The sequence below is a fragment of the Ursus americanus genome, chromosome 27 (genome assembly GCF_024610735.1).
Source record: "Ursus americanus isolate L20-20 chromosome 27, mUrsAme1.1.p, whole genome shotgun sequence".
Classification (NCBI taxonomy): Eukaryota; Metazoa; Chordata; class Mammalia; order Carnivora; family Ursidae; genus Ursus; species Ursus americanus.
The window spans coordinates 11,472,734-11,544,031 of record NC_142153.1 but is presented as its reverse complement, the minus strand read 5'-3'; the positions used below and the strand labels follow the sequence as shown (position 1 = coordinate 11,544,031).

Here is a 71,298-nt window from a genome sequence, read left to right as displayed (position 1 = left end):
AGCTGCCTTGCCTCACTCCTCCAATCAAGAAAGATAAAGCCACAACACTAGGGCCGCCCTCACACCCCACACGGGAGTTCTCACTCATTCATTTTTCTGACAAGCATTTACGAAGCACCTGCTGTATATTTGGTGCTGGAGAAGATGGAAATGTCCGTGGGACCTGTCGTCTCACAGGAGAATAAGAAAAGTTAAATAAGAACAAGTTAAACAAGAAAAATGTTATGTAAGAAAATGACAATGCTTTTCAGGACAACAACAAAAAAATCCAAAAAGCAGGGTGCAATCGATGACCAAGGGAGACAGTGATACAGGCTGCAAGTGCTGACCGTGTCCCAAGTGAAGAGAGAGCCCTGTAGGCTGGGTGAGCCAGGAGGGCTTCCAGGAGGCGGTGGGCTTTGAAGGTAGACAGGACTCAGCTGGGCAGAACAGAGAGAGAAGCAGCACAGATGCAGGAGGATTGTGCGGGGGTGGGGGGTAAAAGGCCAGGAGGTGGGAACAGGCGTGGCGCGCTCGGGAAGTCAAAAGTGACCATTTTGACGGATCCGCGGATGAGCCTCGGTAGGAGAGTTCCCCACAGGAGAACAGAGGCAGGTCAAAGTTTGTTCCTACTGAACACCGACCAAGCTGATGTTAGAGATCGGGTCATGTTTCACAGTCACCTGTAGTGAACACGAGGCAGCCTTCAGTAGAAGGAAAGACCCATATTAGTCTATTTTACATGCATTGCCCTCTAGGAGGAGATGCCAGGATAGACACGAGGCTGGGTGTGGAAGAGGCCGGGGTCCTCTGTCTGCAGCCTGCGTGTGTACACTCACTACCAGTGTGGCATGGGTGGGTGGGGGCTCCTCCGCCCCCTTCCTCCTGGAAAGCACTGACTCCCGTAGAGAGCGCTTCCAAACAGCCTGGCAGAATGCGTGTGTGTTTGCGGAAAGAGTAAGGGCCAGCGGGGGAGGGAGACAGAGACAGGGCTCTTCAGGCCAGCAGCAGGCACTTGAACTCTGTGCGAAGGTCGGCGGTTTGTAACGAGGATGAGTTGAGAATCACCATAACCCAGAGCAGACAAAGTGTGAAATATGCATTTTTCTCTTTCATTTCACACTATTTTTACGAGACCTCTGCGGAGAGGCAGCAAGCGAAGCCCTTGGCTTGAGCCCTGCGGGGTTGGCAGATTTATTACTGAATAAAAAAAAGAAGAAAGAAAAAAAAGAAGAAGGAAAGAAAACAGTTCAGCTGTCTGGCCAGGTAGGAGGGATTATCTCTACTTGAAAGAAACCAGACCAGAAAGGACTTGCACGGGCCGAGGGAAGAACCCCGGCTCTGCCCAAAGCCGTGGGCCTTCCGCTGCAGCCAAACGTGCTACTAATTCTTAAAATGGTTCTTAATCCCATCCCCAGCCTGTCTGCAGGAACCAGACTTTCCCTCTCACAGACACTGTCCCCGGCGCTTTCCGGGGCCAACTCTCCACGCCCGTCCCACCGTGGCGAAACTGCGGGCCTGACGCACACTGAGGACGGGCCCATACCTGAGACCAGCCCCCGGCTGGGGCACACAGGGGACCTGCGTCTGGGAAAGCTGATCACTGCCGAGTTCCAGGCTCCCAGAGGAGCACCCAGTCGGGAACAGCTGTTCTAGAACCTCTGTGCCCACACTTCCTCCCCCGGGGCTCAGCTCAGAACCAGCCCAGCCTTGAGTCAAATACCTAATCTCACTGTCACAAACAGGAAGGTCCTGAGAGTACCCCAAATGGCTTATTGGAATTTACAAGATGCTCTTCCACTGACATCACCTCGTTTGACCGATTTTCCGTTTTAACCGGTTTTACTAAACTCTCGCTGTGTGCCAGGCACCGTGCTAGGCACTGGGCATATGAAGGGCCTAAAGATGGAACCCCGGACCTTTGGGACAACGCTCACAGATCCACGGGCTGCTTCTCCCAGCCCCCACTCAGGTAGGGCTTCCTTTTTTTTCCTTTTTAAAGGAAAAACCTGTACCTGGGGGCCAGCTCATGGGATTGCACATTCTGGAGGCTCCACACCCTCTCAGGGGGCTCTCCAGAGGCCCTGCTTCCTGTGTTGGTCTCACTTCTCCCTCCATCCTCAGAACACACCGCCCTCTTACTTCTCCTCTGCAGGGAGCTGTTTTGCTTCTTGCCACGTTCACCCCGTAGAGATGATCTCGTTCCGATCAGCCCACTCTGCTGCTCCCCGGTACCTGAGCCTATTGCCTTGTTCCGCCTTCTTGCTGCTTGCTTGCCCCGGCCATGGAGCACTGGTTGGCTTTTCCCAACTCTCTAAATCTCCTACTCCCCAAACTTTGCGGGCCCCCTAGAAACGGAGGTTCGGGAAGTCCTGGCTGGAGCTTCCGTGCCAAACCCACCAGGAATAAAGGAGCCGTGCCCCCAGCACCTAGCCCGCAGCCCCTCTCCTGAGTGGCCCTGTCATCCTGCAGGAGATCCCTCTTGGCCTCAGTTTTCCGCTCCCTGTCCCACACCCCTCCCCTCACTCCAGCCTCCAAGGAAGTAGGGGATTCATGCTTGCGAAGTGCTGTGAGGAAGAAAAGAGCCAAGCACTTCCCATCCACAGGAAGAAAGCAATTTTAATTGAAAAATGAAATCACAGATTACATGCAAATCTTTGTTGGCAAATTTCAATTACCATCAAATTAAATGCATAGCTAAGCTAAGCATCTTCGGGACACTTCATTTAATGTTTTCCCGGGATCTGTCCACAGCAATCAGAGAAGCCATGACAGGTGTCCTCCTGCAGAATGAGTCCCTGGGAAGATTTCAGGGAGCTCCAGCTCTAGCCCCCTGGGGGTCGCCACATTCAGACCTTAAACAAGCTTATCTCGGCTGGGAAGTGGGAAAAGAGGGCAGGAAAGAGCAGGGGTTCCCACTGGTTTTACCCATTCAGCTTCCTGTCTTTCAAAAACAGCGGGCATCAGAAAAGGCAACATTCGAAAACATTCTTCAAGCAGCAATATGAAAATTGTGGCCCCCAAATTACCTCATCTTTTCCTATTATTTTATAGAAGAGAACACTGAGGCTCAGTGAACCCCTTCATCAGGCTGAGACACGAACACAGGCTCCATCACGCACAGGACAGGATTTTGTTCTGAGATGGTCTAATGAACCCTTCGAAACAGGGTTCACACTCTGCTCACACTCTGCTCACACTCACCACATTCCATTCGGTATGTTTAACACGCACGGCCCAAGTGTTTACATGGCACCCGGCAGCACACTGGTCCCTGGGACTGCAAAACCAGAGAACTGAACCCCCTTGCGTCCCTCACCACCATGATCACATCACGCAGGTGCTGTGTCTCCCCGTGTGGACACTGCCACAGTTGTGCCTGAGACTGGTTTTAGAACAGTCTTTCCGACCAGGCTGGGAAAGAGTCACGATTGTTATGAATCTGTGCATTTCTCTGTGTCCAGTGCACTCGAGTACGTCCCCTAATGTGTATTAACAGAAGGTAATCCACATTCGAAAGAAGATTCTAACATCATGGTGATTGCTGCTCCGAGAAAGTGGGAATGTCTATCTATCTGAAGCTTTACCCTGAACTGTAAGGAGGCTCTCCTAGATGTCTTTCATCCAAGCAGGAAGCTTCTTATCACTAGGCGATAATTTCCATGTTGGCCAATACCCAAAGGGCTGGAAGACGCCAAGAAGGATTCAATTAAACCATAGTCATGTCCATGACAGCATGTGCTTTGCCCTGGGACACCCCTGCTCTTGCCTGCTGTCAGACCCCAGGACCTTCTATACACCTGCGGGGGCGGGGTGGGGAGACAGGAGAAGGATGAGATTTTCAGGCCTGTCCCCAAAGTGGGATGAACAGTTCTGTGAGTTGGAGCAGCCGCCAAAGCCAGGGCCCCCATCCTGAGTCTGATGAGAAAAGCCAGAAGGAGTGTGACAGGCCCCGGGATGCTGGGGAGAAAGTCCCCCTCAACAGGGCCCCGGGCCCCAGTTAGGCCAGCTCTCACTGCACTCTGCCTCGACAGAGCATGTGGGTTCTCGCGGCCTTATCTGCCAGATGGCTCCCGGAGGGGATGATTTATTAGGTGCAGAAAGCTCGCTGATAAATTTTACTGCAAGTCCCCGGCAGAAGACTGGGGGTAGCAACAGCCCAGCACAGGCAGCTCTAATGGAAAGTGCCGTCACCAAAGAGCAAAGCATTATTTATGACTGTCTGTAATGCCGTTCGGGGGAAATTCATCATTGCCTCCCTGCTCCGTGCATGCGGGGACAGCAGCGCTGCGGGGCGGGGGAGCACGGGACAGGTGGGGAACAGTTAGAGCTTCTCTGGGAATCTGCCAGTGGAGAGCAGGGCCATATTTTCCCTGAGTGACCCCGCTCCCCTTGTCAAGCACTGACCTACAAGTCCCCTCGCCATCCGTGGTCCCTCTCCCCCGCCGTCCCCACCAACCCCCACCCTCCTCCTCTCTGCAAAACAGAGAGAGAAAAAGGATGGCGTTTTCTTGTTCTCTGTGTGGCGTGCACATGCTTAGCCCTCTGCTGGGGTGAGGGCAGTCCTTTCCAAAAACAGACGTCTAGACCAAGGAACACTCCAGTCCCCACAGAGTACAGAGCAAGAAAGGGGATGGTCTCCCATTTTGCAAGAGTGCTGAAGAAACAGGCTTGGACAGGACAATGGCTCAGCTCTGGTCACTCCACTAAAGCCACGTGAAGGCCAAGGATCTCAGAGGTTGGCGTCCTTGGTGGACCCTAAACGCACTTTTCCTTCCGGCACACAGCAGGGCCCTGGGGGGGAACTCCCTCTACCCTGGTGTCTTGTGCACTCACCTGGACAGAGACATTTGGGGGTGGCCCTATCCTCACCCACCCCCTTCCCACCATGTCAACAAGTGAGGCCCCGACCCCTATACTTCCTTGTGGTCTGTCTAGAGGAGTCATGGATTACCATCTGCCTCACATTGGAATTATTTATGTCTCAGTCTGTCTCTCTTATCAAATGAAGTGCTCCTTGAGGGCAGGGTCTGTAGCCTATTCATTTTTATATTCATCTCGGCGGTAAGCAGAGCTCCTGGCACATAGTAGCCTTGATAAATGCTTGATAATAAAATTACACTGGCAGACTGAAGATATACTGGGATTGGGGCCCCATGTGTTCTTACGCATCTGTCACCATGCTGGCATTCATAGCATTTCAGAGTAGCTTGTCCCCACCCACGCATCCATCAGCCCAGTATAATGGAAAGAGCACTGGATTAAGAGTCAGGAGCAATGAGTTCTAGTGGGCGGCAACCCCAAACATTCTTTGAGTACGTCCCCTGAGCCAAGTCAGATTTCACCGCTAAGGCAATAATTAAGCGTGGGCAGCTCAGTTTACCTCTGCATGCCTTGGTGAGATGGGGAGTAAAGGAATAATAAAGTCCGCCCATCCTCACTTACGGGACTTCTATGAGAACGTGAGTCTGGTGAGGAGCAGGAGATCTGAGTTCTAGGAAGGGAGGGAACAGCTGGCGTCCAATGGGTGTCCATGCTAAGAATGGTGCTCCAGTGCTTTGTAGGCATTTTCTTGTTTACGTACCTTCCCTGCAGGTCCGGGGGGGGGGGCAGTTTTATTACTAGACTCATGGTATAAATTTGAAAACATGGGGGGCGCTTGGGGGACTCAGTCATTAAGCATCTGCCTTCGGTCCAGGGCGTGATCCCGGGTTCCTAGGATCGAGCCCCGCATCGGGCTCCCTGCTCCGCTGGGAGCCTGCTTCTTCCTCTCCCACTCCCCCTGCTTGTGTTCCCTCTCTCACTGACTGTGTCTCTCTCCGTCAATAAATAAATAAAATCTTAAAAAAAAAATTGGAAAACATGGTGTCAATTCCCTCACTGACTGGCTTTGAGTTGGGTCACTTTCCTTCTGGGAGCCTTTTATTCTCATCTGGGAAATAAAGGAGTTGGAGTAGATGCTCGAGAAGGTCCCTTGAGCTTCAAATCCCCATGAATCATGGAGGTCTGCTGTCACACGTGCAGCCCAGGCAGCCCTAGCCCACGGCCGGGGTGGGGTGTAAATGGGTGGTGAGCATTTCCAAGAAAAATGAGCTATGCGTGAAGGGGCTACTCCAAGTTTTGCTTGAAGATCTGGGATTTAAATTCACTCCAACAGGAAGTATCAAAGAATACGGCCCTGGAGCCCGCCATGCCTGTCTCCTGAGGAAAGAGGAGTCTGAGAACGTCGGCCCAAGAAGGAGGCAGGCCAGAGAGGTCAGGGGGACAGGAGAGACCTCAGGAGACTGGGCTGCAGAGCTGTCCACCCTCTGCCCATCGTAAGCGGGTGAGGACAGGGACAGTGATGCCACTCACAAGCCCCATCGATCTCTTTGCCGGCTTCACGACTGACGTTTTTTTCCAGAATCATGACATTTTCGATCCAGAAAAGAATTTTATAACCTTTAATTCAACAGGTTTGCATGGAAACCAAGGACCCGAGAAGTAAAATGACTTGGCCGAGAGAAAAGACCTACCTGGAATCCAAGCCTCTTGACCACTGTGCAGTGCGCTTGCATACGCTGGGTGATCACCGGTCTCCTGGGCACCGGCCCCGTCCCCTCCACACGCACTTTCCAGGACATGTGGGACGAACATCCAGGTTGTTCCATGAAAAGCCACATATGTAAGGATCACGTTGGTGGTTCTTTATGTGTGTGTGTGTGTGTGTGTGTGTGTGTGTGTGTGTGTGTGTATGTATGTATATATAACAGTGATAAAGTCTGTAGCCTTTTATCTTCGCAAAAATATGAATCTGGGGCATAAGAACAATCCTCATACAGTTAACAAACTTTATTCATGCGAAAGTAGACAAATAAAAGACCCAGTAATAAACAATGCATTTTGATCAAGCCAATGGGAACACCAGAGTCTTACAGACCACTACTGGTGTGTTTAGCAGGAGCCCTTCTTGTTTCTCTCTTGAGGTTTGCATCATTAATGATGGTTTGGACCCCAGCAATCTCAGAGAACAGAGTTATTTCTCGGAAACAGCAGGTAGAGTGTAGTAAATAAGAATAAAAGTTGTGGAGTCTGACAGCCATAGGTTCAAGACACATCCACAGCGTATGTCACCCAAGGCAAGTTACTTAACTCTTCTGAGCCTCAGGTTCCTCTTCTGGGGACAATAATAACTTCTTCATAGGATTATTTGAAGGACTGCATCAGACAATGGATAGGTGGTCCTGGCGAAGTGCCCAGTAGAAATAAACGCACAATATCTAACATTTGTTAATTTGACTGTAACATTCAGAAAATCAGGTAGACTTGAACTTTGCCCATAGAACCAAAAATTTCAAGATGGTCTGTCTTCTTGGTCAAGCTGAACTGGCTTTCTTCTCTCTCAATTCCTCTCAAACCCAAGCCCAAACGATATAGAGATGCATGATAATTCAGATACATCCTGAAGACTGATCTCCATAAAGCTCACCCAAATGACGAACCCCTTTGGAAACTGAGACTATATTTCCATTTTCCAAATGACTGCAGTCTTTCCGTACCTGGAATAAACATGGAATATAAGGTATCTCAGTCATGGCAAATGAATACGGTATTTTTTTTTCTTTTGCCAACCATCCAATGACACAGGCAAGGGCAAAAACTTTCCTATCATTTTGAGTCTCAGCTTCCAAACATAGGTTTGTGAGCTGGTCTCGGGTATACTGCAGAAGAATGACTGAGGGTTTTGTAGACATGCTGATTTCTAAGCTCCAAGACAGGAAATTTTGATTTACTCTAAAATGAGGCCCAGGAATCTGCATTCTAAATCAGCAAGAGATTCCGATGTGTATCCAGGCTGAGAACCACTGATCCGAGGCCATGGTTATTTTTCTGTGTGTACTTTATTATACTTTCTCACATATGTTCTGTCTCTATCAACTTCATTTTTACACCATTAAGTCACAGGGAGATTGAGAGAAAGGACCGAGAATACCTTTATCCTCGTCTCATGGACTCATCAGCCACTTCCTTTTATATTTTGAGACTCTCACTGCACTAGATGTTATAAAAATGTCTCCCTGCTTTCAGACGGGTCTTTGGGTTTCATAAAAATGCACTTAGTATTTAAGATAGCAGTGAAGTATTCCTACTTTAAAACAGAAAATGGCAAATAGGATTCATCTGGTATAGTACCACCAGCTGATTGGCAGGGGCCGTCTGGAACACCAGGCACTCTAAGGAGAAGCCCAGCTCAGGGAGAAGGCGTGCTGAGCTGGTTCAGCGAGTGAGGCCTGGCCTGAGTACAGTCTAGGGACAGTCAGAAAGATGTCACTTCCTTCCAGCTCCTTTGCAACGTATATTACGTCCAAGGGAGAAAGAGAATTCAGAATTGATTGAAAAGTGATATTTACATGTAAGGTTTTCATTCATACTTCAGTTGAGAACCTATTTTCCATTTTTGTTATTTTCCTACTAAACTGAGGGTTCGTTCGAGAATCTGGGTGTTCCGGGTCCAGATAAAGTAGAAAACAATCTGCAATAAGATCAGAAAATGCTGAGGCTCTGGGCCCCGTGGAAGGGTACACAGCACACAGCACTTCCCTTCTCCCACTCCGGAATGCAAGAAGCTAGTTTGTGTGGTTTCTTCCTGTCTGGGCACCATCAAGGACAGACTGCACGTTGAAGAAAGGATTTGCTCTTGGCAGCTCTTGGCATTCCCTTTCCCATCCTGCTGCCTTCCCTGGAACTATTCCTTGCATCCTAAATGCCCTTCCCCACCCTCTGCTGTGTTTTTATTGCAACCCTTCCAATTATTTAAGGTCCAAATCAAGAACTACCTCCTAACAGAAGCCTTGACAAAAGCCTTGACATTCCCAGTTGGACCTACTCTTCCACCATATTTAGTGACTTTATAAAAGCACTCCTGACTGTCTGCCTTGTTATCCTCGTTAATTGTGTGTTTGCCTACCTCTCCCCCTAGTTGTGAGCCCTTGGAGAGTAGAGACAGAATCCTATCCCCCATTAGAGCCTCACAAGCTAGCATACTGAGCTGCCCTCGTAAGTACTCAACTGAATGAAACTGTCAATGCGGCTAGGCTTTGTTCTGTAAAGGAAAGTAAGGTATGGGGTGAATCCTGCAAAGGAAAGTCTTCTCTGGGTTTTATGCTCTTCCTGATGCATTTGCGAGCAGGGAAGCCTACGTGAGAAAATACCCTAACCATTCATCCTCCAAGACTCTCCCCCTGCTTCTTCAAATGATGCAGAAGGAGCACTTGACTCAGGGGGCCCCTAACTGAGGCATGTTCAAGGAGGTTTGGTTTCTGGGAAGACTCTTACCACCCTTTGGAGAATGCGGGCTCTGCTGAGAAGCATAACCTGCAGAGATTAGCATAGTAGCTAACACCACACCTTCCAAAGATGGTGCCTGCCCGAGATGCAGTCAGCAGAGCAGCCAGGGACCCAGCAGCCAGCCCCTCGCCGGCCTTCCCAAGCCTGAGAGATCAGAGCAGCTGGGCTTCCGTGCACAGATACCTTCACTGCCTTCGGGCTAGACCCAGCTGTCTCAGAGCAGGGGAGGGAGGTAGGAGGGAGGGGGGAGCCTGGGGTCCACCAACAAGTAGGTGCTGAGTCTGGGACGTCAGCAGCCGCCGTAGAGTCTGGGTTTGCTGCCTGGCCTTCCAAACGGGGTTCATTCCCTCCTGGGTAATGAGTCCACAACATGGAACTGCCCCCCATTCAGCTGGGGTTCCTTGAATGATCCCGGGACCAACCAGTGGGGTTTCTTTCCTATGGCACAAGTCACCCAGGAAATGGAAAGGACAAAGGTCACGCACATCATTTGGGTTGTTCCCTAAAAACCAGTTCTCATAAAATTATAAAATTGTGAAGCTCATGAGTAACTCTATGATCGTATATTCCAAGCTCTTCGTTTTACAGATTAGGAAACTGAGACCCAGACATGCCAAGTGATTTGCTCAAGGGCCTCCATCTGGTTCGTGGTGGAGAGGGGGGATGAGGCCCAGGCTGTCTGCTCTCTAGTCCACCATTATTTCTAACACAAGCTTTAAAATACACTAATTACTGATTACTAGCTTTTACTCCGCATGGGTCAGAAAAGTGATTTTTTGACAAGACACTGATTAAAATGATAAACCTATCCAAATGTTGTTCTCTATGTTTCCTTTTAGCTCTCAAAATCGTACTGGACAGATAGTTTAGGTTTTGCCAGGAGAGAAGATTAAAGGAAAAATGGAACCAACATTTACTGCATGCTTATGTCCTATCCATCATGCTGAGCACTTCTATACAGGTTACCATATTAAATCCTTACACATATCCAGAAAGAGGCATTGATACCCCTTCCTTTATAAATGAGGAAATGAAGCCTCAGAAATGTTAAGGGATTGGCGCAAGAAAGAGAGCTACTCAATGGTCAGGATTCAAACTCATATCTGGGGGCGCCTGGGTGGCACAGCGGTTAAGCGCCTGCCTTCGGCTCAGGGCGTGATCCCGGCGTTATGGGATCAAGCCCCACATCAGGCTCCTCCGCTATGAGCCTGCTTCTTCCTCTCCCACTCCCCCTGCTTGTGTTCCCTCTCTCGCTGGCTGTCTCTATCTCTGTCAAATAAATAAATAAAATCTTTAAAAAAAAAAAAAAAACTCATATCTGGTTCTCAGGCCAATGTCTTTCCACTGTTCCATGGTGCTATGCTCTTGGGACTTGGCACTTTGGGGACCCTATGATAGACACTGCCCCACATACCAAATGAGGGCTAAGGCAAGGCAAGAGGGCAAGTCAGGGCCAGATTGTCATTGTGATTCCCAATGGTTTTGCCCCCATTCCACAGGCCTTTGAGGTGAGTACCCTCCATCCCACAGTGAGCCAAGTCCTCTATGGTATCCAGCCTCTGGATGGCTGTAAATTATCCTGGAGCAAACTCCCTCTGCTTGAGGTTGAGGTAAAGGACTATACCCCCAACGGGGCTTCTCCTGGCCATACCCCAAAGGGGGGCATTCCTCACAGAAGCACAGAGAGGAGAGGTCTGTACTCAGTGTTTAGTTCTAATGGGTCCCCTCCCTTCCTTACAAATATGCTATGAGGACAAATGAAGCAATATACCTGAAGTGTTTGAGAGCTTTCTAAGAGCGACATAAATATAGCGATGGAGATGCTGATGCTGATAACAATAATAACAATGGTGATGACGGGACCATATCCATGGTCATAATTTAAGGGAATATTTAAAATGAGAAAACCCAACCAAAATCAATCCACTGAACTTTATTTAGAAGAGAGGCTGCTAATAAAAATAATATGGGAATGTGAACTCCTGGGAAATAATGATGATTTTCTTCTATTAAAAGGCTCATCAGATCCATTTCCAATGTACAGCTCAGTTATTTGTGGGCTCTTTGCCACTCAGTGCAACAGATTTGAGAGAGAGAGAGAGAGAGAAGGAGGAGGAGGAGAAGGAGGATGAGGTGGGGAGGGGTGGAGGAGGAGAGGAAGAAGAAGAAGGGGAAGCCGCCATCCCTGCTGCGCACTGAAGCCCTGGGTTTTGAAGATACAACTGGCCTCTATTTCCAGACCCATTGCCAGTTATTTCCATTTACTGAGGGGGCTGACACTGGTGAAGCATCTGTCTGATTTTTTCCTTTCTCTCATCCCCCACCCCCATCAGCAGCTGCTGTACAGCTTGAATTTGGAGTCAATAATACTGGAATAATAATGGACGGATGCTGTCTTTCTCAGAGTTGGTAGGGTCACATTCCAAAGGTGAAATCTACCCAAGTGTAAGACCCCAACATGGAATGGACATGGAACACCTAGTGCAGCAGCTAACAGAATGCTTCCGTGTAATATGGCTCTGATCCCTATCTGCTCAGACTACCATGTTTGGGGAAGTAGGGGTGGGGAGATTAAAACCTAGGGGAAGCAGCAGGGCTAGGAAGAGACATATTAAGTAGAAACCAAACCAAGGAGAATGGGACAATGAGGAACTGGGCAAAAAGGTAGGGCAGAATCCTATCCCAGACCCAAGTGGCAAATGGATCCCCATCATGTCATTCTTCAGTTCTGTCCAGGAAATGGTAGTAGAGATATGGCTACTCCAATGCTCTTTCTCGGCTGGAATGTTGGAAGCCCTCTAACCAAGTGCATCATCAGAAGACAAACAGACAATCAACAACAGCATTTTAGAACTTGCTGAAGCATCTTAATTCTTGGAAACACCTCCTAAAACAGCATGATGAAGCAGACTGCAAGGGCGGTCGAGGACTGAGATTGGTTGCAGGATGAAATTCATCACCATGATTTTCTTTAAGGGATGCAATGTGCCACTGAAAAAGGCTGGACAAGGAGGCCATGTGGAGTAATGCTGGGCTCTTTGTACGGGTGCCCATGAACTTGCATTTACACAGCTGTGGGCTGGTCACCCTGGTGGGTCCTGGACTGAACACCGGGCAGTGTCCTGTGCACAGAGGAGGCCGGACCACGACAGGCAAGCCTGAGGATTCCCATCCAGGCACTGGTCCACCGTGAATGTGCCATCTCCAGGTATTCTCAGTGAGAAAGAGAGAGTTTTCAGCACATCTCAACTTAGCTACCACTCTGAACTCGAAAATTTGTGAAAAACTGCACCATTTTTATCAGTTCTCAGAAAGCAAAAATGATCTGTCCCCTGGCAGTGATAGGCTACCCCTTGCCCTTCTAATTCAGAGCTCCAAATACTGGATTCAAAAGTGCTTTTGCCTTTATTTGAAATAACTGAGAAACATGCATTTTCCTCTGTGTTTTTCCTAATGGTAATTTAAAGCATTGTTTTTATATTAAAACACAAGTGTACTGTGACTGAACATACAAAATGTTGGTGATTTTTTAACAGTAAACACTACAATTCAAACCTGTAACACTTGCTGGAAGATGTTTCAGCCATGACATCCTGGGGGTCTTGTCCAGCCCCCTCCACCTTTACTTGGGCTAAAAGGTTGAAGAAACTCCATTCTGAGCTGGGTCTCCCTCCTGGTCAGTCCACTCTCTAGCCAAGGGAATCTGTTTAGTCATCTGCAGTATTAAGTTTTAAAAGCTTTTGAATCTGGACATAGCCTATAGACATGTGGTTCAAGAACTTTTTCCCCAGAAATCTTAAGGACAGAAGAGTCTTGCATCATTTAGGATGACGGAACCTGAATTTCCATGTTACAGAAGAATAAAATTCATGACTTCCAAAGGCTGTTGCTAATTTATAAGGGTTTCCCTGGCCCTCTGCCAGGCTTCCTCTGCCTAACAGTGCACAATGATCAGCAGCGCCGTTCTTGTCCCTCTTTACTGTTCCCTTCACCTAAATAATGCTTCTCGCTTCTATTCTTGCTCCATCCCAACAAGATACTGGAACTTGCATCCCGAAAAAAATAAGGCCATTCCCTCTCCAGCTTCTCATCACAGAAATTGAACTCTTTTCAAAGGCATCCACAATGCAGACTCTACCACCCCACCTTCCTGCCGGGGGAGGGGGGAACCCTGCCACCTTATTCTATACCCCACCTCCACTGACTGGTAAATCCAGTGTGCCTGGGTCTATCATGGCGCAGGAGAGACAGGGAATCATTGGCCACGCCAGCTTCTCATTTCAACAAGAAGAATAGCCTTTGGACCTAATTACCACAGAGATCACTTCTACCCTCCAACTAGGTAGAGTGAAAGATACCTGCATTTTGCAAATGCTGCTCACATTCACAATAATTCAGCATGATAGTGGGTGATGCCTTGTGTTTCCTTAGCACTTGGCACTGTCCTAGATGCAGTCTCTGGTCTAAAAACATGTCAGCAAAATCCAAGGCCACTTTCTCTCCACTGATTCAGGCCTCTACCAGAATGGTACTTTGGCCCTTGGTTAAACAACAGACTCCCAGGCAGTGTGGGTTTGCAGATTGGAACATGACCTAAGCACCATCCTTGGCTGATGTGCAGTCCATTCTGAGCTTTGCTGGGATTCGGACCTCACTCTGAGCTGTCCAGCCCATCCTTAAGGTAAGTGGGGACTGCTGGGTCAAACAGTCCTGGAGTCAAAACATTTTTTAATAAGAGAAGGAAGGTTTCAAAAGAATGGTCGATAATGTTTAGATTCACTACAAATTGCCATGTAGAGGCTTGCGCAAAGGGAATCCGATCTCATTTCCAACACTCTCAGATAAACATGGCTGTGATTTCTTCCTGAGACCTAATATTATATGTGTGAGATGCTAAAGCATTCCTGTTGGGGGTCACATCTTGTCTCCAGGAAGCTTTAATTATTTTCAGTATAGTTCTTGACCCACAGGTACGACCATTCAACCACATCCACAAAGCATGCACGACTATAAGAATTTTTAAAGGACTTTTATTCGCTCATTTATTCAAAAACACCCTCAAAGAGCTGTATTATCTGTAAACACTTTGGTCTGAGACTTTCTTGCCTGGCTTTATTGAGACACCAGAGTGAGCAGTGAAATACATGTGTTCAATATACACGATGTCAGCAGGATATGCACTCTATTTACTCCATCACACTCACCGTCTCCATTCAAACTAGACCCTCTTCCTAGCTCCAGGAAAAAGATGATCAGTAAGAAGGAGAAGGAAGAGGAAAAGAAGGAGGAGGAGGAGAAAAAGGACGAAGAGATGAAGGAGGAAGAGGAGGGGAAGAAGAAGAAGAGGAAGAAGAAGAGGAAGAAGAAGAGGAAGAAGAAGAGGAAGAAGAAGAAGAAGAAGAAGAAGAAGAAGAAGAAGAAGAAGAAGAAGAAGAAGAAGAAGAAGAAGGAGAAGGAGAAGGAGAAGGAGAAGGAGAAGGAGAAGGAGAAGGAGAAGGAGAAGGAGAAGAAGGAGGAGGAGGAGGAGGAGGAGGAGGAGGAGGAGGAGGAGAAGGAGGAGGAGGAGGAGGAGGAGGAGGAGAAGAAGAAGAAGAAGAAGAAGAAGAAGGAGGAGGAGGAGGAGGAGGAGGAGGAGGAGGAGGAGGAGGAGGAGGAAGAAGAGAAGAAGAAGGGGAAGAAGGAGGAGGGGAGGAAAGAGAAGAAGGAGGAAGAGAGGGAAGAAGAAGGGGGGAGGAGGAGAAGGAAAAAAGAGAAAGGAGAAGAAGAAGGAGGAAGAAGGAAGAGGGGGGAAGGAGAAGGAGAAGAAAGGAGGAGAGGAGGAAGAAGTGTTCTTCGCTTTTGAGTTTTCAGGGTCCCCACAATATAAGGACTTTCAGAAATAATTCTGACTTTACTGGACTCACCGTCCCCACGGACTTGAGAATGCAACACGCACCTGAGCTATGGCCCTCTATCTCTAGAATTCATTACGCTCCATAAACCACCCCAGACTGAACACCTAAGTGCAGCACCCCCACCTCCCCACCATTGCTCAGTGCCCTTCCCCTCCCGAATGTAGCTAGGAAGATCATGTGGGAGCCTCTCAAGTCAGCTCCTTAAACATAAACAGTAGAAATCATTTTAAATATTTAGTACCTAATACTAGGCGTATCTGTAGTCAGGATAATTACCGCCTTTAGATACAGATAAGTCTCTATGCAAAGCAGCTTTGTACCATTTCTGTTTGGCCCCTTTCTCACTGAAAGAATCTTTTACCCTTTCTTCCTGAAGTGGCCCAAATTCATGCCTTTTAACGCCCTTCCCAAATGCCATTATCCAGAAATCTAAGAAACACTTGAGTGCCCTAGAAGCTCCTATTTCTGGCGGCAGATTTACCAGTTTTCAGCTGAAAGTCAAGTCATTCCCACATCCTTCAGTACCTTCGGTTGGGATAGCCTCTACCTCAGTCTTCCCCTCTACTAAATGGGACACACAGCATGAATAGCATGCATGAGGAGACCCAGGGACAAGAATCATAGTATCAAGGAAATGATCAGACACCAAGGGTGAAGATGTGCCTTAGTGATCATTAAATAGAGGGGAACAGTGCGACCCAGAGACGGGAAAGAGTTCAGCCAAGCCACAGAGCTGTCGGCGCAGAGCTGGGAGTCCCCACCCTGAGTCTCCTGTTTCCAGAGCAATGTTCTTTCTCCCACACAGGAACCCTCTCCCATAGCGATGAATGCCTTCTGGCCCCGCCCTCACCTGGGGCTGGTTCCTGGAGCAGGCAAAGCTTCGTCCCTTGTGGGGCGAGGGGTGGCATTTCTGATCCACTGCCCGGGGACCCCAGCCACCTGGAACCCCTAGCTCCAGCACGCTCCCTGCGGTCCCCGTGTCTGCGTAAAGCCTTCCACTCAGCATGTGTGTAACTCAGAGCCACATGACACTGAAATGCTAAGTGAAGAGCAATTAACTTTTGCTTCTGAAAACCCACTTTAGCTTTCCATAACTCTTTGGGGGCCATTTCAACTAAGCCAAACCTCCCGCACGTTCTCCCTCAGCAATAAATTACCTTCCTGGCTTTAATTAGCTGCCGGAGTGCAATACGGGGCTGGGTGCTGACGTGGCTGCTTTCCCCACAGGTCCCATTCTGTCACCCGGACTCCAGGAGAATGGCAGCTGCGCAGAGGGATGTGGCCGCAGCGGACTCCTTACCTGCCCACAGGGTGGGAGGGGGTCAGCGCCGAAGGGAAGCCTGGCTGGAGCCAAATTCTGAAGTAGGTGAAATTAGTTGGAGGGGCCTCAGACTCCCCCTTCAGCTCTCCTGGCCCCCAAGTGATGCATTCCAGACCCACTTTCCCTCTTGCCAGCCTCTCCCTCCTCCAAACAGCCCCCAGACACACACACTAGCCCCCAGGTGGCCAGTACCTTATCTCCCTTACATTTTTACTAAGGGAGAAATTACTGACAGCGCTTAATGTATTAGCCCTACCAAGAGAATTTGCTGTATAATTGTGAGCTTAGCTTGAATCCAAATGAGTAAGTCCCTAAGTATGTGATTTTAGTGACACCCGTGGGTTGAAATGACATTGTCTGGGAAAGAGAGTAAAAAGGCACTCTAAGAATCCCCACTATCATTCTAAGCCCAAGATTAAGATTTGAGGTCCAGTTAACCCTGCCTCTAACTACAGGTGTGACCCTCGGCAAGCCCCCCCCTCCTTCTCCAGCCCAGTTGCCGGGGAGAAAGCTGTGAGCCACAGTCCCCTTGGGCCCTAAAAGTCTTCAGTGTGTGTGTGTATGTGTGTGTGTGTGTGTGTGTGTGTGTGTAGAGGTGAGCGAGGAAGATGTATCTAACCCAGCCTCAGAGCACGCTGTCTCCTCTCATCCCTCCTGCTTTCTTCTAGAATCTTCATCTGGGTGGGGGCGCATCCTTGGGGGCCTGAGCAGCCCCACCCCGCATGAGAAGGCAGCCGTCTCAGCCGGGGGGGGGGGGGGGGGGGGGGCTGCGCCCACACACTCCATCCCAGGAGCTGTCCAGGCCAGGGAGGGCCCTGGGGAAGGACCGCAGCCCCCTTCCTCCCCCTATGCAACACGCTTATGCTAATGGATGCTTCTCAAGGCTTACACCTCCTCTGACAAGCGAGAACCTTCCAAAGCCCAATTACAGCCTGCTTTCTTCCGCCTTTCCTTTCCTTGGGGGGTGGGGGGGATTAAAAGAAGAAGTGCCACTACGAAGGCCCCCGGGCGGGGCCCCGCTGTCGGAGGCGGGTGACAGGCCCTCCCCCTGGCTGCGGTGCGCAGGGCCCCCACCACCGCCCTCCGCGCCTCCCCAATTAGCAGCAGCCCGGCGGCGGGCGGGCAGGTAGCCGGCCTGTCACAGCCGCCAGACAGGCCCCGCGCCCCGCCGTCCCGCCCCCGCCGGCGGCTTCCTCCCCAGCCTGTCACACGCCCCACGCAGGGAGAACGGAGCGTGCCCAAGGAGAGCGCAAGGACTGAGCGGGGACCAGCCGCCGCCCCCATCCCCGCAGAGATGGGTGACACAGGCACCTCCCCTTCCCAGTGGCCAGGGAGACTACTAAGAGTAGGCCCTTTGGGAATCCTAGGAAATGGGCGACGGAGGACAGCTCGGATAGAGAAATCTGAGCAGCTTGGGTCAAGTCACCGTTAAATCCCCTGGCCCAGCTAACGACACACCCGCCACCTCCTCTGCCTCTCTCCAAAGGCCACTAAGCTGAGATCTAGGAGTGCCTCACAATTTCCTGGCACAGGGATCCCATATAATGACATATCTGGCTCCAGGTCCCACAGATAAAGCCCTTGACCTCCTGCAGGCTTGGCCTCCCTCTGGATGCAGGCACCAAGCTGGCATGGCCAGACCCCCGGCTAAACCCAAGCCCGCTGTCACTGAGGGGATCTTCAGATCCGCTACCTGGTCCATGATCTGAGCTAGAAGTCCTTACTCTGGCCAGTTTTCCCTGGGAACACCCCACCCCTCTGAGGCTGACTTCTCGCCTGCCGAATAGCTGAGTGGGGCCGGCTTTGCCAAAAACCCACCCATCCATGCTCTTCCTCCACGGAGGCTGCCCTCCACACAGACGACGATATGAACTGTGCTCCCGGAGTGGAGCAACATGTAGCCCTGACTCTCCTGAGCCCCCTGAAATCAATCCTCAGATGCGGGCCCTGTGGACTTGGTACCCTCAGGAATGGTCTCTGCCCTTACATTCGCGGCTTGGTCCTTTCGGGCTGCTGTAACAGAGTACTGTGCACTAAGTCATTTTGAACAACAGAAACGTCTCTCACGAGTTTGGAGGCTGGAAAGTCCAAAATCGAGGTGCTGGCAGAGTCAGCGTATGATAAGGGCCTCCTTCCTGGTTCATGGACAGACTGCTACTTCTCTCTGTGTCTTTACAGGGTGGAAAGGGTCCTTTTTATAAGGTCGCTAATCTCCATTATGAGGGCTCTGCTCTCACGTCCCCATCACTTCCTAAGATCATCATCTTGGTGGTTAAGGTTTCAATATATGAATTTTGAGGGGATATAAACATTCAGTCCATAGCAATCTGTCTAGAAAGAAATCTACTGTCCCTGGCACTGATTCGCTTTGGCCATATCCAAGGAAGGCTGGGTAGGAGCACATGCACCCATCGTGGAAATGAGCAAATCATTTGGGATGCCTCAAAGTCAGCACAAGGTGGAAAGCAGAGAAGGTGGTCCACACCGGCAAAGGATGGGGTAAGGAGAAAGAATAAGTGAGGCCAGGTGCAGAAACTCCCAAAGGACAGGGACTGTATCTTATTGGTCTTCATATTTCTGGTGTCAAGGGTATGCCTGGCACCCACCCAATCAGCATTCATTTACTAAAGGAAGGAGGGACGGGAGTCAAGGTATCCGGTGGTGATCCTGGCTCCTTCGGCACTGGGAAGGTTTCGTGTACATTCACAATGGTGGCTTTCGGCATCAGTTCAACGACCACCACCGCAGTGGACGGCCCCATAAGGAGAGAAGGAGAGGAGAAGGACACTGAAAGGAGAGATCAAGAATAAAGAATGGTAAAAGCACACTTGGACCAAGCCAACAATGTGTTCCTCCTCTCCACCCTGTACAAGGACCTCGGGCATTTAGAGCAATTTAAGCAGCTCTAGAAAGCCGGCATACAGTTCAGAATTTGCAAAATGGTACTAGAAGTGGGGAGGGAGGAAGGAAGGAAGAGAAGGAGAGAGAGAGAGATGAGCTGCTCCAAACTGGTCTCTAAGCTACAGAAGTTCTTACAAATATATAACCTTTCATTTGCATGTGGCAACATCCCACCCCCTTGTAGAGGGGAATATAAAGTTATGGAGATGTAGATAAATAGAAACTAAACTCCAGCTCCCATCCATGGCAAGGAAGAACATATATCAAAATCATTAATTATGATCCAATTTGTGCTTGCACTGTGAAGGATAATCATTTGCCATCAAAGAGATGCCCTTCCCTTATTAAAGCCATTGAGACTCTCAGGAAGTGCTCAAGGGTTTGAAATTCTGTATTTGAATTTCACACATGCTTCTTACTACTGGGACCCAAGCTCAATCAACACTTGATAGTGCTGACACCAACATTCAAGCCACAGGGGTCTTCACTCCTTCACGACAGACCTACAGATAGGACCCAGGTAACAAACTTGCTCATTTGTTTTTCTCTGAATTCCTCTGAATTCTTCTGTGTGTGTGTGTGTGTGTGTGTGTCTGTGTGTGTGTGTGTGTGTCTGTGTGTGTGTGTGTCTGTGTGTGTGTGTGTCTGTGTGTGTATGAGTGTGTGTGTAACACGTGTATAAGCTTAGATCTTTTTTTGTAATGGAGTTGCGGTGGGAATAAGAGGACCCAGGCCAAGCTGAAGAAGGGAGCAATTAACCTCATCTCTCTCAAATGTCCAGGGCCCAGCTGCCATTCCTCACTTTCATCTCAAAGCCAAACCAACATGAACAGGTTGCTTGGAGACCAGGCTTCTCTTTCAACTCTGGACCCATGCCTTTGGTCCATGCCCAGACAGGGGCTAAGTTAGAAGCCAGAGCTCAGAGGTCATTACTCTTTTCTTCAGAAGCTCTACGGCACAGCTTTGATTCTGATTTGCTTTTTCTGTCCCCGTTTCTTGCTCTAGGATTCAGGCTGAGCGAATGAAAGTCATCGGATTTCCTGACTCAGTCCACTGTGTCTCAATGAGAGTGTATTGAATGGTATCGATGGCATAGACCGGAATGCAATGGACTGGAATAGATGGAACATAGTTTGGAAAAACCCTACTGCCATCCAAAGAGACCTTTCCTTTCCTGAAGCTTCCCCCACTGGAACAGGGGAGGGGCTTGCATACTATAGCAGATGGCATAGTCTACAGCCTACTTGACTGAAGGCCAAGTATTACCTATCTGTCTTGAAATGGGATTTGCATGTGCAGCCAAAGGTAATAATAATATCGAGTTTTGTCACAACCTAATGAGGTGTTAAAGTCCATTTTATATATGAAGCAACTCTGACCCAGAGAGGTTAAGTAACTTGTTCAAGATCATACAGCTAGTAAGGGCAGAGAAGGAATGTAGACTTAGCCCTCTGGGAATAAACTAGGCACAGGCAGGCGGGAGGCTCCAACCTCTGCGTGGAATATTCCGAGTTTGGCACATTTCCGTCCCGAAAGACTCATGAGACATGAACGCAACACCACCTTCTTGAATTACTGACAGAGGAATTTCCTCTGTGATTTCTCTTGCTTGGTATCAGGCATCTGAGCTGTCCTTGGAGCTGGCTCATGGTGAGCCAAGGGCAGGTATGACTGCATTTAACAGAAGGGAAGTCTGGGGCACAGAGAGATATGATACAGTGAGAAGTTGGTGATCAAACCCAGATTCTAACTCCCGGTCACCTGGCGCCTGTCCCGAACGTACTCCCATGCCGCAGGGCACGGCCCTGCTTCTGCCCCGCCCCCCATGTGTGCCCCTTGGCCAGTGCTGCGCTGTGACTGACAGACCTAGACCCAGGGATGGAGCCTTTCAGATAGAGTTCTTGACACCAAATGCCTCTGGAGCAGGCAGGCAGTGTGGGGAGGGTGACTGATGGGGGAAAGAAGGACAAGGCCCTTTCCAAAAATAGAGTGAGAAAAGACCAGAAGAGTAGGTGGAAAGTCTCCGGGAGAGTTAAGGCAGCAGGCTTCAGCGCCCCAGCCCAGTGGCAGACAGGGGGCTCCAGATACCACATCCATAGCAGCCCAGCCGCCACTCGGGGTCAACAAGCCCCCCACTGCACCCCACCTGTAAATTACCCACATGGCTTCCCAGGTAGCATTGGACCCTGCCTCCTACTTCACAGCCAAGTCCCAGAGGCAGTTTCTCAAAGGGGATTTCTTGGCCTAGGTGGGTTTGGGGTTTTGTCCCTTCCCCCAACTTCCAATGAGGCTTCTTTCTGAAATTCTCTTATGTAAGAAGCATAAGTTATGTCTCCCAGTGGATGTGGGTTCTAAAAGGGACACACTGCCTCCACTGGTCTCCTGATACTCATGGTCCCTGGTCAAAACCCTGGCTCACCTTTCACCCCAGATAGCCAACGGCACCTGCCCCGTCCCAGACACCGGCTCCGTGCTCTGATAGTCCAAAGTAGAAAACAAAGTCACTGCCCTAAAGGGACTTACCGTCTCCTAAGTTCAGAGTCTTTACTCTGCCACTACAAATTTAGAGAGACAATTAACAACCAGTGCCTCGGTCACCCCTCTGAGTCCTTTGGCAAACTGTGCGATCCTCTCCTCAGGGCCAGATGGCAGGAGCTGACCGCCCTTGTAGGGCATAAAGATAGAGTGCATTGATTGAGCACCTATTCTGTGTCAGGCCTTAGGCAAGAGGCTTGACAAATATTCACAACGTCCCTCACTCTATTCTTCAAGAGAGGTATTGATATCTCCATGAGGGAATCATGGCTCAGAAAAGTCAAGCAAACTTCCCACAATCCTCCAGCTAGTAAGGGCAGAGATAGGATTTAAATCACACACCCAGAATGTGATGGAATCACCCCTGAGTAGAGTGGATAGTTGAATCACAACAATAATTTAATAAACTGCCAGGACCAATTTCCACAGCATTTACTGAACACATGCAAAAAACAATGTTTAGATTGGTGTTGTAAATGGGGACAACCTCTTTGGAGAGCAATGTGGCAATATCGATCAAAATCTTAAATGCACAAATCCTGCATGCCAGAAATTTCATTTATGTGAATTTATCCAACTGTATGAGGATGCTCAGTGAAGCACTGTTTGTAATAGAAAAAAGCTGGAATCAACCTAAGTGTCCATCAATAGATAATAGGTTAAATAAACTGGTTCATCCATAAAATGAAATATTAATATTATGCATGCATTAACAGGGATGAGGTAGGACTGCGGGTACTAACAAGAATGCGTGTCCATAAAACGTTCTTCAGTGAAAAAGCCAGTTGCTGTATTATATGCAGAGTGGGAGCCTGCTTATGCTTAAAAGCATTTTATATATAGCACACACATACACATACAGCATATCCATGCTTAGAATGTCTGGAAGCCTCATATGGAACTGCTGACAATAGCCTCCACTAAGAGGGGGCGGGAAATGGGGACCTTCTAAATTATTTGGTCTGCTTTGATAGACCCCGTATTAAAGGTTTTGTTAATAGTTATGCAGATCACTGGGTTAACACCTGCTGGAAAGCAATCCTCCAGCGGAAGTAACTGAGAATGGGAAACCGAAAATTTCAACAGAGACCTGGCACCCAGGAGGCAAGAGTCTCAGAATTTGAATCTGAGGTCCTCTGTAGGACGCCGTGGCAATCCATGAGTGCTTGGGTAACTCGTATTCACTCTTACCTGGTTCTCGATTCAAGAGCTGAGGCACCGGAAGAAAAGTAGAAAGATCATGGTGGGCTCTGATATCAAAGACCTAGATCCAAACCTGGCTTCATGATGTTGGGCGGCTCATGGGTGCTCTTGAAGCCCAACTTTTGTCACCTATAAAATGGGGGTAGGGCTAGAACCCACCATCTGGGATTGCCAGGAAGGTTCACTGGAGCAAAGAATGTCATCGCACTTTTTAAAGACCAGGTTGGAAACTGACAAAAGGAAGTGAAGTCCCCCTTGACTGGTACCTCCCACTGGGGAGGCTGAGTCACCAGAGAAGATGGGCCCACCCCAACACTAACACCACCCTCTCCCCTCTGCAGGGACAGGACATAGTGATGAAAACCACCAAGTGCCCACCAACTCTCCCAAGAACATCACCCCCTACAGTTCCAGACTCCAGAGTTGGCGATCTGGGATTGTGTGGCCATGGAAAATGACCCCAGCGTGAAGTGTCCTCCAATGCTGAGTCTTCTGCGTCAGCCTCTAAATCCCCAAGTAAATATCAGTTCATTGGTTTGTTGATTAAAATCACTGATGGTGTGTCTGATGGCTGCCCAGAGACCCGAGGAGCTGAAACAGCAGAGAAGCAACCCAGGAATCCCTCCACGACCAGCCTCACGTGATTCCCAAACTTAGCCCTTCACTCATACCCTCTCCCTTCCTTTCTTCTCACCCATTTTCCAATCACTGCCTCCCAGGCCTGCCATGAGCCAACCCTCCCCACATCAGTAGAAATGCACTCCCTTAAGGGCCCCCCTGGGCTGGAGAAAATAATAATTAACTTAATAGGCCAATGGAATTACATTAAATAATGATGATAATAATAAGAATATAGGCTTTGGAAAAAGAAAACAGAGTTGGATTCTAACTCCGCAGCGTATTAGCTAAGTAATCTGGGACAACCAAACCTCAGTTCCTCGGTAAGTTGAGGTTGGTCATAAAACCATTCACGCAGTTGTTAGAAGACAGGTAAACGCACGTTCCAAATGTAGTTATTATTAACCCTCCATACAGTTCAAGCTTCCACGTGTTTGTTAACGTGATCATCTCAGTAAGCCCAGGAGGTGTCCAATGAAGAGAAACGAAGCTCCAAGAGGCCAAGCCATTTCCCTAAAGTCACTCAGCTGGGGCAGGGGACTCCTGAAGCGAGGCTTTCGGACACTGAGCCCAAAGTTCTCCCCACACGATGGGGCCGGGGGCGCGCAGGTGATGTTGGGGTCTCTCCATTGTCTGGCTCAGGGAGCAGGCAAGGCCAAGTGTGTGGGTCTTGTCAGACCCTCCACCATCCCAGTTAGCATCTCTCGGGAAAAAGCAACAGGATGGAAAGCAAGGCTGTCAGCGGAGAAATGTGACCAGACAAGGAACAGCCAAGAAAGGGGGTTCCAAGAGCTTGCTTGGGGAAACAGTTAAATGCCAGCCCCACCAAGAAGACTTTCAAACCAGCACTGCTGAGCTCATGTTCGACTCGCCAGAAAATTCCCAAGTGCTTCTGAGATTCTCAACCAATTCTTCAATCTAGAAATTCTCACTGAATGCCTGCGCTGGAAAAGGCACAGGGCTGGGCCTCCGAGGGGCTAGGAAATGGGCTCGGCGAGCTCTACTACCTTCTATGTGTTGTCGTGTACCCTAGGCACGTGTTTTCTCTGCAAGGAATTTGTACTCCCTCATACTGGGGAGAGAAGATGCAAATGCCTACAAATATCATTAAGCCCTTGTTAGGAGGGGCTGAGATCCCAGGGCAGGTTCCAGCAGGATGAGCTTTAGGCATCCAGAGAAAGAGAGAGTTCCACTGGGCTCACAGAGCTGTAGACATACCCTCCTTGCACAGAGGATTTGAGTGCAAAAGAATTCTTCCTGTCTGTGGCTATGGCAGGGCAGAGTTAAAGCGGTTTTTCAATTCAGGGCAGGCCTCAAATTGGGGTGTCATTATCTGAACTTTTAATTACATAATACAGTACAACAGAAAGCATCAGACTGCATCAGACGTCTGCACAAGCACACACACACTCATACACGTATGTGTGTCCTAGGCCACACTGGAAACTACGTTTCTTGCCACAGACTGTGATCCAGAGAGTTTGAAAAACACTCTCATACTGAACTAGAATCAGGAGGGAGATGGCTATGGGGAACAGGTATCTTATTTAGAAGGAAAAGAGTGAGCAAAGATGAGTGCTAAGGAGGAGAGAGTGTCTAGGAGGGATCCTCACCTCTCACACCCCTGTCCTGAGGAAGCCAGACCCGCCTCACTGACTGCAGAGTGCCCCCTCCCAGCCTCCCTTCCCCTCCCTTCCCCCCAACCTGAAACTTTCCCTTCTCCAAGTCAGCCAGGACCAGTCCATGGCCCTGACCCAGGGCCCCTGCTTCTCTAACCTCCTGTGGCTCCTAGCGCCCCACACCGAGTGTGCCATTCTTTAAGCGTTTCATGGTCAAGGCTGTATACGGAGTACCCAGTCCTGGAGTAGCTGTGTGACTTTGGGCAAGTCATCTGAGCCTCCACTTTGTCATCCGACAGAGATATATGGGCTCTGAATATGTCTCTTGTCTTGTTTATAGTTTTGTAGATACCTCTCCAGGGCGAACACTGTCCCCTACTGATTTTATAAAAAACCACCCCCCAGGGTGTTTTAAAATAGTGCTGGACACATGCTAGACACTTAATATTCTTACCTAACTTGGAAACCGTGCCCAGGAAAAAGAACACACTGACACCATCGCCATCTAGGCCAACATGACAGCAGCAAGAGCCGAGACGCACACGGCATAGCAGAGCCAGCTTCGTAAGCACGCGGCCCCCTGCCCAGCCACATGGACCCCCAACCGCTGCCCCCGCACCCACCCCCACACTCAGAAAGACCCGGGTTTAGATTCTTACTCTGCTTGTCACTATCTCGAAAGTCTTCATAATTTTTGAACAAGGGGCCCCCGTTTTCGATGCGCACTTGGCCCGGCAAATTACACAGCAGGTCGTGACCACATCTCCGAAGACCCGCTAACACATGACTTTGCAGAATGTATTGACTTTTAAAACTCCGTCTTCCAGGAGTTACTGCAAGTGACATTGGCCAGGAAAGCATGTCTATAAAGATCTCGCATCTGGTCAAGGGCAAGACTCCTTGACAAGCAGCTGACCTCCCCAACATGGGAGTTGCTCACTGGCGGGAGTTGGCAGGGCTTTGGGGTGCCAGCGAATGTTCTTTGTGGGCAGTAAGCTCTGAACCCTTTCTAGCCACTCCCAGTGTTTTCCCAGACCCAGAGTCAAGCCAACCTTGCAGATCAACACTGACCAAACTGCTCACAAAAGGAATCTAGAAGGAAACGCTAAGGGAGTCTAAATCATTCCTCTCTCCTATAAATAGTGCCTACACGCCTACTATGAGCCAAGCCCAAAAGGCAAAACTTGAGGGTATTAAAAAGTGGGGGGTGGCTAAGTCATGGTCCACTCCTTTGCCCTCCAGAAAAACCACATGAAGATAGCCAAGCAACACTATTTCATGGAAAAGGAAGGTCCTGAGAGGTCACATAAGGAAGAACGGCTGCAGGAAAGGCCTTGAAGGGAAGTAGAAGTCAGCTGGCACCCAGGTAGGAGGAGGGAGGAGGGAGGACAAGCTGGTATTTCAGGAAAGGGAGTAGCATCAGCAAAGGCTCCAACGTGACCGCTGTACCTTGTCCTCAGGCAACGCCAAGGAGAGCGGCCGTTGGAGCAGAGAGAGGTGCTCAGGTGGAGGCAGCAGGAACTATCACCAGATCATAGGGCAGGACCTGCTGGGGACGGCTTGCATGCCGTCGACGGTGGCTGGACTTGAACTTACAGATGATGAGACAGCAGATCAACCCACGCCTGGTTCTACCCAGGGAGAGAGGCAGGATGAATCCAACTGCTAGCCTGGGCTCCCCCAAGCAAGGCCACCTGCCCCAGTGTGTGTGCTGTGTCTGGTCCACACCTGCGGCCTGGACATAGGCACATCCCACAAGAGGAGGGAGCCTTGGGGCAGAGACACCCCAGATCTGCCTGCAAGAAATTCCCTCCCCCACCACCACCCTGGGCCTCAGTCTCTTCTGCCTTCTCTAAGATTCCAGCTGTCCTGCGTGGGAGGCTCAGCCAACTCTGGCCAGATTAGTCCCATCTGCCCTGACTCCATACCTTAACGTGTATGGTACATTGCAGTTTGCAAAGTACTTGTCACAGAGATCGTCTGATTTAATCCTCAAGAGCCTTGGCTGGCTGGCTGGGGAATCCAGGGCTTGAACTTGTAAGCAAATGATTCCAAATGTATGCCACTTCCTCAAGCCCCGCAGAAAAGATCCTGGCCATTTAACTCTCTGGGTGCCTATGTCCTCATCTGTAAAATGGGCATGATGATGGTCCCTACCGTTTGGATTAAATAGGTTAATAAAGGCAAAGCTTTTAGGCCAGTGTCTGACACACACTCAGTAGATGTGAGCTCCCCTCAGCCACAGCATCGTCATCATTAGTAGTGCTGTTACTATGGTTACGTTATGGGAGGACCAGTGGAGGCAAACAAGCTGTGTTTTATAGGAAGCAAACCAACTTTGGCTTCCGATCCCACAACATGGAGTCCTTTGTGAAAGAAGCACCTTGGCCCCGGGAAGTGGAAAATGCAGGAAAGAAAGTATTTTTGATGGTAGGAAACATCCAAATGTAACTGTAAGAAGGGGATCGACCCATGTCCCCTCTCCAGCTTACATAATACTCAGCCCCCTCACCTACTTCTTCTCTGGGCTGAGAATCCAGGGAAGAATGAAGGTGTTTCCTCATGCTGCTACCAAAAAATAAAAATTAAAATGTAAAGGTTACAGATCAGAGCTGGAAAGGACTTTAAGATAAATTGGCCCGACCCTCTTGTTTTCAAGAATGCAGACTCTGAAGCCCAGAAAAGGACAAGAAAGTGACTCAAGTCAGGTGAGAGAAGCAGCGAGGGGCACTCAGGACCTGACCCAGCTCCCTGCCTCCTGGTCCTCGCCTTTTTGTTTGGGTTCATTGTTGTTATTGGGGTTTATGTTGTCCTTCCTACATTTGCTAATATTTCTCTATTTTCCAGTCTTAACAAGATATTTCAGTGAATTTTCTTTTTTAATCTAGAGATGGGAAAGACAGAAGCTTGTAAGAAGGTTGTGGAGAAAGTCAAGGGGGACAAGGAACACATGGGAGCTTTTTACTCCTTTTCCTCATTTATGCTGGAGCCGTTGTTTGGTGGGGCTACTCCCAGAACGGCTGCCCCTTCACAATCTATCGGCTTAAATCCGTAGCAGCGAAGGCTCCAAATGTGGGCCGCTGACTGTGGTGGTGAGCGGAGATGGCAGGGTGACCACCAGAGCTCAGGGAGCCATTCTGTCAGACACCCTACCAAGGGGGTCTCCCCCAGAGCAGTGGGGTTCCCTGCTTTCCTGTGAAGTGTTCTGCCTCCAAGCCCAGCTGACCCATCAGACCTAACATTTCTCTTCTTGAGACTATGAACTAGCTCTCTGTGGGGAAGGTCAAAAAAACAGTAGCATTATAATCAGAAAGACCTTGGATTTGCCAGTCCCCACCCCACTCGTTTTACACACACACACACACACACACACACACTATACCTAAATTTTATAGTGGTTTCCCTTTATTTCAGAGTTTATCCTCCTTGGTGTAGCCCACAAGGCTCTCCTTTGACCCCGCTCCCCATCCCTACTCCTCTCCTCTCTCTTAACGCCAAACTAGTAGTATTTCCCCCAAGTACACCACCCTGGGTAAAGTCTCTGTGCCTCACCCCTGCCGTGGTCCATACCAGCAACTCCCCCTCCGTCTTCCCCCTAAATCCTGGTGAGTTCTCAGTCATGCCTCAGAATCCTTCCCACCCATCACCCCTACTGACTGGAAGGATTCTCTTCCCCTCCTCCGCTGCCTGAGAAATTTCCACTGCCCCCGAATTCCCAGCCGACATGCCTGTCCTCTGTGAGAACGACCTCATCCAGCTATGGCACTTGCCATGCTCCTCTGTTACAGCTCGGGGGACCACGTCCTCCAAACCAAAGCTGGAAACACGTTTCACGCACACAGATGTTTTTATGGAAAGACAGAGTATTTTCAAGTGGAGCTATCTTTAGAAAACCCAAGACCTAGCATCACCGTAGTGAGAGTATTACTCATGTTCGGTCGAATTATTCCCCCATGTTTACCTTCTCCCCCAGTGAGCTTTCCTCTGATATTGGTCTCAGGATGCCCAGCACCTACCACAAAGCCCAATATGTCTGACTGACAGATGGACGGATGGGCTGGTTTGTACCTTACCGCCATTGCTAGTGGATGCAGAGTAGTACCAGGAGGAGGAGAGAAAGGAAGCAAAAGGACATTCCACCTTCTCCTTCTTTCTCCTTTTACCCCATTCCAGGAGAAAGTGGTCCTTCAGTGGTCGAGTACTCTCTGAAGGCCACAGTACCTGTCCTACATACTTGACAGGATTATGGGGAGAAAGATGCAAGAAAGACCAGTACCATAAAGCCTTGGGCCACATAAAGAGATGCACGTAAATGAAGGCAATCTGTTAGCACGCGACAGCCACCATTTCTTTTTTTTTTTTTTTAAGATTTTATTTATTTGACAGAGGCAGACAGCCAGCGAGAGAGGGAACACAAGCAGGGGGAGTGGGGGAAGAAGAAGCAGGCTCCCAGCGGAGGAGCCCGATGTGGGGCTCGATCCCATAACGCCGGGATCACGCCCTGAGCCGAAGGCAGACGCTTAACCGCAGTGCCACCCAGGCGCCCCGACAGCTGCCATTTCTGAGCCATGGTCCGCATTACCTTAGTATCGAGAATTGAAAGTGTGAGGGGGCTGTGAAGAGAGGGCAAACCCCCAGAGAACCACTGGACCTCTCTGGGCTTAAGGTAACCCCATAAAGCCCAGAGACCTCCCCCAATACCAACATTCCCCATCCCGCCACCTCCAGTTCCCCCATTATAAGTGCGAAATGAAAAGTACTAGAAAAGCCCCTGCTTAGGCTCCTTTTAATTAAACACACACACACACACACACACACAAGAACCACTCCTGGGTTTTGTCTGTTGTACTTTTGTTCTCGGGTCTGTTTGTACTTATTCCGAAATTACATAATTAAAAAAAATAATATTAGGTAAATGCGCCCATCAGCTTGTCAAGCCTGCCTGGGCCAAGCTTCACTTGGGAACCACAGTGACAGCCCCTTTATTTCTCTTACTTGTTTTTAAGCACAAAATATGTCACACCTGGAAGTAATTAGCATAATTTTTACTAATTTATAGCTAATTACACAATTACTTTTCTATGAAAGGTTCTGGAAAGACACTTGAAGTAAGTTTCACCAAATCTAGTGGCAAGAAATTGCTTGAAAACATTTTGTTAGTTTCAACCATTTAGGAGGAGGGAGGGGGGACACCCAATAAAGTAATTCTTTCCTATTTCAGAGTGTTCAAATATGACAGGGATATAATTTCTCCAGTAATGTGCAAAGCAGAATGCCTACATGTCTCTGCTAATGCAACCCAACTAGAGGCTGCTCTAAAAAAAAGGGGGGGCTCCAAAAGAAGCATGGTTAAGAGCACGCAGGACAGAATCTAGAAAGCACTGCTCTGAGACCGTACTTGGTTTCACAAGGGAGACAAAATGTGATGGAGCTCCTCCCCGGAGAAAACTCACCTTGTGGCAGGACATGACCCCTGGCAGGTGCTTTGCTCAGCTCCTGAGAAACTAGGGTTCACGCCTTGGGGAGCCACCTGACTCTCAAAGTGGCGCTCCAGGATGCCGGGACGTGAGAACATTACACTGTCTACACGGTGTAAACACTTTCCAAGCCGCTTCATTCAACGAACATTTTCTTAAGCCCCTACTCTGTGCCCAGTGGTCAATGGGAAGATTTATAAAAAGAACAATTCCTGCTTTCTCTGGTCATGCTAAGAAGTGAAATATGATGCCTCTCCACCAAGAAGAGCTTACTGAACACGGCTTTGGGCAGAGGGAGGAACGGAAAAGCAGCCGCAGAGGCAGCCCTACCCTCAGGAGGCTGACAGTCTAGAGGCCAGAGCCACAGGCGGGAAGCACACGGCCTCGCCTGGCAGTCTGGGTCCGGCCAGCGCCCACGAGGGCAGCATGGGCTGCAGGTGCCCACAGAAATGGAAAGATGAGCCAAGGAAGAGTCAGGCCCACACTGAAGTATCCTGGGCAGGCAGACGGTGAGGGTAGGTAAAGCTCCATATATTCCCTATCATGAAAGAACGTGAGGGAGCCAGGAGTAGCTTTAAAACCTAGAGACAGCCACCAAGGTCCTGCGATGGGACCCTGAGACCGAGTTTTGGCCTGTGCCTGTCCTGGGGCTGCCTTCGTGGTGACAGTCAATAGAAGGGACGGACACAGAGCCATCAGGATCAGGACAGACAGGAGGCGTGGTGTGAGGTCAACAGACTCACCGCGGGGGCAGAAAGGCCTGCTGTCACACGCATTCCCAGGCAGGGGTAATAGCATCCCCAAGGAAGCAAACACTGATTCTCGGGGAGGCGAAGTCTAAGACAATGCCACGGTCTGTGGCCCTCCAAAGAGCCACAGTCCATAAACAGATACACTGTATATCTGTGGTCTTAACACTTCACGTTGGGGGTGACCGGGAAAGACTCTGAAATGTCGGGGCGAGGGGGGAGGCAGCGCCAGCTCAAGCGAGGTTGCAAAACCCAGCCACAGAAGAAACTTCTCCACCAAGGTGTAAGTTCTTACAAAATAGGACCTCACCCTCCAAGGGGCTCTGCTGCCATCCCATCTTCTGAGGGCTAATCGCTCCTTCCAGCACCGTGAGGATCTAAACTTGCACGTGTCCCAGTATGGAAGCTTACTGGCTTACGAGGTGGGCCCGCCCCCTAGGTGGGGAGTTTCCTTTGGCACCTGTGCCTCCTAGCACCCAGCAGCGAGCGGCGGGCAGGCACCCAACGAATGGGAGTAAATCTGAGTTCCGTTGCTCTGTGACCCGAGGTCTTGCTTCAGGGACCCCTGTGATGGTGGGAATGAAGCATTTGAAAGATGTCTGGTTTCTGCCAGGCTCCCCTCAAGGCTACTGAGAGATTTTGGCAAAGGAATATTCTCTGCCTCCCCCCAGGAGAGTAATGTTAATGGCTTACACTTAGCATAGTTCTCTTTCCTTTTTCAAATTATTTTCACAGCTCCTGTCACTTGACCCTTCCGAACACCCTAGGAGGCAGGGAGAGGAAGGCCTTCACGGCTGCTCTTTGCAGGCTCCGTCCTCCAGTCAACAGGTATGCCTGAGCGCCTGCGGCCTCGGCGGTGCGGTGTTCAGCGCAGAAGACAGGTGCACAGGATGGCCAAGGCCCTGCCCTCTTCTCGCTTTCCCTCCCCGGAAAGGACACGAGTAACAAGACAGGCACCATTCCGATCCATGCTAACAGAAAACAAAAAGCAGAGTAAATGACAGAGGTCGTTTAGACCCTGTGCTCCAGGAGCCCTCTCCACAGACCTTCCAAAGGAGCAGGAGCTGGTCATGTGAAGAGGTACAGAGAGATAACAAGACCCAAAGAGGCTCAAAAAGGGGCCCTATCTCCCGCAGCCAGAGGATGGCAGGTCTCCAGGCCCTACCTGCACCAGACCTTCCCTCCCTCTTTTTAAACTGTTCCCGTGGTGAATTCCCTCCCCTCCCATTTCCCCAGAGGAGACCTGAATCACAGGAAAGACAAACGCTCACACACACACACACACACACACACACACACACACACACACACACAATCTGCCACCTCCGCAGGAAGCCCCAGACAGGCAGACAGGCAGACAGGCGGTCCCAACACACAGGCGGAGCGCCCACAGGCCCCAGCCCAGGCCCAGCTCTCCGGCAGAGCCCGCGGGCGCCTCTCTGAGGAGCGCACCGCCCCCCTCCTGTGGCCAAGTGGCCGCCCCGTGAACAGTGTTTATTATCTGTCAGGCATGATGAGACTGTTCGGAGATTTCAAAGTCAGCTGGTGGTTTCATTAGAAGCAATCAAGGAAGCTTTGGACAATTCGTGGGAAGGTTTTGACAGAGAGAATGTGGAGAAGCCTGGTGGCTCTCTCCCTGCACCAAATCAGAGCCCAAACTCCTCTTTCCATCCCTCCCTCCACACCCCCACCCCAGGGCAGAAACTGGAATATTCATTCTTTCCCCTAAACATCAACACCTCTGGTGACTCAGGGGTCAGTCGGTTCCCTCCCTCCGCTCAACAGATGCTTTATTCAGGCTCCAAATCCCTCTGCCTTGGAATTTCTCCTTGACCCTGGAAATGGAACACTTCCTCCAGCAGGCCGGCACCCTTTAACGGACACAGCCAGAGCTACGTGCTTGGTCCTTGCCCTGGGCTGTGAGCTTGACAGCAGCTAGGAATGAATTCAAAAGGTGGCCAAGGTGGGTGTCTGCGCCACCTGGGCCACACCGTGAGAGGAAGAGGCAGACTTACCACGTGCCTTGGAGCCTTCTGGGTCTTTGCACACATTTTCTCTACTCCCCACGACAAACCTACGAGCGAACTGTTAGGAATCCCCATTTGACAAGTAGAGAAACTAACGGAGACTGACAGTTGCTGTCTCTAGGAAGGTCACACGGCCACTTAGTAGCAGAGCTAAGATTCGAACTCTAGTCCGACCGACTGGAAATCTGGTGTCTATGCACAGTGGGGTGGTGGCTTCTGGCTTTTCTTTGCCTCCATACTTCAAGGCACCAGCTGTGGAACTGTGTGGAACTGAACGCTTCCAGCAGGTGCACAAGGGCGAGGTGAAGGTCTCTTAGAGCTACAGCCCAGGACGAGGGCCCAGAGGCGGGCAGGAGCAGCTCACCTGGCAGCAGAAAGACTATTTATGGCCAGAGCTTCTGTCCTGGACAGCTGGTAACCAAGGCTGGGGCCGGAAGCTGCAGCCACCGCACTGCTGGCCAGGATTCACTCAGGAGAGCATCCCCTTCCTTGATTCCAGAGCAGGGACCCTGAGACCGAGACATCGCAGCTGCTAGGATGACTCACCTCGGCCAACCACCTGGTTTGAGAGCTCGGCCTCATGCTGCTGGAAAGGCCCCACTAAGCTGGTGAAGGAGCCTCTCTCCTCCCTGTGACCTTATTAACTTCCCCAGGATGACTTTTCCCACACGCAGGAAAGTTGATTTCTGGGACCGACTGATTTCTTCACATGACACAGTTCATCCCACGGTAATAGGTGCCGTGGATTTGAACTCACGAAACCAGAGTCTGAGGCCTGAACTTGCATGGACTATCATGAACAGACTGCTGCCTCGGGCAAGTCATTGTTCCAGTCTGCACCTCGGGTTCTCCACCTGACCGACGAGAGGCTGGGAGCCCTGGCAGTGTGGGCTCTCCTGCTCTGGAACTCTCTCATGTCAGGCTGCATAGGGCGGTGTCTCCCTCCCGCACAAACACCGCACTGAGCTGTCAGAGCGGGGCAGGTGGCAGAGACGGAAGCAGAGGAAGGGAGAAACAAAGGCCCAGCAAGATGGACAGAGACAGATCGAAGCAGGGCAAGCTCCCCAGCCGGAGAAGGGAGGAACAGTCTGGCGGTGTGGAGAGAGAATTAGAGCCCCTGATGTAAGCAGGCCCTTGCCAGTATTGCTGGAAACAAATAGTGACAGATTGCTAACATGTTACAGTGAGAATTACCGACGTGATGAGACTTTTGCACCATAACCAGCACCTCTTGTTATCCCATTAACAAAACTGATGAGACCAAATTGCTAATCGGAGTAAACGTTCATGTTGGATTATATCGCTCCTGTCCTGCCTGGGGAACGCAACCAAAGGGCAAACCAGAAGGCACGTTGAGAGCTCCCAAGAGCCATTTTACTAACTTCAACAGGAGTGGAGAAAGCCCTGGAATGCACACACACACCCCCTCCATTACATCTAGAAACACCCGCAGATGCCCCCGGCACCTCTATGACCGCCGCTCTGGTGTCTGTTCCCATTGCCAAGCCGGGCTGGGAAGGGCTGTCTGCCATGGCAAAGAACAAGAACCAGTGACCTTTACGAAGTACACAGGGTACACTGGCAGGGCCGGCGCAGGGGGGGGGGGGGCGGGGAGCTGGTGCGTCTGTGTTCGTAGAGTGTTGGATTCCAGCTCACTCCCAACTGCTCCAAGAGCAAACCAACACATCCGCACTCACAATTATTTACATTTCTACCACCCCCATCTGGCCACTGCCCATCTAGCGAGGCCAGAGAGAGCCTCACTTCTTAACTCCATTCGTCACAGAGTTCAAACTGTCACCGAAGCCCTGGGAGGTGTAAGGAACAGGACACATCTGGTTCTTGGAAGGACCTGCCCAGGCATCCGAAGAGGATCTTTCCTCTTTGGGCTGGGGAAGGGTTTCCTGCTCACACTCAAGTCGTCCAGAGACAGCCAGATTCCAAACTCACTTTATACGTGCTCCTCTCTCAGGAAAACCCTCCAGTTACCCAAACCTCTTAACGTCTGAGTTGGTTTTCCTTTTTTTTTTTCCAGCTGGGATAATCACTGACCACGCCAAGCTCCCCACTGCCACCCCAGAGAGCCGGGCCAGCTGCAGGCCTTCCTCCCCGGTAGTCACTCAGAAAAGTAATTGGCCAAAGATTATTCTGAGTAATTTCATGGCAAGGGTTTTTTGTATACCAAACAGGGACTTGTCTTTGTCAAAAAGTCTTTACAAAGTACCCAAGTGCTAGGTGTCAGACAGGACAAGTTTTTTAATCATGTTAAAATGATTTATTTAAACGTCAAGCCATGTCACCTCACTTCCTTTCATTTTTCAAACTGTTTGTGTTTTTTCTGGATGATAAATTTATCTTCAGACAGCCTCAATATGACTAATTAACTTTGAAATATAAGAACCAGATGTGTGAGTTGGAGAGCTTTCTGAACTGATGCCAGACGGGCTGGTGGGTTTTTTTCTTCTTCTTCTTCTTCTTCCTTGCCTTCCCCCCGCCCGCCCCCCACCGCCCCACAACCCCGCATTCTCTCTCCCTGCTGGCTGCCCTGAAATTGCTAAGCAGAGACACATTTAGTAAATGGAATCACAGGACTCCAGCTAGAGTGAGCACCCACGGCTTGTTCTCTGCTTTCTACTGCTTAGCCTCTCAAGACCCCATGCTCTCCCTTTGAAAGTGACCCCAGGACGCCTCCCTGCGACTGGCAGAGCTGTCCTCGGAGGAGGGGCTGGGAAAATTCCCCGGGCCCACCCCTTCCTTAATGATCTATGGGTGTGGAGCAGGGAGCTGCCAGAATGCATTTGCCACATGAAAGTAAGTCACCCTGCACTGTGACACAGAGTGATTTCTTCTAAAGAGTCTTCCCCTGTGAAGTGCTCCTCAGATCTGCCTCCTCCCTGCTCCTTTTTGATGAGCAACCCCATGCACAGCACAGGAGGAATAGCAGGGGTGGAGGCTGGCAAGTAAGTCTCTCAACTCCCTAAGCCACAGTGCTTTTCAGTAATGGCACGTTGGGGGTTGGAAGCCACAGATGTGTGTGTTTGTGTGTGTGTGTGTGTGTCTGTCTGTCTGTCTGTCTGTCTGTCTGCGTCTGTGTGTTTCACTCTCAGGGACAGAATGGGTGAGAGCAAAAATGAAAATTCCTCTTTGCAGGATGTGTGCAGCTAAGGAAAGAGACCGGAGTGGAAGGCATGAGCTGGGTACCTCAGTTTCCCCGTGTAGCTATGACGGCCCGCTCCACCCAGTCTCTCTACCAGAAGTAGGTTAAGGTTATGTGAGATCACAAGGGGGAAAGTGCTCTGAGTACTTGGAAAGACATGCGCACATCCTAAGGGATTATTAGGATAATTACCGCTATTATTATATCATCATGACCAGTATCATTAACATGCCTCTTAATGTCTGAGATTTTTCACCTGGGATAGTCTCACTCACTCGCAAGGCCAGTGGAGTTCCTCACAATGCCAGGCTCCAAACAGTGGGCTTGGTTCTTTTCCTTCTCAGGAAGAATGCCAACAGAACACCTTCTGGGGCCAGAGAGGAAGATGCCCCGCCTGACAGCCCAGACTCCCTGCTGCTGGCAGAAGAGGACTCAGCCACCAACAAACACCAGCACCTGTGCTGTCAGGGGACAGGGGAGTCAAGTGGCTGTCCCTCGGCTTCCCCAGAGAGCAAAGCAGATGAGAGGACTGGGGACAGTCCCAGCTGCTCCCCCCCCCCCCGACCCAGCCATCCTGGAGCTCTTTAAAAAGCTTTGTTTCCCACTCTGGGGGCAGGACCAAGATGCAGCAAGCAGGTTGGACTCCCAAAAATGTAACCAGGTAAGGCAGGTCCCTTCGGATCCTCGTGCTTCTCCTGCCCCGAGCCTGGCCCCGCTTCCTTTCACAGAACACTCCCTTGCTTTCAGCAATGCCACCTAGTCCCCAGGGAGGGGGGAGTGTCACCCCTCAAGGAGGGGTTTGCATCTTAGCAGGAGTTTCTGGGAACTTAGGAAGAAAAGGCCTTCAATCATTCCACACAGAAAGCCATGAAAAGGAGGGGAAGGAACGGATGGGGCGGGAGAGCATGCTTCACACTTCCCAGAGCAAATCGTGCCTGCTCCGGATGCCCAGGAGACATCTCCCAGGCAGACAGATGGACCGGAGTGGGTGGGGGTAGTGGGGAAGGCAACACAGAGGAGGCCAGCCTGGTCGCCCCCCAGCCCTGACCTGAGGCAGCAGGAGGGAAGGCCCTGTTATAGGGCAAGGGCGGTGAGTCTTAGCACGTACCCGTGGAAGCATGCCCCCACCTCCTAGAGCCCTGGCCCCTCCTCTCGGAACACAACACTGCCAAGCCTGCCAGAACTCCTTGGGGAGTGGGAGAGGAAGGTGGCAGGAATACAGAGAACTACAGCTTTGTTTGGTATCTTCCAGCTTCCCAGAACAGACAGACAAACAGATGAGCAAGCAGTGCAACAATCCAGTGAGAGAGACAGAGAGCATGTGTGCGTGCACGCGCGTGCAGACACACACACACACACACACACACCAGTGCAGCAGCACTGGCCCCAACCATCCCCAAGAGGGTACCGTTACAGAGCCCTGAATGCCCCACCCCCCACAACCCCCACCAGGGTACCCCCACCCCCCACCCCCACCTCCACCCGCCCCCCAGTCTGCCTTCGGAGAAAACCGCATCCAGGACCCTGGCTGGGTTCTTTCTATAGCACTGCCCCCCTTTCCCCAGGGGAAAAAATTTTCAGATAATTTTTGGACTATGAATAACATTTCCTGCTATGTCAAACGAAGATAATTATGGAGCTTACCAAATCGCAGGATCCCTGATTAACTGACCCCGGACAGGGAAGTCTGGGAAGTTTGGGAACCCCGCAGACTGGGAAAGTGAGCCCTGAGCTCCTGGGACTGGCGTGGGACCACTGCCTCCCACAGCTCTGCTCTGCCAGAGAAAGACCAGACCTGTTTCCAGGGGTCCGCACCTGAGAGCTTCCCTCTCCCTCGGGCTTCCTTCTCTCCCCAGTGGAACTACAATTCGCGGTGATGAGCCAGAAGGCGCCCCGTACTTTTGGCTAAGGGAGCCCACCCTGGAACGCCCATCCCACTGCAGAGCCCCACCCAAGCAGTTTTTGAAACTAAAAGACCTGGATTGGCTCTCCCCCCACCCGCCCCCCATGCAAGCATCCCCTCCGTGCCTTCTCCCACTAAGTGCACATAACAAGCCAGAAACTTGACGCTGTAACCGACAGGAGCCATCGTTTGGGAGCTGTCAGACGCGATGTCTCAGAGACCCGGGATCCGAGGGCCCTTCCCCCTGTGCAGCCTGAGATATTTAATAAAGTAAAGCCCTCAGGATCAAGAGGCTGCAAGGCCTCCCATTCCTTCCTACGGCTCGCGCTGGAGTTCTTTAAAGCCTGCCTCGCGTCTGTCTCTCTCTCCAGAAAGCCTTTCATGCTGCCTTGCCAGACTGACATTTTGACAAGTTGCCACGAGTGACATCTGATTTGTACAAATTTCAAGACTAATAAATCTACCTGTCAAAGCGGAAACTTTAAAAGGAGCTAAGCCCAGCGGGTATAGTTTAACAGAACTCAAGTTGATGAAACTGTAGGATGGAGAAATTATATCTGTCACAATCCACCCACATTAGTTCTGCAGAAATGTTGGCATGAAACAAATGTCTTTCACGGGCGTTACCGAAAAAAAATTTTTTTAATAAAAAAATTTTTAATTGAAATAGGAGATTAATACCATGAGTAACAAGTAACAGTTCTATTTGTAAACTAACAAATTTTATTTATTTAATTTTTAATTTTGTTGCAGATGTGAGAAGTGTCTCCTCCTACCTCTTAAGCTGTCTCCCTGGGATCTGGACTTTCCATTCAAGCTGGGGCCCATCAATCACGCTGCAGCTCCCCAGCTCGCTGGCTCTTGGGGTGAATGGGGGCTGAGTGCAGAGCGCAGGGCTGAGCGCAGTGTGCAGGGCTGAGGCTGAGGCGGGCCGCGCTGCCCACAGCCCTGCGTCCTGGCCGGGCCTCCTGGCACTCTGCTCCTTCATCTGGGTGGGTGCAGGGTGCTGAATCACTTCCCCCACTGCTCTCCAGCCTTGACCTGGAGCCCGAAGTCTGACCCCCCATTCTGGGCTTTGCTGTGGGATTTTTGTTTTAAGGATGTGACTGTTGGGGAGCGGGGGGGGGGGGGGGAGAAAGTTATGTCTAGCTAACTTTTTATTTTATTTTGTTTTATTTTTATCTTATCTTTCCTTCCTGTTTCTGACAAGTCCACTTTTGCCCTTAATCATCACGTCACAAATGGAGAAGCCAGGATTCACAGATCAGAGCAAGAAACTGGGGGGGCACGGGAAGGCCTTCTCAGGGTTCCCATGCACCTAGAGAAGCCAAGAACGTGAATGCATCTGCAGCAAAACCCCTGGTGTTCTCTGTCCTTCCCTCTCACTCCCACACCCCCAGAGCCCAAGAGGATAGACTGCTCCAGCTCCTAGAAGTGGCCTCCAGTTGCCCTTAGAGGTGAGCTGTTTTCTGTTTGCTGGCAGCTGTAACCTCCAGATAATTGTTACTATTACTGCTGTCTTTTCTCCTGGGAGTTCAAAATGGGATCTCATTTGCCCTCTCACTCATATGGTTAAGAAGCAAGTAGGCGGGACAGAGAGGATCTTTGTTCTCGAGTTCAGCCAGGGGCAGTGGGCTGAGGTCACCCAGCCAGGCAGGATGGAACCCAGCACTTCGGGGCGGGGCCAGCCCCCCCCCCCCCCGCTAGTAGACCACGTGGTCCTTCTCCTTCCTCCCCACATGGGCTGCCTCCTCCCTCCAATTCCAGAGCTTCTGCTTGGTATTTACTTGGCTGGAACAATATCTAGAAGCAAACACCTTCTTTCCCATTTCTTGACCCACTCTAGGAACCCGGCGTGAGACCATGGTGACGACCAGGATAATGGTGTTGCAACTAAGGACTAGGAGACCGGGTCCAGACTGCAGGGTGGGGTGGAGGGGGGGTCAGGTGGCAATTGGGGATGATCCCCAAGACCTAGGGCAGCAACGCCACTCTGTCTGCCCTCAGCTAGGATTGCCCCCACTAGTACCCAGTTCCATCCTCTTCCCTGTCCGTTAGATATTTGTTAGGCCGATCCCTCGTACAAGACACTCTGTTGTGCATCACGGGAGTTACAGAGAAGTGCAAAACATGGTCCTTCTCCCAAAGGCGTTTGCAGTCCATATGGGGTGATGTAACACGATGACGTCACAAAACAGATCCTGATCAGGAACAAAGGGATTTCGAGTTCAAACAGGAAGCACGGTGGCGAGTGTAGGCCTGGGACCGGGCCCTGCCTCCCACTGGGTGTGGGACCGTGGTCAGAACGCGTCCTCTCTAAAGTAAGGGTGACAAGATGCGACGGGGCCCCCTGCATTCTCTGCGGGTTTTTGAGAAGAGGCATTTCGAGATCCTATGTGTGAAAGCTCTTTATAAACAGTGAACAGCTCGGGGCCGGGGCCACCAAGGGGTCAGGTTAGGGTCCAGCGCGAACACAACCGAGGAAGGAGTAAAGGAACAAGCCCATGAAGGAACAGGCTGCGTCTCCGAGGAGGGATGGGATCCGGCCGTGCTCTGCTCCCACTCGGCCTACGGCGCCCACAGCCCCTGAACTCGGCTGGCTCCGGCGCCTGAGCGGGCCTATTAGAAGCAGGCCAGGCCAGCAGACCGCAGCCCGGGGACGTAAGCGCGCAAAAGCAGGTCATGGGGAAACAGCAATGCCACTTTTTCCAGATCATGCTGTGGCAAAGCCATCGATGAGGACAGCCCTTCTGGCAAGTTGGGAGACCCTGGAGCAGCAGCTAGAAAGCCCGTGGTGGGACCACAGGTCCCCGAGCACTCCCTCCCAGTCCTGGCACAGAGCAGGGCCAGGCCCCCCAAACTTAGAAGGCACGAGATGCTGAGATGCTGAGAGCGTGCAGGTGTGTGAGGCCCCACAGGCAGATGCTTGTGTCAGACACGCCAGAGATGCCTCCTGCTCCCGTGACGTTGGGATCCCTTTTCTAACATGAGTGAACCCGACTTCTTTGGTTCATATATTTGCCTTTGATCAGAGAAAATCCTCAGAGGCAGTTATTAGGAAACCAAAGCACAGAGAGGTTTGGTTCTTGTGAACCACACACAGCCAGCCAGCAGCAAATTTAGGAACTGCTGGGTCGAGTTTTCTGCTGAAACAGTTGCTTTCTCTCCTTTCCCTCAGCAAGATGGTCTCTCCAGGGAAAGGTTCGACGATGCCAAATGTGACTAATAAAAAAAAAAAATGTTTAAAGGGTTTTTTCTAGAATAAACACTTCACTTTCTATTTCATTGGATTAGTGTTTGCTAACCTCCAAAGTTTCTCACCTAGCAAATTGGAGACCATTTCCCTTATATAATGAGCTTCCTCATGTTTGGACGAGGCGAGTCAAGTCTCCTGAAAGGCAAGAGGTTCACTGCAGGGCAGAGGTAGCAGCCCCAGGCAGGCCCAGGGGACTGAGGCCCAGTCTGGGAGCCACAGGCCCAAGGGGCTGCCTTTCCCTGCAAGGGGAGGCGGGGTGCTCTGCCCCTGGACACAACAATCCTACAGCCCATTGCCTCCTGTCTGGGGTCCATTACCCCCGCAGCAGGAGGAACTTCACTTTGAGAGAACAAGGCCCATCTCTTCTGCTGCCTCCAGGCAGCATTTGGGGTTTTACAACCACAGAGGAAAGGAAAAGAAGAAAAAGAAAAAGAAAAAGAAAAAGAAAAAGAAAAAAAGAAAAAAATCCTGAACTGTTTTTCAAATGTTCTGGATCTTGGCAAACCCCAAAATGCCTTTTGCCAAATGCTTTTTCCCTTAATTTTCAAACCTCGGGTGTATTTCCAGAACAATCCAATCCATCTGCTTCTGATTCATTTACACTTAACTCATTAAGAGGCTGTTGCGTAAGGAGCGATTTGACGTCCCCAAGATCCCCGGGTGAGGGATTCTTCTTCCCCTTTGAATCAGAGGGAGGCATCCTGCCAGCTGGGCACAGAACACAAACCCAAAAAAATTGAAAGCCTGGCTTGAAACCCCAAGTCCCCAGGATGAGAATTAGGTTCTCTTGTGTCCCACCCATCATTCACTCTGCCCTCTTCTCCCTATCAGATTATCACCATTACTGCTGTTATTGTCATTAAGGATACGACAAATGGCCACATATTATTGTTAAACGCTTGGCACTGTATTCCACTGTGTGCTATTCTTCATTCATACACTCTTGACTCACTGCTGAGACATTAAATAAACCCTCCCAACCAATGGTGAAAAACCAGCAGGGTCAAGGCTGGGCTATCAGCTACAAGACATCCACCTAAGCACCCATCCCAGCACCGTTTACCTTCTGCAAGGGCTGCGAGCTCTACCAGGAAGCCCAAGAGCAGAGACGTGGGCAAAGAGCAGCTTCTAAGGGCAGAGAACAAGGCTGGAGAGGGTGGGGATGGCCTAGAGGGAAGCACAGAGAGAGAGAGGCTGCTGGTTTCCAGCGACATGAATGACTGGCCAAGCTGAGCCATGGGCTACTTTTTTGCAGCACCCGAATCACCCTTCCTTCACTGGGAAAGAGGCTCTTCTCTCCCACCTTCCATTCTTCGTTATCCTGAGTCTCGCTTCCACCTTTATTCAACAAACTAATTTTTTTAAAAATGCATTAAGCGCCTTCTCTATGTTCAGCCCTGCTCTATGCTGGCAACCACAGGGGACAGAAGAGGTGGATAAAGTGGACTTCCCTTGAGAATTTGCAGCCCATCTGGGCGGATTTTTGTCGTTGTTCGTGACAGGAGATCGTTAGCAAGACGGCCCTTGGCCACAGGTGAGCCCGGCTCAGGGAGAGTATAGTAACTGTCCACTGAGGAGAGAGATCTCGTGAGCTGGACCAGTCGGAACATCTGCACAGAGGAGGTGGGTTCCAGATGAACCAGCCAGGGAGCTTAGTGTTTGGCCAGATGGAGAGGAAGAGTAGGTTCCTGGAGGAGGAAATTGGGCTGGAGGCTCACTGATGGCAAAGAACAGAGCGTGATCGTGGAGCAGTAAGAGCAACCACGTTGAGAAACAGAGGCAGATGCGAAAGTAGGATGTAGGTGATTCAGCTAAAGAGTCTGGATTTAATCTCAAAGGCAAGAGTGAGTCACTGGAAGGTTCTGAGCAAGGAAGTAAGATGGAGAGAGCAGTGTTTCGGGGGGAATAATCCAGTGTTAACATACGAGGTAGACTGAGGTGGAGCAAGAGTGTAGGCAGGAGACAGTAGGAGTCTGTTGCAATAATTCAGGCATGCCACGACAGGGCTCTAGAACAGTGTGGTGGCAGTGAGTGAGGACAAGAGAGAACAAATATTATGAAGATAAAATCAATTGGACTTGATGACTCAGTGGCTGGAGGACCCCAAAGAAGGGGGAAGACTAAAGAGAACACAAACGCCCAGGAGTTGATTGAGTGAGGAGTGAACATTTTCCACTCAAGTGGCATCTGTGGCATGTGCTAGACACCATGCTCAGTGCCTCCCAGGAAATACCTCACAATCCTCACCACAGGATGTAAAGCGGTACCATCATTATTCCTGTTGTACTGAGGACGAGCTGGGGCTTGAGGAGGTTTATCGGTTTGCCCAAATTCACACAGAATGGGTGCGGACTCTAGCTTATCCACACTAATCTGCTGTGTCTTCTTCCCTAAACCAAGCCGCCATCCTGCCTTACTCATCTTCTCACTGACCCGCACACACCTCATGCTCACTCTTGTACCTGAATCCCTTCTGAAACGCCTTCTGTACGCCCCTTTACTCACCTAAATCCCGCTCAAGACTCAACTCCTTCCAGAAACTTCTGTCAGCACCTAAGCATCCACAGACCTTCTCTCTTCACCACCTTCTCTAAGATTTGTTGTCAGAACCACAGCCCTGAGCCTCTAATCTCACACCTTTTTCTGTTGACTTAGTCTGTTCCTATGTTCACCTATTTCCTGCTTTGGGGGCTCGGCACTGGAGCTGAGCCTGAACCCTAGCCTTGCTTCTTAACTAGTTATGTAGCCATGGGCAAGTTACTCAACCTCTTTAAGTCTGTTTCCTTAGTAAAAGGGTTACCGTCAGCATCATATGGCAGAATGCCTGGCACGTAAAAGTTACTCAGTGAATGGTATCCGTCAATATGATGACTGCATTTTCATTAATAGTCTCCTGATGGGCAATGTCATGTCCAAAGCTTCGTAGGTAGTGGGTACTCTAATGATATTCTTCCACTTGATTTCTCCATCATTTCAACAGCTCCGTAGAGCCGTCAGTATTCACTCTTACAGTCTTAAAATTATTACATGTATCTCACCACATTTAGAACAAATGGACAGGACGAAGGATCCTGTCATGACATGCTTCCAATGAGACATCTCAAAACCAGGGTCAGGAATTCCAGAAGCAAGCCAGACAACCACAGGGTGGAGGAAGACATGCTAAGCCCCCCTTCTCCTCCTGACGAGGGGCTACACGACTTGGCCCCGCTGATGGTGCAGCTAGTCCCGATGTAATCGGGGCCCGGCCCCAAACACCGCCCTCTGACCCCCGTCACCCTGGCCCAAGGCCGCTCCGTGAGAGGAGGGTCTCTTCCTTCTCAGTCCCACTGTGTCCTCCCTGCTTTCATTCTTGTCACCTAGAAGGCCAGCGGTGGGGCCCCTTCAGCCGTTCAGAGCACCTTCCCAAGCAGATTCCCCAGGTTTTCCTGTCTCCTCCCCCAACAGCTCCCTCAAGCTCTGCTCTCCCCAGCTGCCCCTGAAGATGACAATCCACCGTGCGTGCTAACGCCTGACAGCTTATAAGCACTCAGAGCAAAAGGGGGCACAGCCCTAACCCTCCCCCCAAAAATGACCAATGTGGAAAAGAGGGGAAGAGATGAATCTGAGGGGCCACTGGTACTTCAATGGCAGGCACCTAAAGCCAACATCCTACCCTCGCTTTTCATTCATCCGTTCATTCACTCACGCACACACAGACCCTGACAAATTGCAACAAGGGACTCCTGCTCAGGACAGACACGGGGATGGAGACTGAAGGACTGAAGAGCCCAGGCCGGCAGTGAGGAGCTGCAAGGAGCACATGCAGGACATGCGTGGAGGGTCTGGAAACCTTCCTGCAGCTGGTGCTGTGTTTGTGACCCTCGGGAGCGAGTCCCAGGCTCAGACCGGTGGGCTGTGTAGCCGTTCACTGTCCTCCCCCCGCCCCCCACCCCCGCAGAGACCCCAGGGGGCCTGGATGCTGGGAGAGGGGAAGGTGCCGGAAGAGGAAGACGGGCAAATGGGATGGCACTTAGGACACACTTCCCACGGCTCTCTGGGGAGATGCCACCCAGAGGGATGGGAGGGCGGCCTGGGGCCCTGACTTTCCCTAAATCGGGGGGACGGGCGGGGGGGGGAGAAGCCCTCATGCCCACCCCACAGCTCCCTGGCTTCTCAGAGGGACAGCCAACTTGCTGGCGGATCTGCCCCCATCCCAGTGTTGCCTGCGGTGGGGACAAGAGAACAGTATATTAGTCTCCACGAATTGCCTCTCGATCCTTGGCCCCGGCAGCTTTCTCTCTTTTTCTTTTTAATGGGGATTCAAGGCCAAAAATACACACTCTCTCACATACACACACACACACACACACACACACACACACACACACGCACACACACACACACTCAAAGGGAGGGCGGCAGGAGGAGTCAAACCCCAAAGCGCATCTCAGGCTTTAAACATGCACAGGCTGTGCTTGGGGAAAATGTCACCGCTTGGCTGAGAGCATGGGTGGCACTGGCAGGCAGGGAGAGGCAGAGAAGGAACGGGAACCGAATTTAGGAGTGACTGGAAGGTCGACAAGAAAGAAAAGCCAACACGCAGCATATATACATAGAAACGAGAAGTGCTTCTGAGCACGGCTCTGGCACTTTCGAGGCAGCCACGGTGGCCTCTGGGCAGAAAGAACCAGCCCTCGGTCTCCTCGCCGGATGGGACAAGCTGCAGGCACCTCTCTACTCCCCAGCCCCGGGTTCTGCTGATGCCCATCCCTGGAATGTCGCTCTGCCGCCCCTGCCGCTGCCACCCCCACCCCCTGCCCACGCAGGGCCCATCTGGTCTCCCGGGCTCCATCCAGTCTCCACCTGAGTTCAGACACCTTTGGGTCCAACACTGGTCTCCTGTCCTCTCACCATTCCCCATGCCCTGGAATTTTTGATTAATTGGAGCCAAGTCGGATGTAGCTTTTGGTCTTAGTCTGCCCTTGTAATGCTTTCTACAGGTGCAAGTGCACCCCGTCTCTTCCGCTAGAAGCAGTTCTCCAAGTTCAGGCACGGTGCCATTTGCTTCTCCCGTTTTCCGGCCACTGTGGCCAGCACGTGGTTTAGGGACCACGTGGAAAGACATGGACGCGGAGACTGACTCAGTTTGGTTCTTGTGCTACTGATTGGCCACCAAGCCCTGCAAAACACCTGCACACCCTCCACCTTTCCTCTCGCAAGCAAATGTGCTTTTCCACGTACTTTTTTCTGCCCAAAGCTGTTTTGCAGCTTTTGCTTCTTTTCCCGTCCAGTCATGGTGAAAACTCTTTGCCTGGTGTCTAATCACATCTAGCAGCCCAGTGTTGCCATATTATATCAAAAGATGTCGAAAGCTTTATACTCAAAAAAACCCACAGCACATGGGGGATTAAACCAGGAGAATTTAACTCGCTTAACTGCAATAAAGTCTGGTTAGGGAGATTACAGCTGTTTACCCGAGAAGTAAATATCTCTGAGCTCTGCCTAGGCCGGGAGGAAGGGAGGGCTTGTCTGGTAATTTTATCATCTTGCACGAAGAAAAAGGAGAGGAGAAAAGAGAGAATAAAAGATGAGAGGTGATCATGTCTGAAGTGGAGATCACTCTTGGGCTATGCAGAAATAAAGATAACCACACTGGCAATCTTGCTGAGAGATGGCCTGCTGCTCCAGGGCCCCGGAGAGCCAAGGGGCTGCCTGTGGGGGGCACAGAGAGAACTGGTCTGGGCCAAGAAAAAGGGCCACCCCTTTTTCTTCCTGGTTCCCCAGGAAGAGAGATTACAACACAGTAAAGCTGCCTCGTCTCCTCTCTTCCTCTCTCCCGTTGACCCCAATAATCTTATACCCAGAGCAAAATTCCAAACCATCAAATGGAGGGATTCTCAGCTGTGGCAAGATGGCAGGTTGGAGGGAAGTGCGCTTTGCCCAGAAACGGGGTATAAGGAAAGAGGAGTGTGTGATTTGAAAAGCATGATTTATGATTTACCTCAAAATTTAAAAAGATAATAATAGATTGCTTTCATCATATAAATGGAAGCAAGGAATGCTCAACAAAATCTCCTTAGCTGAGGGGGGCGTGAATTTTACAAAGAAATGCTTAGAAAACAGTGATTCTAGTCCATCCTCCCATTTCACAGGCCAGGAAACTGAGGCCCAGAGAAATAAAGAGACTCACCCACGATCACACAACTGGTCCCCAGGAGGGCCAGGAAATGACACAGAGTCACAGATATTCATGTTCTAGAAGGATTATTCTTGTTTCACCAATGGGCTCCTGGCTTACCAAAGAGCTTCACCCCAAGAGCATCATTCCTGGGTTCAGCCTGTGGTTGTGGCCACCTGGATGGTGTCCTCGGCATAATCCAGGGCCAGAGTCCTTCTGGGAAGGAAGGGAGGGAGGAGGAGGGGGATGAAGGAAGGAAGGAAAAGGAAGAAGGAAGGGGAAGGAAGGGAAGGGGGGGAGGGAGGGAGGGGGAAAGGGAGGGAGAGGCTGTATGGGTTTCCTTTTGCTGCTATAACAAAATACCACCGATTTAACGGTCGAAAATCACACACATTTGTTATACTTCTGGAGGCTAAAAGTCCAAAATGGTTCTCACAGGGCTAAAGTCAAGGTGTCAGCAGAACTGTGTTCCTTTCTGGAACCTCCAGGGGAGAATCTTTTTCATGCCTTTTCTAGTTCCTGGAGGCTGCCTGCATTTGTGGGCTTGTGGTCTCTTCCATCTTCAAAGCCAGTGACACCCACTAGTCTTGATCAGGTCACATCACTGAGTCTGAGTCCCCATCTCTTCCTTTCACTTATAAGGACCCTTGGGATTACTCTGGACTCAGCCAGATCCTCAATCAGGATAATCTTCTTATCTCAAGGTCAGCCCCTCTGCAACCTTCGCTCCCCTGGGCCATGTAACCTAACCTGTCCGCAGGCTGTAGAGATTAGCATGTGGCCCTAATCATGAGGGGACCATTACTCCGCCTCCCACAACACTGCAAACGCCTCCCCGCCCTCCTCCTTGTGGGGATAACGGAAGTCATGGCCAGCTAATCCCAACACCTGCCTCGAGCCCCTTCTCAACAACGCTTCCAGCAGTCAGGCGCAAATCAACCGGACTTGGCCTCGAACCAAAATATACTTGCTAACCCTGACTGTAGATGTAAACTCTAGAGAAAGGGCAAGATGGTGGATGACATCTGCAGGCCATCTCGGGGTTAGGGTGCGGTCCCAACAAAAGACAGACGTTCGTGGACTGCTATTTCTCACATCCCTGCCCACCATCAGGGGCCTCAGCTGATGGCAGGACATTTTCCGGGGAAGGTTTTCTTGGGGATTTTCTGTCTGAGGACTATTAAGTTGTCCCACTTGTCCCATGTGGACAGCTGCCCACTCGTTTTAGGATCACGGGCCCACCGTCTTCGGTCACTTTCCACATCTTCCCGAAGCTGCCTACAGAGTCCTTACTCTTTACAGGGAGGACAGTGCTCTTTCCACAAGGGACTTCTCGCTACTGGTTTTGAGAAATATACTGGCCCTGCCCGCTGGGTTTGCCCTGCAAACTGGTTTGCACAGTGAAAAACTGTACCTGTTTCCCTTCCACCTAGAGGGTTAAGACCAAACGTGGCTCACGGCTGGAGGCCAGAGCTCTGCCATGCCTGGCCGAGTGAAGGTGTTGCCAGTCCCCAGCTCAGACCCCAACCCGGTGGGGGAGGTCTTTGTTGAAACAGACAGGAGAGTATAGTTATGTGACCTGGGGGCCGTCCTTGCTCTTCTACAGGCCGGAACACAGAGTCAGGACAAGTCACTTCACGACTATATAAGCCTTTATTTCATCAAGGCAAAGAAAGACTAGACCATATTAATTCTAGGATTTCTGAAAATTCTTATGGCAAACAGTTTTGGCTCTCACAGCCTGGAGTGGTTCCAGAAAGGAGTAATGAGAGCAGTGGGGGACTTAGAACCATGAGTCTGAAAAGTGACAGGGGACACTGGGATGCTCAACCAGGAAGAGAAGCTGGTGGGCGGGGCCGGGGGCTCTGGCCTCCGGGGCCTACTGGATACAATCATATTAGTAACAATGACTTAACTTACACTGGCTCACTCAGGGTGTCAGTCCTTCCAGAATTACCACCCCTCCAATATGTCTAGGTCCCTTCATGTTGCCTCGCGTATGCTCAACACACACAGTTTTCTGACCACCCACCACTTTGTTCCCTTTGGCCTGCTCTAGGCCCTCTATTAGGACCCCCGGACACCGCCACCTCTCGCTGGGTGCCTCAGGTGGTCATGAGTGTCCTGTAACATAAACTGTTTAAGTCGGCTGGTACCCTAGCAGGGAGGTCAGAAAGAAGATGCCCCAGGTGTCAGACACTGCCCTGGAAATCTCTATGTCCGTCATCTCTCACTATACAATCCTGGCTGGGAAAGTACTGCCTGAATTGCCCTAGAAAAAGGTGCCAGGCTTAGCAACTGGCTTCATTGCCCGGAGGGACAACCACCCCGAGTTCCCCTTCAGAATCTAGCTTTGAGACCCTCCTATTGGCAGACGGAAGAGTGTCGTACAGTTGCCACGGCCTTCTGCAAATTGCAAGGGCATCACCGTGTGATTAGGTCCAAGGAAGACCATTTCAGGGGGGATCAAGTTGATCCAGGGAAAGAGAGAATTCAGGGAGTACATCAGCTACCCTGAAATGTCCGGGGGGCTGCACGAAGCAAAAGTACGTCCATATTTTCAACCTCAGGTAGTAAATGGGATTACTGGGCTGGAGTCAGAAGACGAGCTGGAGCTGTGGCTCCCTCATGAGCAAACTGTGGGATCTCAGGCAAGTCGTGCAAACTCGAAGCCTCCACTTCTTCAGCACGCAGGTCATAGGGGTGTTGTGACGAGCTAAGATAATGATGTGACAGCGGTGCCATTGCCCGGCTCACTTGGCATGTGTCTGCTGCAGCTCTCCAGGACGCCCGGTGCCTCGGTCCCTCCCCAGCACGGCGCGCCAGTGTTCAATAAACCTCCACTGAGTTCTTCTCTGGAGAAACATCTCTGAAGGCAATCAATAAAGGTTCTAAGGAAGCTAAATCCATCTTTAACTTAGGCAAGACCTATGGAACAGCTGGAGCAGTCCACCACGCTGATTCAGACGCACGCTGCTCTGCCCCGCGGAGAGCATTCAATTCCCGGAGGTTGAACGGCCATCAGAGGAGCTCTAGAATGATCTCTTCCCGCAGAGAATGTGGGTCACAGAGGGTGGCAGAGCCACAGCAAGGTGTAGATACTTCACTGGAAATCCACCTCGCTCACCTGCCCACAAACCCGCCGCACGCACCCGCAGCTCAGCAAACCCAGGTCAAATTCTGGCCTCCCCGCCACACCGATCCCCATGTGCGGGGCACCGCTGGGGCGCTGACAAAGGACTGGGATTGTGAAAGCTGGGCACGCCGAGGCTTTGCCAAAATCCACGTTCTCTCCCCCAACCTCCCGATGCAATATATTACACGGTGACATCTCACTGACGCATTTGCACTGGATGAGAATGGATTCACTCACTCGCTCCACAAGCACGGACAGGTGCGGTCGAGGGTGGGGAGGGGCGGGTGGCCGCCGAGCTGGGGATGACAGCGGGCGGAGGGTATATCTCAGATGCGCTCTGCCTCCTCCGTAGCTGTCCGGGGAGACAGACGTTATGTAACAACCAAGCAAATACACATACAACTGCCAAGTGCGATCGCCGTGAAGGAAAGGTAAAGGGGATGCTGAAGGACCGTAGGGGTGCCACAGCGAGAAAAGGCTTCTCTGAAAAAAAAGCGACCTTGAACTCAGCCTGGAGGCTGAGTCTGGGAAAGCCAGCCAAAGAGGGCAAAGAGGCAGCGGTGTTTGCGAAGGCTTGAGGCAGGAACGTGACTGAGACAGTCAAGAGAGCAAACATTGAGCAAGTGGGCCGGGGGGACATGGTAAAGGCTTTGTCTGTCTTACCCTAAATGCAAAGGATGACCAGGAAAGGATGTTCGGCGAGGACGGAGGAGATCAGATTTGTGGCTTTAAAAGATTACACGCCCCACCCCACCCCACCCCCAAAGAAGGAAGTGGAAGGGACAGTTGAAAAGCTGAGGGGGGGCTGGGGTTGGAGGACTACCGCACACAAAAGAGGGTGCAGCACAGGGGTACAAGCAAGTATGGATTCTCTTTGAGCTGCCCCCTGCAGGAAAAGGGAAAAGAGCAGGGGAAAAACAATGGGAAAAATATGGGAATAAATTTAAAGCAATCCTAAAGTCTTAGAGAGTCTGATGACACATAATTAAAGTCAAAAGATAGATCTTAAGCTCCAATCGTTCACATGGCCTCAGGCTACTACTTAAAGAAAAAAGGATAGAAGGAATACACCAATATGTTAACAGCCATTAACTTGGATTATGGTGCTTTTTATATCCATCTTTGTGTGTTTCTGTTTTCCAGTCGTTTATGTGTTTCTTTGTAACTAGAAAAAAAGTCCAGATATTAAGAAATAAGAAATAATGTCATCTTCTCACTTCTACAGTCGTTTATGTGTTTCTTTGTAACTAGAAAAAAAAATCAGATACTAAGAAATAATGATGTCATCTTCTCACTTCCTGGGTGTGTCTCCAGGAAAGAATTAAAGGTGTCTGCTGGGATTCCATCCTTCTGTTGGGATGGTTCTCCTTCCTACAGAAGAAAGAGCCAGAAGTATTCAGAAATCACAGTATCAAATTCTCCCACCAAGTCCTGGATCCTTAGGACAAAAGCACGCACCTGTAATTGCTTTCTTCAACTGCCCTGGTAATAGACATGGCTCCTTTCTGGGGCTGACCCCCTGACGTTGCCTCTCCAGCCTCTCCACCGGCTCCCTGGAACCACACCACCCAGGCCCTGGCTTCCCAAACTGCTGCCGACTGGACCAGAGATAGACATCTGACTCAAGTTATACCAACTGGATTTACTCTCTCAGGCATTTGGAATTGACACAACGAGACTAAGTTGAGAAAGATGATGGTGTTTGAACAAAAATGTGGTCATGTAGCATTGGGCACAGCTGATACAAGCCAAGGCCATGAAGAAATAAAAATGAAGAATCTCCCTTCCCTTTCTCAGGCGTTTCCTTGGGAACAGAAAGAAGAGAGAGGACGCCCCCAGGCTGCACAGCTCCGTGGAAGGGAAAGGAAGAGGCTCCCGTCCTGGCTGCCCACCTTGTTCCCCAGGTAGCCTGGGCTCTTCCTACATGTCTGTGAGACGGACTGTTGTGTCCTTTCAGTACATCCTGGTCATTTGACTTCGTTCGAGGGGTTTCTCTTCCTTATAGCCCAAGAGTCTCCGCTAAGAAATTTCTTCATGTTGAGTTAAGAGCCCAATTTCTCACTGTTTTCAGTAGATCATCTACCCTGCTTATCACCCAGCTTCTGCCCAGGCTACCTGCAGAAGGCCATATGGGGCTAAGGGTCTCTTCCCTTCCCTGGGGGTCCCTCCAACCAAAGGCCCCGCCACCCAACCAAGCCAGGCCATGCTCCAGCTCCAAGCTTGGTGCAGCGTGTGCCCTCTGCACAAGCCGAGCGAAGCCAGAGCAGGCTGCAGCCCCCTTGGGGCCATCCTGCATCGTGACCAAGGAGTGCGCCGTGCCCTGTGGCCTCTCGAAGTTCCCCAAGGCAAAGGTTTGCCCCTGGAGGTAAAGCCCCTGCAGGAGGGGGCCAAGGGCCCAGCAGCCACTGCCACAAGCCTGGGGAGAGAGGGAGTTTGACAGAGCCAAGGTAAAGCCTCTTTTTATTAAGACAACACAGCAAACTCTTTTTAACCACAGCTGACATCACTCTAATAAATCACCATCATGTCTTGTGGGATAGAAAAAGCCAAAACACTGTCACATTTGATTTTGCTGGCTACTCGCATCTCGAGAACAAACCATGTGTTTTTAATCAACAACACTTTGTTTTGCATTTCTCAGACCCCAATACTCTTTAAATAGTTGCTTTTACCAGAGGGCTATTTTAAACCCAGGGCCAGCTCCTTTGCAGAGGACACTAAAAAACAGAACACGTTACCGGGTCACCAGGCTTATCCTGGGCACTTTCTCTGCTGGGATGATTATGTCTTGTGAGGTTCTAGCTGTCTGTTTCACAGGGGGCTTTCCTCTTCCCTCTTTGGGAATTTAATTAGGTGTCTTCCCAGAAAGTTGGAGTTTTTTGGTTTCTCTAACAGGCAACCCGTCTGGGTTATGGGAAAACGGCAAATTCCCAGCCAAAGGAAACAGAGAAGTCACATCTGGGACTAGGATTCCAGAAGAGTGAACGAGGAGGTGACAGAGGAGGGGGACTGTTGGCGGGGAAAGGAGCAGTAAAATAAGATTCCGGAACAGTATATGTCGATTTCGGTGTGTAAGTGGGCCCCAGACGTCTTAGAAGCGGATGTGCTTGGGCAAGCCTACCGAAGCTTGCCTGGGGCTCAGCTTTGGATTTCTGGGAATGAGCGTCACCTGAAGGCAAGGGTAAACTGTGTGCAGGCACCTTCCCCTAAAAGGGGCTCCTTACCTGACTGCCCACTGCACCAGGATCTCAACAGTGATTGGCAGCTGGGTTCATCTCGTCCTGACTTAGGTCCCCACAACACCTGGCTTTAGAAAGACGATGAAAGGGACTTCGGAGAAGGTCCTGACCTAAACCACAGAAACACTCTATGCTATTTGTTCAACAGTGAACTTAAGCCAACTGAACGATGCAACCAAAAATATAGTGGTGGCTACCATGTGGTTCTGGCGTCAACTCCCATCCCTCAGCCATGCGGTGAAATTTTTTTCCTTGGTGACTAGTGAAATCCTCCAACACAGGTCAGGTTAGGGCTTCCTTCTTCCACGTGGTCCTAATCGCTCAGTCTCTGCTGATCAGCTCATGCATGCCACACAGGGTGCTCCCAGGCTGATACACCCACACCCATGGCACTGCAGGCATGTCGGACGCCTCACTTCCTGGGTCTGAGCTGAGAGTCTCCCTGGAAAGGACACTCGGTTGTTCAAAGTGCATTCTTTCACTAAGAGTCTTCATCAACCATATAACTCAAGTTATTCCTTTCTCTTCATCATTCCCTAAACCCATGAAATATGGCATAAACGGAATACCCCCATGGAAAACCCATTCTGTCAGTGTCTTTTGCAAAAGTGCCTGCCCCCAAACACCCCAATCATCTGCAACTGTGTTGGGAGAAGGTGGTAGTTTATATGCATGCCTGTCATTAGGGGAAAAAAATCTTCCAGGCTGAGTGCTCTCTGGAAGACCCTTTCCCACGACTCAGAAGCCCTTTGTTCTAGTCAGTTGTGTCTCTCCCACCAGGGCATCCCCTGTCTCATGGGCCAGTATCAGTAACTGTTTACATGTAGCCTCACTGGGATCTTTATACTGGGATACTTACACTCACCTATGATTTCGTGTGGCCATGTAAGCATCTTGGGCTAACTATTTACAAGTCCAAGTTAGGGATTACTCTTCCAGTTGGATATTACAAATGGGTATTTAAACTCACGACCTGGGCTCTTAATATTCCATGGCAAATGTTTCCATTCATTTGGTTGTCTTCATAGAATAAACTTGGACACCTGAAAAGATACTGAAATATTGGAAAACATCATCTGGTTGCTACTTTACAAGGGTGTTCAAGACTAGATTCAGAAGGAGGCGTGCATGTGTGTGTGTGTGTGTATGTGTGTGTATTGAGGAGGTCTACGGATTCCAGGACAGTACCTGGTAGGAATGCCCTTTAGCAAGCCTCCGGAGCTGCCTGTCTGATTTCTTCCTGTGTTCGCTATCACCTGCTTCCCAGGTCTCCCATCCATGGCCATGGCCACATGCATGAGCTATGAGGATCAGGAACGGGTGAGCCTTGCCACCCAAAGTGTGGTCCCCACACGGGCATGGGCACACCTGTCAGCAATGCACAGCCTCTGCTGTCCCACGTGTACTGACTCAGAAGCTTCATTTTAGGGGCGCCTGGGTGGCTCAGTCGGTTAAGCGTCTGCCTTCGGCTCAGGTCATGATCTCAGGGTCTGGTCTACAAGAATAATCATTTCCTGAGCATCAGCTAGGTGCCAGATGTTGATTAGGAGTTTTACATAGGCCATCTTTATCCTCACTACAACCATCGAAGGGTAAGCATGGCCCTCCCCACCTTGTCCCATGTCCCATAGTTCTCCCATCGGAAACCATATTCAAACCAGAGCCTGAGCTCCAGGCACCCCCCGCCTGTCTATGGTAGCGATAGCCCTACAAACAGAAACAGCCATGAAGTGCCAGGAAGCCCAGGCTCAAGGAACACAATGTTCCTCTCACAAACCGACAAAACAGGCTAACGTGGGAAGAGCAAGCTTTGACAGATGACAGCACACCGTGGAGACCTCCAGGGCAAACTGGCCAGGCTTTCCCTGGAAAGGCCAGGAACGGCAACTCACAGACCAAGAGCCCCGCCACTGGGAGGGTGCTGTCAGTGGTTCCTGCCTAGTCCTACCCAGAAAAGCCAGGCCAGCCATGGAAAGGATTTCAGCTGGATTTTATGGGACATTTATGAACAAAACGTACTTATTAGTAAATAATAATTATAGGAGAGCAGGTGCCCCGGGGAGAGCAGGTAACATGGGATCTCATTTTCTAATGCCCTCTGTGAGCAAACCCTGTTTGAAATTAAAACATCCTTGCTGTCAACACGAGTGTTTAAAGAGACCCAGGCTTCTGTAATGTAAGCAGTAATTCTAATGCCTGCTGTTAATTGAAGGCTTCATCATTTACAGGGTGCTTTCACATATACTAATGTGTTTAATCCTCACAACAAGCCTGTGAGGCAAGTATTTTTTCTTATCCCATGTTATAGATGAGGAGGCTAGAGCTCCAGGGAGATGAAGTGGAGGCCCCAGGTCCGGAGCCCGTGACTGAGTGCAGAGCTGGGCGTTCATTCATGGGCAAGGCCAGTGCCTTCCCAGCCATACTAATGTCATCCGGTCAAAACTCTAATCCCACCAGAAAAATCGTCCTCCTTCACTTCTGGAAATCCCTTTGCAGCTGGTCTTCAGACGCTTTGGAGTCCTAACTGTCTATGTTCTGTGTGCAGGCTGAACCCTAGGGGGCCATTCTTGTGGTCCTCCGTTCTTGTGTCTCTATGAGAGTTCAGGCAGCTACGGGCAGGAGTTTGTACGCCCAAGAGGAGAGCAGGGCCGCGTAAAGCTTCAAGAGCTGACACACAGGCACACATTCACAGACAGACACACACACACACAGTGTTTTAATAGCAGGACATTTCAGGGTAATGTTTTAAGTCACCCAAAAATTCTGCGTGGAAGTTGTGAGCAAAAGAAATCATGAACACTTCCAATATGGCTACCAAGTTATCAACGTCATCACCAACTTGCAAAAGATTAAGGAATCTGGGAACAAATTAGCCTGGTGTAGACAGTGACTTACGGAGAAGTCTCAGAGAGGAGTCAGAAAAGCCAACAACTTTAAATCCTGTAAAGTTTCTTAATCAAGTTACACTATTATTTGAAATTGGCAGAACACCAATGGATTTAGTCCAAAGACATAATATATGACTTTTTTTTTTTTTTTTTTTTGGTTTTCTTTTTTAAGGGCATTAGGGTTTTAGTTCCTTTTTTCCTTCTTCTTGAGGGTTGGGTTTTTTTTTTTTTTTTTTTTTTGGCAATATGTCGCTTTCTTTTCTCAAATCTGTTTCCATCCAACATGCATAAAATGGAGCCCGTTCCAGGAGCCCTACACCTCCCTTCTCCTTGTGCCCCTTATAGAGCTCACTCCTTGATTAAACTAGCTCGCCCCATAGCCAGAAGCAACATAACACAATTTTGTGCAAATGGCTCTCTCCTCTGTCTGGTCCTCCCTCACAGTTCGACTAGCTCTACACAACGGGGTAAGACAGAGGGTGAAGGAACCCTCACCACAGAATCACCCCGAGATTATGGGTGAAACGGCCCTTCAAAGACTGCCTCTGTTCCACATTCCCTCAGCTGACCTTCCCCCTGGGGGCTTTGTTCACAGCCCCAGACCGGCCTGCCCTTTGTACTGCCTGCCTCCCTGCCTTCCCGTCTCCCCCATCCCCTGCTCCCGCCCACTCCCACCCCCACCGCCTGACTCTCCCAGCCTCCCAGGGCCGCCTGGCTTCCTTCTCAGGGAGCCCCCAGCCAGGCGAGCAACTCCCCTCCCACAGGCCCTGAGAAACCCCGAGATCAAAGAGCTCAGCAGCAGGGCCAGGTGTCCATCCTCCTCCACAGGCCACAATTAATCAAGCCGCCTGACTCACAAGGAGATCAAACCCGGCCCCCCGCCAGCTGTTGGTTAAAGCTGGCCTTCAAGTTGCCCTCATTAAATTTGCTCTCCTTCTCTCTCCCTGCTGACTCCTGTCCCGTGATCATCTATCTCTTGGATCTCCCTCTCAGCGCTTTTCCTGTCCCTTCCTCTCTCCTTCCACCGCCTATCAGTTTGTGCATTTCCTCCATTTCCTGGCTTCACCAGCCCCCAGCCCGACCCCTCCATCGCCTGCCGGCCGGCCGTCCAGCCCCACTCTCTCTCTTCCACTCGCTCGGAAGTCCACGGTCCCCAAACACCCTCGCCTGGACACCCTCTCCTAGACCCTCTACTCAGCCCCCCGAAGTTCCAAGAGGAAGTCTGGGCCAGGCCACGGGGCCGTCCGAAAGCCGATTCCCCAGTCCTCAAGGCCAAGGATGGGTCCGCCAACACTCAACTCAATTCACCTGCTGCTCTCGGCAGCGGGCGCAGGTGTCTCCCGCACCGCACGTGCATGCGCCCACTCCTCTAAGCCCCGGGAGGGAGGCTCCCACCGCAGCCCTCCGGGAGCCAGCGGGTCAGTCCACACCTTGCTTAGCACAGTTAGCAAGCCTCTGCCGCAAGAACCCTTTCACCCATGAACAAGAGACAGGGAACACCAGCTAGAAGTTAGAAAACGGGCAGAGATCCTTTCTTTTTCCTTCCAGCTCTGCCCAGAATGAGGAAGGAAGGAAACATTGGAGCCTGTCTTCTCCTCGGCTGATGTGTTGAGAATATTTACTCCAGTTGTCTAGGGTTTGTTTTTATACACTTTTTCCTACAACAAACACTGGCAAAAGAAAAAAAAAAAGAAAGAAAGAAAAAAAAAGCGAGTGCAGGCTGCAGAGTACTGCCCTCTCTTTCTCCGTCTCACTATATATACATCTATGTATTTTTTAACTTGTTTTCCATTTCAGTGGTTCTTAAAGCGCACAGGCGTGAGAAAACACAGATGGAGTGGAACAGGCAATGTTGTAGCTGTACGCAGAAGACATCACACCATGCTGGAGATTTTTAGAAGTCTTGGAAGACCTCGGGATACAGAGAGGTTTTTTGGTTTGGTTCCCCCCCCCTCCCCTTTTCCTTATATAGTTGGAATTTTCTCTTGCTTCCTCTCTCAGCTCTATCTCTCTTTCCCTAGCATCACCTGCTGCCTGTGGGAACACAGAGTCCCTTGGCCTGGGTGACTGGGTCACTGTGGCTGGCCCAGGTTTGACCTCGGTTACCTGCCCGTGCTCCCCCAGCTGTGGCGAGGCGAGCCCCGGGGGAGGAGAAGCCATCCATCACCCAGGCAGCAGCACAGGCCTGAATGAGGGCGAGAAGGGTCAGCGCTGGTGCGCACTTGGGCAGGTCGGAGGGGGCGGGGGCATTACAAATTGCGGAGATATTGGTGCCGGGCTTGATTGATGACGCCGAATGAGGGGCAAGATGCTGGCACCAGGACGAGCCCGCGCTCCAGTCCTCCACTGGCTTCCTCCCGGCCCACCCCCAGCAGCCCTTTCTCCCTGCTTCCTTTTTCTTGCCTACTTACAGCCCATCCGTCAAGCCGTGCCCCGAAGCTGACCTTTTGCAGAGAACAGCCAGCCTAAGAGAACCATTTCTTTCTGAAAAACCTCACCAAGGGTTTTATTAATGCTGGCAGGCCCACAGTCAACGGTGTGCCACCCCTGCTTCCCGACCGCTGCCTGCCTCCTCCCTTTGTGAGTTTCATGAGCTCTGAGCAAGGAGGGAAAGGGGACACATTTCTTTAGCAGCGCCCGGATTTCTCTCCTGACCCCAAACCCACTTCCGCTGGTCGGCCCTACGGATCTGAAAGTCACCTGTGGAGCCGTGGGGTGCTTGTCTTACTCTGCGCAGTCTGGTGTCTGGAAAGCAGTCAAAGTGGCTCAGGAAAGGCATGGCGGCCACCTCTGGGAGGAAAGTGAGAATGGACCGAAGAGTCCAGCTGGCATGGGAGGAAATGTGCTCTGAGGTTGGGCAGGGGATGGATGCATGGTTGGGCAGTTCCTGGCTGGCAGGGGGACCTGTCCGCCTCTTTGGAGACCACACAGGTTGCCAGTCACACCACTGCAGCGGCACAATAGAACAGAGTGGGGACATGTTGGGGCAAACGGTGATGGGAGATGTTTAATAGAATTACTATTAGGCTTCGAGTTAATGAATCACAACTGCAAGAAATCATGATAATCCAGCAGGCATTAATGACAGATTAGCTTCAAAGCTGCCATAAAAGTGCCATAATGCTTACCTAACGGCATGATTAATTCTCCCAGTACATAATGGCTTTATGGGGGAACCAGGCACCAACAGAGGCTTGACAGAAAGCCACACCGAGATCCCCAGGGCGCCGGGGGCACCCCCACCCTGCCTGGACCATGTGGCTTCCGCTCTGCCTGGAGGCGCCTACCCTCACTGGATTGTGGGTAGACAAGGGCAGCTGCTCAGGCTTACCCCAGAGCCGTCTTGGGAGGGAGGCAAGGAGCAGTCCCCTGGAGTCCCTACAGTGCTTTGCCCCTCACCAGGTAGCAGCTGTCCAGAGGAACCCGGGAGTCCTATCACCCCAACCTCCAAAATAGCTCCTGTGGCCAGCACTGGGGCTCGGAGAGCCCCATCCCAGTTCCCAGACCAAAGGATCTAGCATGGAGAAGTCTGGAAAGAGTACAGGCATAGCTCATTTTATTTAACTTCTTAGATAAAGCATTTTTCACAAATTGCAGGTTTCTGGCAACCCTGCGTCAAACAAGTCTTTCAACACCATTTGTCCAACAGCATTTGCTCGCTTTGTGTTTTGTGTCACATTTTGGTGATTCTCGCCATATCTAAAATTTTTGCACCATTCTTATATTTGTTATGGTGATCTGTGATCACTGATCGCAACTCACTGAAAGTTTAGGTGATGATTAGCACTTTTTAGCGATATAGCTATGTACTTGTTTCAGACACAATGCTATTGTACCTTACTAGACTACAGTAGAGTGCAAACATGACTTTTATAGTCACTGGGAGACCCAAAAATGCATCTGACTTGCTTTATTGTATTACTTGCTTTATTCTTGTGGTCTGGAACCACACCCGGAACACCCCGAGGTATGCCTGTACTGAACTAGGGAGCTCGCCACAACTGTGCTCCTCACCAGCTGTGTGACCTGGCGGGTCACTTAACCTCTCTGTGCTCAAGTGATCGGGCCCTGAGTCTGCATCTTTAACCACTAGACCACCTCCCTATAATGGCACCTGATAGTAAGCGCCCACTTGTATTCCAGGCATGATGCAAATCTCCTTATGTGTATTATTTCATTCACTGCCCCCCCCCCAATAATCTTATGAGATAGTTAACCACTACTATCTTCACTTTACAGACAGGGAAACTGATGGCACACAGTTAAACTGCTAGTAAAAGTGAAGCAGGCAATACTCCCTAGTTTCTCGATTTTCTATCAGCTGTCTCCACCCTGAATACCACCAGTTTAACTCCAGAGAAAAACAGCTCAAGAGACACAGAACATCATCTTTTATGAAACTCCGCGATGCTGGACTTCCTGCCCCCCCACCCCCACCCACCATGGCTGGGGAAAATCTGAACTGGGAGGCGACCGAGATCTGGACTCTACGTCTGCTATTTACCTTGACTCCGCAGCCCCGTTCTGACAGCGTTACCTTGGGTGCGTAACCACCCCTGGTTTCTGTTCCAGGTTCTCTTTGGTGCAAAGGGAATAGGGATCATCATCATAGCAGCCTGCCCACCGGGCAGCAGCAGTGTCTTAACTCCGTCAGGCTCAGACCTACCTTTTCCCAACTGCATTAGAGCCCAGCCATGCTCCTGAGCACGCCCCCAGACTCCACTCCAGAGGTTCCCACCGTGGGCTGCCCATCTTCCCATAAATATGGAGGCAATTAGCACGAAGCCCGGGTCCGAAGGGAATTCTCAGAGCCATGTTCATCTTCATAATGTTGAAGAAAACCCCCCAGGAGGCCTGAGTCACTGCTGTGGCAGGCAGACTGCTTCTGGGCTGATTAACTCAGCTCCATGAGAGACACGCACCCTCCCTCCAGACCTGCTCTCAGCCCACACCACTCTTCACAGTTCTCTCCAATGGAGACTTTCCCCAGGCTGCCGCTGACACCCTGCAAAACAGGAGGAAACTGGTCCTTTCCTGCCAAAGCATTAGTGGGCTCCAAACTTCCCCCAAAGTCTATGCTTCTTGTAAATTCCAAAATCAAGTGGCAAACCATCACTCAATCAGCAAATATTTACTTTTATAGGGCACCATGGGAAAGGCCAAGAAGATTCACTCCATCCCTTTGCAGCCCTGAATCCCAGACGGACATAAGGCTTGCAGATGTGTGCTGCCAGTATTGGGTGGGATTTCTGAAGGTAACTACCCTCCGGTAGCCCCATTCTCTTGTCTGAGCTGGCTGCCCAAAGAGGGTCAAGCAGGTCCTATCGCTTTAGTTATAAAGTCATAAAATCTCAAGGTTGAAAGAAACCTCAATGATTGTTTCTCCCACCCCTCCCCAAATCTGACCCCATCTCCTATTGACTCCTCTTGAGTCAAATATATAGTTCTTATTTCAACATGCTGGGCTCAGTGAAAGCTCAATAAATATTTATTAATGGTGGTGCCCATGATGAATTAACAGCCAAAGCTATAAAATCAAACTTTCGCACAAGCAGAGACCCTGGTGAGAAAGAAACTGCTACATAAAGTTTGAAATTTTTCAAAATGACAAGCATTCACACACACAAACACACACACACACACACACATACACACACCCTCACACACACACTGTATGGCAGACAGAAGACCACAGTTCTCTTTCTCAACTACCCAGAGAATCACACTGGAAACCAGGAAGTGTCCTTCGAGAATATTCATGCCCTGGTGGAGGACACGAGGAGCTTCTCAGAGGCCAATCAGCCCAGCCTGTTGGGATGTGCCCAGCCCTGGACCCAGAGTCTCTCTCTGTCTCCTTGCTGGAATCAAGGGCCAGTGCAGTTCCTGAGAAACAAAATGGTGCCACTGAGGGTTTTATCCGGGGTCCCCGCTGCACTAAAGTCAGTCCGGTAAACATATGCAATTCTAAGGATGCTAAAACTTCAAGGAAGAGATCTAGGTCAGGACAGGTCACATCGACGAGAATTTTTCACCTGACAGTGTACACCTGGAAGGAAGTGCTAGGGAGTTTTGCCATAAAGTCAGAAACTTTGAGGCCTAGAGGGTGTCCGGCCCTAACACCACGGGTAGAAACCAATCATCACCAGTCGATCAGATTGTGCAGCCCCACCCCCGCCCCAAGGAGTCTGTATGCAGAACACACAAGCCTCCCATGGGTCTGTTTGAGGTCTAACCGACGGAGCTAACTCTTCCCCTCACTGGGAATGCCGGGACCCCGGAACTGTGGCACTGAGGCACCAGGGCTCACAGTTGCCCCTCTCCATCTCCATCCCATTTGACTTTGAGAGCAAGGTCCAGGGGCTTGCTGTATCTGGGGGTGAAGGCAGGGCCACACACGGAGCCTCAGAGTTACTGGAGGTCAGGCAGAAAGGAGCCCTGTGACTCCTGACACCTAACAAGAACACCATTGACAGGCCAGTAAAAAACGTGGGCTCAAGCAAATATCAGCCAGCTTGAACGAAGAAACCAGAGACGACCTTGAAGAAATGGATTCGAGTCTGCACTAAACTCACAGTGAGATCGTATGTGGGACTCACTTCCTCTGAGCCCGTCCGTACCCCGAGGTGCCCTCACGCTGGAGGAAGCTGGTTCCAATGCGGGATGGGGCAGGGCCTGGGCACAGGACGGAGCAGGACAAGTAGGAAGGGAAAGGCCATGGAAACTGAAGACATGTCTTAAGAGGACTCGCCCACCTTTCCCCACTTCAGCCCTCGTGGGCGGTGTAGCAAAGATGCCCCAACAGAGCTGTGAAGGGAAGTGGTGCCTCTTCCGGTTTTCCCTGGGACTTCATGCTGTTCTCCCTCTTCCTTCTTCCCTGTCTAGTCCCCAGGAGTCCCCTATCAGACACTATGCCGACGACTGACCAGGCAACCTGGGAGGAGACAGAGTGGGGACCCATGGATGACCACCGGCGTTTAGCTGCATCGCCCTGCGCCAGGCCCTCCGCTAGGCCAAGTCCTCCAGTGGGAACATCACGGTACATCCGTGGACAGAGAGAACATCCACAGGCCAGCTGGCAATGCTCACTGGCCCCCTCCCAGCAGAGGCCTCTCTTCCCTGGCCGCTGAATCCTGTCTTATGATTCTGCTCTGGATTTTGGTGTTTGTTCCTGCCCAGATGGGGTGTCTGATCTTGCCTTGGCCAGTGTTTTCTGCAAAAGGGGACCTGGTACACTTTTATAGGACCCTGTGGTTCCCTGGGGCCAGACTCTAATGCTGTCCAGATGCAGAAAAACAGAAGGGCCATTCAAAAACAACCGAAATATCAACACACTTTGAAAGCGGTCTGTTAGCACTTGTCATAAGCACAATAAACAAAACAATGAAACCATCAGAAAGTACCGTGAGACAGTCAGGCTTTAGGAACTTGGCTTTGATGACTTAGAAAAGCAAAGAGGGGGCAGAACCAGTTCCCACTTGGGCTGAGGCTTGTTTGTTCTGCTTATCTGAAGTCAGAGCTAGCAATCCCCATCACGATGAAAGGATCTACAAGTATCCCCTTTGCAACTGGCCCCTTTGCGGAGAGGTGGGGGGGGAGCTTGCAGCTTTCGGCAAGCGGTCAATTTCTGCACGTGTCCCGTGAGACACCCATCTGTATAACACGGCTCCCATCTGCTGAAAGACCCTTGTTCCCTCTGAGTCCGCTCAACAACCAAGTGAGCTCACCGAACGAGATCACGTGCTGGTGTTCTTACCCTGTGGGTTCTAGGAGATGAGACGTGGGCTTTAGGGACACAGTGGCACTCCCTCCCTCCTCGACACTCAGTTAGAGACCCTAACTCCAGGTGAGTCAGCGAGGACCCAGACTCTGTTGGTCCTGCATTTTGGAGGAAGAGGCTGAGAGAGATATGGCAACCGTCCCTGTGGTACACACAAGCCTTCCAACTTGAGCTGTGGGGCTGGGGCTGGGGCTGTCCCTGGGTGAAATGAGGCCACCCGCTTACCAGTCGCTCAAGCTTGTTTCCCACTGTCTCCACAGCTCGGGCTTTGCTTAATTCCCACAGTGGGCGCCGGCCAACTCATCTATCAAATTACCTGCCAGTGATTTAAGTGAGCTTAGTTCTTTTGGGTGCCGTCCTGCATTTTGACTCTTAGTCAAGCAAAATAGGGGATTCATCAAAGGGGGGTGGGGGGACCTGAAGCCACTACCTGCCATGGGAGACAGGGCTCTGGAAGGGAATGAGGCTGATGGCACAAGTGAGAGGGTGGGAGGCTTGAGTGCGGGCTCTGGGCCCTGTTCAGGTGGCAACCCTGAGTCCATCGCTTGCACCCCCTCCCCCCACTACATATACCCAGTTGGCCAGTCTGCGAAGCCCTATGATGTGGACAGGTGAGTCAGAAGATTTGACTCCGGTCTCCTAATTGGAAAAGCAAAAAGAACAAAAACAAAAACAAAAACCAGAGGTCAAAAGAAAGGAACCAAAGGTACATAGAGCAGGAATAAGCCCATATCTGCTCCAGGCCTGAAGACAGAAGTCGGCTGTGCCGTAATCCTCCTCCCTCCACAGCAAAGCGCTTGCAGTATCTGCTAGTTTAGTCTGCATCTGGCCGTTTCTCTGGCACAGAGGACAATTCCACAACAATCGGTAAAAATTCACTGAACACCTTCAATGTGTCTAATCGCTCCCTTAACCACTTCACACATGTTAACAGGTAACAATCATCTTGGAACCAAAGGCTCAACTTCACCAGATACCTTTCAACCTGTCATGGAGGCAGCCCCTAGCACCGCAGGCCCACCCTGCTTCACGTCCCGCAGGCCTCCTAGCAGGTGGGGACCAAATCAGCAAGGGCCAGGAGACCCAGGCTCCATGCCTTCAGACCAGCCTCCTTTCCTTTGATCAGCCTCCCGTGGCACAGAGGACAGGGTCCCACCTCCCACACGTGTCGGCTGCCAGCCTCAAGGCAGCGACAGCTCATTCACATGACTCTTCTTTTTTTAAGATTTTATTTATTTATTTGAGACAGAGAGAAAGCGCACAAGTGGGGGGAGGGGCAGAGGGAGAGGGAGAAGCAGGCTCCCCGCTGAGCTCCCCATGCAGGGCTCTATCCCAGGACCATGAGATCATGCCCGGAGCCAAAGGCAGATGCTTAACCCACCGAGCCCCCCATTCACATGACTCTTATAAGGACTGGAAGAGCTCATGCTTAGCAAGGACCAGTGCACAGCCCAGCACAGGGTATGTGCAATAAATATTAGCTGCTTTATTTTCATCTCCACCCACATACAGCTGTCAATCAATCAATACACAAGTACGTGTTGGAAGCCAATGAAGCACCCAACACAATGGGAATTCAAAAGACAGATAAACAAGCCAAGGTCACTGTCTTGGGGGAGCTCCCAGGATAATGGAGAAGATGAACAGATCACTTCAACAGGGAAAGAAGCTGCTTCAGTACGGAAACACAGAGCACTCTGATCACTCTTATCGTAAGGAGGCAAAATGAGCCTTCACAGGCTTTGAGCCAGCCTTCTTGGCACGTGTTTACTGGTTAGATGACCTCGGGCCAATTGCTTAACCTTCTGTCTTGGTTTCCCCATCCATAAAATGAGGAAAATAACACCTATTTCATAGGGCTGCTGTAAGGATTAAATTGGATTAAATTAAATTAAATTAAATTAAATTAAATTAAATTAAATTAAATTAAATTAAATATGCTCCTTATCACCTATGTAACCTCACATGTAAAATATAGCTAATAATTGACCTAATCATAGGGTCGTTCTGAGGATTAAACTTGTGAACACGTGTAAAACACTTCAGATAGGGTTATACAATGGTTCACTATCGTTACCATCTAAAATATAAGTTCCCTGAGGTAAGATCTGGGTCTGTTCTATGCACTGATGCATTACCAATAGAACAGGGCCTGGTACATACCACATAAATAGCAGTTGATTGAACGAGTCATTGAATGCTACAGGAGAACAGAGCGGGGCAGATTCCATTCCCAGAAGGCTTCCTGGAGGAGGTGATACAGAAGGGTAAATAGAAGTTAACCAGGCTGAGAAGGTGGGGAAGATGACATGCCCACAGAGAAACAAGCACAGGAGGGGTACCCTGCCTAAAAGAGCCTGGTGTGAACAGGAAACCTCAAACAATCTAGTATTTGCAGAATAAAAAGTAAAAATCACGGAAAGGCAGGAGATGGAAGCTCTTCTCCCAGTGATTGACCTTAGTGGGATTAATATGCCGCGGAAAACATACTGAGATGTGAGCATTCAGAAAAGACAGCTTCTGTGAGTCCCTCCCAAGGCCTCCAGACCAGTAGGCTTCACCCAGGAGAGCCCCAGAAATAGCATTTCCCATGAGCCCTCCACCCCTGGGGAAAGTCCTAGCACATGGGACCCTAACCCATCTGTCCGCAAGATTTCCAGGCCACTTGGAGAAGCAGGCGACCGTGCCTGTGAACTCTGACCCCATCAATCCCAACAGGGCCTGGGGAAGCATTTACATCTTCAAAGGTCCTGGTAAATGTTAGCCAACAGCCTCCTTCCAGCCCCCAACCCTCACCTCCTCCCCCTCTGGGCCACAAGGGGTCACAGAGCCAGGTCACACCTGGCCAGGCTTAGCCCAGACCCAGTTCAGCCCGGCATCTCATCCTCAGATCCGTCCTGCTCTCTCTCCACTGCATCCCTTTCCCTCCCCACACACACTGGGTCCCAGGCGAACAGAGAGGGGGCCTTAAGGAAGGCCCAGGACACCTTCCAAGGGGCCTTTAGACAAAGGAGGGGTCAGGTCAGTCACTCTGGAAGGAGCCCTGGATACTGGATCAGGGGAGGCGACAGGACAGGCCCACAGACCAGGGTCAGCTCCCTGACTACCCGATCAAGCAGGTTTCAATGACCTCTCCCTGACCCGAGTAAGCTCCAGTTGTCCCTCTGATCTCCTGGAGGCAGGGAGGCCTGTTAACTTTTACCAGACTCCTTTGACATGGAGCAGCGCTAATAGGAACCGAGAAGGGAGGTTCATTCAAGTGTCAGAGGCTCAGACAGCCCTCCACACCCTCACCACCTGCAGCCAGCCGGGCAGCTCCAGGCCAGAATACCTGCCCCTTCACCCCACCGCAGGACGTTCAAGGCACAGAGCCCTGGGCCCAGAGAAGCCAAACAGGAGCCCAGGGCCTGGGAGTCTGCCTCCACGCTGGCCGCTGGCTCTGGCCCCACGTCAGACTTCAATTTCCCCCGCTGACAGCTCTTGTGACACTATGGCCTCAGCTCACAGCCCAGAGCAGGGTCAGTCCTGGCCATTTTACACATGAGTATGTAAGAGGATACCCAAAGAGTCAGGGCCTTGCCATGGCAGAGCCAGCACTGGAACCAGAGATCAGCAGCTCTGTTGAGCTCCACTCCCTTGGGGACAGTCACCCAGCCAGTGCTGATAAAACAAGCTAGGAATGCAGGTGGAGAGTACGCAGGCTGGGCCTCCCTGCTACCCCCTTCCATCCCTGATCCAAGCCAAGTTTCCCCACAGCTCCTACCCGAAGGGGAACAGGCCCCGGCAGGTGAGCAGACTAACGATCAGAGGCTGGATTGTGACCTCAGCTCTGCAGTCATGGTCTGTGTGGCTTAAGAAAACCACCTACCCCTTCTGTGCCTCTGTTTCCCCACTTGTAAAACATGAATGGAGGAGCTCTTAGATTCTAGTCCACATTCTCTGATTCCAAGTTTTCACTGCCTCCAGTTTCTTCCACCCCCCACCTCCGCAAAATCCTCCTCAAAAACCCTACTAGAGTCTTTGGGTTTTGCTGCCAACTTTGTAGCCAGAAGGGTTCATCCAGCCTAATCCTTGTATTTAAAAAATGAGATCGCTGGAATCCAGAGATGACTTAGCCGAATGACCTTGAGCAAGACACCTAAAGGCAGAGCCAAGCCTGGATTTCAGGTCTCCTAGTACTTTGTTCTTTATGCTGTGCCAGCTTGAGGCTCCAAATCAACCAGAGATCCCCACGTCCTCAGAGGAAACGGACCAAGTTCTTTGCCCACAGCCTGCCTGCCAGCCTGCACACTTCCTGCCACTCCGATGACCTCCTGCTCTGTAGTCAGACTCCCTGTCTCTCCCCAGCAGAGCCCAGAACCGGTCTTACCCCAGCCCTGGCTCACGAAGATCCCCATCCTGCAACTGACCCAAGTCCCTCCTCCCTCCCACCCAGCGCTGCCCGCTCACATAGTTCTGCCCTCCCTCCCTGACCTCCCACAGGCCTGGTGTCTGAGTCATGCCTCACCCCGTTCTTGAAAGTACCACCACCTCTCCGCCTTCTCCACACAGCCTGGAGTTGAATGCTGGCTCCACCACTATGCAGCCACATGGGCGAGTTACTTTGCCTTCCTGTTCCTCAGTTTCTCCGTATGAGAAGTGGGGATAATAGGAGCTCCCGCCTAAACCAGTCTTGTTAGAGTTCCTTCTAATGCATGCATAAACTTAAAACAGTGCCTGGCACAGAAGGTGTGTGTGTGTGTGTGTGTGTGTGTGTATGCTACTATTACACTTGTTTCATGCATATATTTTTCCCAAATGTAAGTGTCTCTGAATGCAAACATAATGTATTTCCTGATAACTTCCAGATCTGTGGTGATGTGGGTCAAGGAAGCATTCAAAACTGGATGGATAGATACATTAAAAAAATCTAGGCTTCTTAAGGAGTGACTCAACATCGGGATGAGCTAGCTTGTTATGGGAATGCTGGTCACCATCCCAGTTCCGGGCCCTAGAAACAGCATATTCTCTCCTACCAGAGTATTCCCCAAACCATGGAGATTTGCCTTAAAATGGTGAATGTCCCTTCCCACCTCCTGCCACCAGCAGAGTCCCTTCAATTCTGTTGCTTCGCCCTCTCTGCTTGGTGCCCAACCCAGCCCCTTCCCATTCACCCCGACAAAGGGCTTGTGGTGATTGATGGTGACAGTGACCTGCCACTGACCCTTGCGATCTGGGCTCGCTGTTGCCTGCGAGGCACTCAGCAGCCTCCACAACTTTTGAAATGCAGGCTCCCCACCTGATGAGGCTTCTGGTTTTCTTCCCCTTGTGAAGTGGGATGTTTGATTTGGACCCTACTGGGTTCTTTCCAGATGTCTGGGCCCTGGAATAACTGCCTGCCATAGCCTGCCCACCAGACCGCCTTTGTGGGTTCACGGCAGGAAGCTAGACAGACCTGGGTTCAACTCCTGACTGCCATTTTCAGGCTTTGCGTTCTACTGGACTCTGAATCTCAGATTCTTACTGCGAAGAAGGCAAATAAGGCATGTTCTAAGGAGCTGCTGGAAGGACTACATCAGATAACACAGAAAGCTGCCAACACCATGCTGGCACGGTGCCTTGACTCAATAAATAATAGCCATGGTGAAGTGGAGGAGGATTATAACAGAGTGAAGGCAGAGGGTTGTCCATGAAGACCAACTGTGACTCAGTTATAATGACCCCCTTTCTCTCCCTCTACAAAATGGCGGCGTCCGAAGCCGCTCCCTCTTCGGCGCATGCGCACATGTGCGCGCGTACACACACATGCGCACACACAGACCACAGCGTATCCACAGCACTTCTTTTTCTCCCCGCCCAGAACGCCTCTAGCTGCTGTTTGGGACAACCTCGCTCCGTGGAGTCGTGTCTTCCTTGTCCCTTCATCACTCCGCATTCGGGGCATCTGCTGTCGGGGCCCGTGTGCTCCGCAGCCGAGCTGCCTGAGACCGGCTCTCCTTACAGAAGAGTCTCTTCCACTCAACCACGGAGCATTTCCCGTGTCATCATTTTCAAACCATTCATTTACTCATTTTCTTTAGTTTATTTGCCTAGTCCTCAAAAAATATTTGGTTGGAGTGACTTCCTGTAACCAAATTTGGGTGCCCAACCGAA

The 71,298-nt window shown here is 50.7% G+C and overlaps 3 long non-coding RNA genes across 4 annotated transcripts; 2 read left to right on the top strand and 1 right to left on the bottom strand.

Moving 5' to 3' along the window:
* Window positions 1-29,796: 29,796 nt before the first annotated feature.
* LOC148107624 (uncharacterized) lies at window positions 29,797-38,753 on the bottom strand. The gene is made up of 3 exons (XR_015721961.1): window positions 38,452-38,753; window positions 32,317-32,594; window positions 29,797-29,979 (listed from the first exon to the last, which is right to left on the bottom strand). It is a non-coding gene; the product is annotated as an uncharacterized LOC148107624 (long non-coding RNA).
* LOC123780426 (uncharacterized) lies at window positions 36,424-41,953 on the top strand. 2 transcript variants are annotated; one of them, XR_006776405.2, is made up of 5 exons: window positions 36,424-36,610; window positions 37,152-37,468; window positions 39,464-39,576; window positions 39,921-40,167; window positions 40,557-41,953. It is a non-coding gene; the product is annotated as an uncharacterized LOC123780426 (long non-coding RNA). The 2 variants fall into 2 exon arrangements; XR_015721960.1 differs by having other exon boundaries at window positions 39,464-40,167.
* A 16,829-nt stretch (window positions 41,954-58,782) lies between these two features.
* Window positions 58,783-60,482, top strand: LOC148107623 (uncharacterized). Its single transcript, XR_015721945.1, has 3 exons — window positions 58,783-59,025; window positions 59,187-59,317; window positions 59,803-60,482. It is a non-coding gene; the product is annotated as an uncharacterized LOC148107623 (long non-coding RNA).
* Window positions 60,483-71,298: the final 10,816 nt, after the last annotated feature.